Source organism: Camelus bactrianus, chromosome 23, assembly GCF_048773025.1.
Source record: "Camelus bactrianus isolate YW-2024 breed Bactrian camel chromosome 23, ASM4877302v1, whole genome shotgun sequence".
In the NCBI taxonomy this organism is placed as follows: Eukaryota; Metazoa; Chordata; class Mammalia; order Artiodactyla; family Camelidae; genus Camelus; species Camelus bactrianus.
The window spans coordinates 29331674-29403762 of NC_133561.1; the positions used below are offsets into that span (position 1 = coordinate 29331674).

The window sequence follows — 72089 nt, forward strand, 5'->3', positions numbered from 1 at the left end:
TTTTTCCAAAACTACATTTTATTTTATTATTATTTTTCACCAGATTGGGAGATCCAATTTTCAGAAAATGAACAATAAAGACATGGGACATCTCATTCTACTGAGAGTATATTCTTGCTGTTTTAAGAAACCTTAAAATTCATATATACTTTTTTTCTCTCTCATTTAAACATTTCTAGAGAAAGATGGTTTCCCTACATACTTGACAAATTCTTTAACAGAAGATCATTTAGATTTTCACACATATTTCGACCTCACATATAAATATATTACATTGGAAAAACTAAACCTGAAGAGGAAACAACTATGAGTTGGTTTATTTTGGCAAGCAGAATAATCTTTGGCTGAAAATAGTTACTTGAGAGATTTTAAAAATAAGGACTTAGTCACCCCCTTCTTCTAAGCAAGTGCTATATTCTTGACAATTATATGAAAATGGGTACAGTAAAACTTCAACTCTAATTTAATTCAGAATTCCTGTTAATTTTTGTTCAAACTTGTCTTCCTAAAGTGCCTCACCAGAGATTACAAAGGGAAGGGACACTTCCAGGACCTTATAAACAGATCCTTAGGGAGTAAAACTATTTCTCTGGTCCATTCTTGATTCACTCATATCTTTCTCAAGGCAACGTTTCTTTGGCCCAATTTGTGCTACTAACTCTAAAACTGTACATCAAAACCTGTACAAATGTTATTTGGGGTAGAGAGCAGCCCCTCCTCTTTGACCGCTGGCTCCTTTGAAAGCGGCCCTGCCTGGTTTGAGGACTGAGAAGGGGCTGGGAGCTGCCCCACCTGAGATAAAGAGCTACCTGAGCTGTTCCTCTTTCCTTCCCTTTGTATGACCGACAGCAAGTCCACAAAGTTAAGTTTGCTTTTCTGAAATACGTGGCTGAATCTTTACTCTGCCCTTTACAGATGAGAGGTGCCCATGGAGACAAAGATCCTGATGCAACTTGAGGTTACCTGATGAATTTACTCCCCACAAAACTGCCTACCGTCAGATGATGGGTTTGACATCTCCTTACTCAAGGAGAGAGAAAACCACCTAGAGCCAGAATTCAGCGTGGATTCTAATTCTCTTAAAGAGGGGAATTCTTTTTAAGAAGACTACAAGGCCACAGTGTTCACGTCTCACTGAGCTGGCCTTCCTGTTATGTGTGTGAGAGCCTCACTTTTCACAGAAGCAGGCAACTGAGGCTGAATTCTTCTTGATTTCTCAGACTGGCTTATTGTTATCAAAAGAGATGAAGAACAAGGCCGGACATAAACTTTATAGCTTCTCTAAATCATCAAGGAGTGACAAATAACTTTTAAGAATACTATTTTACCCTATTAAGTTTGAGAGTATTTTCCAGTAATTCTCTTAAAGAAGTCAAACTAGTTCAAATTCCCAGCATTCACTGTTCTTGTTTTTAATGTCCAAGGCCCAAAATAGTGTACACAGATTTGTAAAAGCTTCTTATGATAAACAATATATAAAACACATTTTGTGGTTGTTGAATGAATTTTAAGACTTGGCTTTAATCTTTAAACAGAAAAGATTTCAAAGTCCCTTCCTCTACAAATAAAATTTAATCATTTTGAGTTATATTTCTCTGAGTTTAGAGATTTTATTAAAAAAAAAAAACAACAAATACATTTCCAACCTTAATATTACCAGAGATTCAGGGAGAATGAGTTGACCTGCCCTCTACAAGCAAGTGTTACTTAATGGAAAACAGACAAGATATTCAATCCCAAATTCCTGTTTCAGAAAAACATAAAGAATGGCAACTACATTCACGCTGCAGTAAAATGTTAGCATTATGACTTTACAGTTGCATTCATGAGAGTGACGGAAACTAGACAATAACTTTTATAGACCCCTTTTATCTTTCTGGTTTCATCGGGACATAGTTGACATACAGGCATTCCCCGGAGACATTGCAGGTTTGATTCCAGACCATCCCATTAAAGTAGGCATTGCAACAAAGTGAGTCACAGGAACTGTTTGGTTTTCCAGTGCATATATAAGTTATGTTTACACTAGCCTGAAGTCTGTTAAGTGTGCAATAGCGTTATGTCTAAAAAATGTATATACCTTAATTTAAAAATATCTTATTGCCAAAAGATGCTAGCCATCATCTGAGCCTTCAGCAAGTTGTAGCAGTGACGGGAAAGATAACTGAACACACATCAACATAACAAAAAGAATTATCATTTCAAAAGTTTGAAATATTGCAAGAATTACCAAAATGTGACACAGAGACATGAAATGAGCAAATGCTGTTGGAAAAATGGCACCGATAGACTTGCTCAATGCAGGGTTGCCCAAACCTTCAAATACTAAAAACTGCAATGTCTGCAAAGCACAGTAAAGGGAAGAACAACAAAACGAGGTACACCTGCATAACAGTGTGAAAGTACAAAGTGTCCAGCAGGATTTGATAATATATATATTGTGAAATGATTACCACAATAAATTTTTTAACATCTATAATCTCACATAGTTACCCCCCACTTTTTCTTCTTATGATCAGAATATTTAAAACCTAAACTATTAGCAACTTGCCAGTGCAGTCATCCTTTGATATGAGAGGAAGACTGGTTCCAGATCCTCCCCCCCTTCCCCTGAAATAAAAATCTAAATGCTCAATTCCCTTGTATAATGCAGCACAGTACAGCTGGCCCTTCGGATCCAGGGATGCAGAACTGCCAAATACAGAGTGTCAGCGGCATACAATACAGCATTCTAATTATAGTCACTGTGTACACTATATCCTAGTACTTGTTTATCTGATAACTAGAAGTTTGTACCTTTTGGCTACTGTCCCCTAATTATTCCACTACTCCTCAGCTCCCACCTGTGGCAACCAGACATCTGATTTCTTTTTCTGAGTGTGGATATTTGGATTCCATATATAAGTGAGGTCACACAGTATTTGTCTCTGTATGATTCACTTAGCAAAATGCCTTCAAGGTCCATAAGCATTGTTGCAAATGGCAGGATTTCCTTCATTTTCATGGCTGTATCGTATTCCACTGCATGTATAACACCATATTTTCTTTATCCACTCATCCATCAATGGACACTTAGGTTGTTTCCATGTCTCAGTTATTATAAATAATGCTGCAATACACAGGGAGGTGCAGTGATCTCTTTCACACAGTGATTTCGTTTCCTTCAAATATACACCCAGGGTGGAATTAGTGGCTCATATGTTGGTTCTATTTTTAATTTTTTGAGGAACCTCCATACTGTTTTTCATAGCAGCTGTTCAAATTTACTGTAGTCTTAATATTTTAACAGAATTAAAATATAAATCAAAACACAGGTTTGTGGAAAACAATGAGTGCTTTGGTACTGCTGGAGTAGGTGGTTTTTTCTGGTGGGTCCAGCACTAACCTCTGTTTCTCTACCAGTAAAAAGACAGCATCAGAGGTGAACATAATTAAGTACAGAAATAAATTCCAGAAGCCCATTTAGAAATGGACAAGTAAAAAATGTATTTATAGTAGTATGAGTCACGAAATTAGGAAATAAATGATTAAATAAATAAATGATTCCTTAAAAGTAATTTCAAATGTTCAACCAGTCTAACTCTAGAAACCCTCCCTGTATTATATTTTTGATCTCCCATAAAACAAGAAACAGAGCAGTTGCACATACTGAGTAAATATTCTCTTATTATAGTTTAGATGGGGGAGGGGGTGGAAACACTAGAGAGAAACACACACTTTCTTAATATTGCTATTTAAAACCTGGCTCTGAGGTGAAACCTTTAAAAAGTAATGATTCCAGCTGTGTTCAAGTTCAGTTTTGCCTTATTTACCCCTCACTGTCAAGGAAATGATGTGTTCTGGTAAGAGAATCTCCTAAGTGACTAAAACTCACAACACACTTTTTGTAATAAAAGAGATTTTTCTAAAATCTATTATTCAAGTCCAGCATTGTCCAAAGAAATATAATCCAAGTCACACAGGTAATTTTGAATTTTCTAGAAGTCACATTAAAAAAAGGAAAAGAAGCAAGATTAGTTTTAATATAGCTCGCTTAACCCAGTATTCACGTACTATACATTCCTTTGCACTAAGTCTCTGAATCTGGTGTGTCCTTCGCACTCAAGCTCATCTTATGTAGGGTAAGCCTCGTTTGCCGTCACAGCAGCCACCGAGGGCTACGGAGTCTGGAGCTGGAAAACGCAGTCCCAGTCCCTCCTCAGGAAACAGGGTGGAGTAGACAGACCACAACCAAACGTGGACCAGTCGGTTACTCAGAGCGTGCCCTCTCCAGCAAGCACTTTGGGATGCTGACCCCACGTCAGAGCTAACGGTGTTAATTTTGGAGATTCTACTATTTCTCCTGGTGGGCGAGGCTTCACTGAACCACCACTGTCACAGCACTGTGCTTGTAACAGAGTCGTTTTCCTAAGGACTACTGTGGTGGGCGACTCCTCCTGAATCTTCCAAAACCACTGTATTTGTCTATTTTTTGAAGTCAGTACATTTTTCTTTGTTGTAGTAAAACTCTTTTCTTTAAGTAAAATTTTAAATAGAATTCCAATATTCGACAAAGATAAATAAGTATTAATATAAACTGAATGAAACATCTGATATAACAGAAAAGCTATTCGAAGATGATTAAAATGTGAGTGTGAATTACTAATTACAGTTATACTATTACCTTCAGCATTCATTAAGTTATCTTCAGATGTTTACAGACACTTTGAAGTTCAGGTCTGTCTGAAAACTACCTTCCTAGTTGGCTTTAGCCTCCAAGGAACCCTAGGAGAACCACGCAGACACACAGGGCTAACCATTCTAGACTGCCGTTCTAGTTGGCATGTTTTGTCTTCCCCTTTGCTCCTGTGATCAAAGACACCACTTTGCTTTTAACAAGAAATTGCCCCTCCCCTTCCTGTTGGCCTTTGTAGAATCTGCTCCCAAACTCATGACTGTAACCTAGGGTAGAGCCTTAGATTATAAGTCATGGAAACATATCTCCTCTCTTACCAGCTACACAGACACACGTTCTGGCACAAAAAAACTTCCAGTTCATCTCATTCAAAGACAGAAGGTGGACAGGTTTAGTGACTTAAGGCAATGCATTTCATGATTTTCAAAATCTGAGCATATTTTTAGTTGGTTTCTCTTTCATATGCTAAAAATATTCTGGTCAAGGGAAACACGTAAGTACCTTTACGGAGTTATTTACAAGGTGAAATTGAATATCTTCACAAAATTAAAATACGAAGAGAACATTTTTCCTCCCTGCACTTAAAATGAACACATTCTGTGATTACTTACCATTGGGCTAAAAATTCCCCGAGTTTTGGACTCGCAGCTGCCTGAAGGCAGAGGAAGGCAGACAGTCTGATGAAAGGATGAGGGGACACTGCTCTACTGGGGTCAAAGCCAAAGCCTGTCAGTGCACATTATTTTATATTAAATAGGGAAGGTCTGAGAAAACATCAATAATCTGGGAAAGGGAGCAGGAATCCTAGTGTCCTCTGGGGTGTTTACTGCTCACACATCTGAGCTCAGGTCATCCATATCTAAATAGTCATTGAATATTTTTCAAGAAGCAACTTTAATTTTGAAACCTTAGATCATCCAGCAGATAGAGTCTAAATTTCTATGCAGTCTGTCTACCTCTGAATCCACTTAGCCTGAAGTGAATAAGGTAAAACTCTCTTTCACAGAACAAGATTGTATGAGGAGCAACAGTCCTGGTCCCCCACACTGTAGAATATGAGGCGATCAATACACAGAGCTTGTGCCAATTTCATTATAATACTGTCTCAGAAATCCATTTTATGATGTACATTCTCAGATGAATCTTTTGCACTGAAGACAGTTTCTTCCTGTGGCACAATTGTTTTCACCCTAGGGAAGATGTCTGTAAAACTTATTTATTATATAACCTCCTGTTTTTCTGTTGACGGATCTAAACTTTGTAAATGTGCTCTCTCAACTACTCAGAAATCTTTGTTACTTACTAGTTTCTGTTTAAAATTTTTTGAAGCTTTGATGAATGCTGAAGAACTTGAGAATGAAGTAGAAACAAGTTCAAGTTAAGCTGATCCTTTTAAGTTTTTGCCCCATGTCATTATACATCCCATCACTTGACTAAACTTACTATTTATATTAAAGCCAAAGACTTAAGTAAGATTCATTTAAACAGACTGTTTAAAAATTACAAAATTTCTGGATCAGTCATTATTAATATAAACATTAAAATAGTTTAAAATTACAAAGAATAATAAATATCCTGAATGGAAAAAGAGAAAAAGAATCTAGTTACAGTTACTAACATACATAAATTATGCAATAATTCTAATGACCTTAGCAAACTCTTACTTATCCAGTGATGATTTAACGTGAGTAGAGAAAGTCATTCATTTATGAACACAGTATTTATAACAAATAGTTGAAAACATTAAAGTAAACAAAAGGCATTTGTTTTTTGGAACCACACAGTTAGGACATGCAAAACAGGACTCAAGCAGTAGCAAAAGAGAGGGCAAGGGCTAGACTCCAAGTCTGCAAGGTGTGGCAGAAGAATTGCTAAGAAAGGAGACTGGAGGGAAAAGGAAGGAGGGTGTAATGATCCCATCAGACCAGCTGGGGTCCTAGTCTGTTCTCAGCTGAGAACTAACACACAGAAAACTGTAGCAGAATGCTCTAACCTTGTAGCCATTTTTCATCATAATTTAGATGATGTTTAATGATCTTAAACGTTAAATGACTTTGACTATTTTTGTGACTTGGTGTGAAGGTTGTAGAAGGCCAAATCATCATAAATGGAAATCTACATCAAATCTGTTTTGTATTAAGTTTTAAAAGCAATTTTGGTTTATCTGTGCCTGGCATCCTGCTTCCAGAGTTATCCCTAGAAATAGAGAAGTAACTGAATGCATTTTACAGTCTTGCAAAGAAGTTTCTAAAGTAACAAAAGAAATTGGGGCGGGTGAAAATATGGACATTAAACAGTACAAAGAATATAATGAAAGAAAATTATCTTGAAAGAAGAGCAAACTAAAGCCAAGAATTACCCCACATCCTTTTAAAAAGCATACACATAGATGGGGAGTCTTTAAAAAATCCAATTACCTTAAGCAGGTGAGACATTTCCCAGTAAGCTTGCTGGTGCCTCTCACATATAAAGGACACGGCACATCAGTAACAGTCTACACCCTGGTGACTCGTAGCGCAGTCAGGCCAGCAGCATCACCAAGATGCTCATGGGACATGAGGTCTCAGACCTCTAATGCTACTGAAAAGGCAATCTGGGGGTACGATGCTCAGATAACTGTTCAGCTTTAAAAGGCCCACTAACAGGTAGCTAGAGAGAGTTTGGTTAATAATTAGGGAACCTTTAAATATTTTAGTGCAGGGATGGTTTAAACAAAGAAGGAGAGTGAGGAGCAGAAAGCTATCTGTTTTACTTCTTTAGAGGTTATTTCTATATAAGCCTTTTGGTGCTTTAAAGATATTTCACGCATATAGTATTTTCTACTTAGACTGCTGTGTATATACATTGTTTAAAAAATATACTGCTGATAGAGAACTCAAATATGCATATCATGTGTTCCATAAATATAAGATGTAAGATTCAAATGAAGGAATTGTGGGTATTTAAAAAAGATAACCAAGTAACACTTAAAAAGTTTGTATTCTGTATGAGTGAAGAAAGTATTTTTATTACATAATCCAAACTCAATCATTAATATAAAAGTATATATTAAAAGCAGAAACAAACCATGAATTCCAGAAGTCTTAAAATTATTAGCTTGATTTTAAAGCTATTTCCAAAGCATTATAAGGAAAAATCACTGAAAAATCAGAAATTTAAAAGTACGTAATCTTAGTCTACGCTCCATGATTTGTTCTTTAATTAAGTTGTAGGTTATTTCATTAAAATTTAAGCTTGATTAAAAAACCCTATTTTTCTTAGAAGATATGTATTTGTACTTTAAAAAAACTAAGCTCCCTTGCTTTTTCCATTTATATAGATAAAAAGACAGAAAAAATTAATGAAGTGCCTTGTAAATCTTACCCCTCTCAGCAACTTTTAGTTTAACCCCATCAGTTTTACCGCCACCTAGTAAATTAAGAGAACATACGAGGAAAATCAGTGTTGCTTTTCATTCCCCAGTTTAACTTGTATAAGTAACTTCTCTAAATGAAAAGAAATCAAATTGGGTATTTGAATGAGACACCTAGGTACCTTCATACAACTACCCAAGTTATGCAGACAAATGGGAACATTTCACCATAAAAATTCAAGTGGAAACAGTTGTCAAAGTCTCCACAGTGAACAAATTTAAATTTAATCTTGGCCACTAGTTCAGTGTAGAAAGTAGGGTACATCGAGGGCAGGGAAGGCCTCATCATGGTTTGATCTGCTTCAGAACTTGAACCTCAAATATCACAGAAGTCTTTCTTGCATCTCAATATCTGAAGCGACCTGCAACAGGTTACTCTTGTGGGGTTGATATTAAAAGCAGCTAAAAATATTTTTAGTAAATAAATGAAATCCAAACAACATACTCATGTAGGCCGATTTAAAAAATAGTATGTAACACAGAGTACAAATAAACTGCACAAAAATATGTTAAGAGTGAGAAGGACCAATAAATTAAAGAAACATGCTTTAATTTTCTTCCTGTCTCCGCATGGAAAATTTGTACAAGCAGGCAGCAGATACCGTGATGGCGGCAACTACAAGAAACCAGGAAACAAATGACATGTAACTGTGAAAAATCATCACCAAGATTTGAAATCTAGCAGAAGAGACAAATGTTGGTTAGATTTTCATGGTCAGAAAATGTTATTTTATCTAAGCACATAACATGTTTATATTCTACCTGGTCTCTTCCCGATCTGAATCCAATTCCCGGGAATCATTTAAAAAGTTCACAGTAAGTCAGACGAATTCCTGATTAATTTAGAAAACTACCCAAACTCTATTTGAGATGCAAACTTGTATGACTAATCATCTCGAAAAAACATATGTTATTTAGGGCTTGTTAGTAAGTGTATGTAAAAGAATGCACAGTCACCAACACACGGTAGTGTATTATATCAAAGGTTTTCCTAAACTGGTTTACTTTATTTCACACTATAAGAATTAAGGAAGCTGAAAAAGTGACTAACAAGAAACACACTTCTTCAGAGTAATGTCTCGACTTAAGCGGTAGCGAAGTTTGAGATACTCACCTACAGTAAGAACAATCACAGCAATGAGTCCTACATCTGAGAAAAAAACGACCACAGTTTGAAGAAAATTGAGCACATAGGTGTCTCCAAATAGCTATTGCATTTTAATTTGACCAGATCAGCTATAAGTACAGCAAAGAAAAAAGATTGTATCAATTTGGGTTTAGCTAGTCATTCTGATCACAGAACTCAGCTAAACAGATCCCAGGGTTAGGATCCAGCTTGTGAAACTCTTAACAGAAGCCTTACTTTTTATCATTGTGTGCTCTAGCTACCACACCAAGTTATTTAGCACCAGTTACTAGGACAGTTAGATTCACTAGATTAGAAGAAAATTGTTTTAAAACATATTATCCCATTATAGTTGGTTTAGTTCGCTATTCAATTTATTTCTTATGATTTTGTTAGGAATTTAACTTATCCCCCAAAAATATGATTGTAGAAGAAGTCATAAGAAAGCTCTGTTAATCTATTACACACATGCTATTTGCAGTCTTTACAAACAATGCTTTATCTTATCATCACCCCTCCTTATTTCCCCTCCCCTAAATTAAGAAGTACTCCTAATTACAAGGAAATTTTCTCTAACAATGTAAATGAAATACTGGGGCACATGCATGAAAATTATGCATAGAGACATACACTTGGATTTCTGACTATCCAGAGAGCAGTAAACAATATCACCAAATCTTAATTCTTAGAATATTTGTCAGTACTACCTCTACTTCTGTTATTAGTTTTAATATCTATGACTCAGAATATAAAATGTCATGCTCAGCTCTGCTTCTTTATTTCATAAATATTATCAAGTGAAAACATCTTAAGATGGCACTGAATTTACTTGGCACAGTGGCAGTTTGACCACAGTGTTCAGAAGGAAAACGTAGCAAGCCTGAAGTGCATTTTATAAAATATATTAACTTTACTAAAGCGGTTTGATGTAAAGAAAAGTAAGAGCTACTTTCCTTCATTTTCTTATCAAGAAATCTTTATACTTTATTTAACTGTCACATATTTACTTCATCAAGTTCTTTAACATATATTGTGTGAACCTGCATGTGTTTGTTACAGAGAAACTAACCCAACTAGCAGTACTTTCAGGTGTATGTACACAAGGCACAAATAGAAAGAAAACTTATCTGCAAGTTGCCATCACAAAATAACACTATTACATAGGAAGCAAGTGAAAGTTTATGTATTTTAACCTACATATGATCATAGCATTTGAAAAAGTTACCTTACCCGACTAGGGAGCCTAAGTTGGGCACCTATTAAAAGCTGTATTTGTCATGGGATCTGCACTATTAAAATAACTACAAATGTCAATTGTCACCAGGTTGTGACATGTTGTTTCTTCTCTAAACAGGTAATTGAAATAGTTCTATGTAGAACTCTAGGATTTCATAATTCAGGGTTATTTATAACCAACATAATACCTAAATCCTCCGGGTGTTCAGGATGTAAATCATCAGGTAGACTGGGATGTCCTGAAAAAAGAAAAAACAGAAATAAGAAAAAAAAAAAAAGGTAGAAGAAAATAATAAAGCTTTACAGACCTATAAATTTATTTGCCTTTGTACAAAACCCCTGATAATTTCATTCTCTGTAACATGAATTGTATTAGTGCTTCTCTTTAAAAGTAGTATCATAAAATACTATAAATTTATACTCAGTGTCAAAACATTTTTCTTCTTGCCCATTGACATTTCCTGGCACAATATTCTGTGATACAGCAAGCAAGTTTATCATTAGTGTATTGTCAAAATTAGCCTATGGATTCAATGGGGTTCTACTTAAAATTAGAAGACATAGGAGGGCAAGCAGTTTAACAGTTGATCTACAATAGAATGAAATTTCAGCATAATAAAGGCCATTAATAAAAACCCATAGCTAACATCATACTCAACAGTGAAAGACTGAAAAATTTTTGTTTAGGTCAGGAATGATGTAGGATGCTCACTTTTATCACTTCTACAACATAAAAGTATTTTTATTTATTTTTCTCGCCTAGTCAGAGCAATTCATCAAGAAAAAGAACCAAGAAGCATCCAAACTGGGAAAGAAGAAGAAAATGATCTCTGTTCCAGATTACATAATCTTTTAAGTGGAAAACTCTAAAGATCACACACACAAACATGTTAGACTTAATAAATGAATTCAACAAAGTTGGAGGCAACAAAATCAACAAACAAAAATCAATTGCATTTCTTTACACAGTCCATAAATAAAGTTCCCCAAACCCCTCCATTTCAATAGCATCAGAAAGAATAAAATACTTAGGAATAAACATAACCAAGGAGGTGAAAGCCTTGTACACTGAAAACTATAAAACATTGCTTAAAGAAATTGAAAAAGACAAAAAACAATGAAAGGACACCCTGTGTTCATAGACTGGAAGACAATATTGTTAAGATGTTAATTCCAGACAAAGCAATCTACAGATTAAATGTAAATCCTATGACCATCTTGAAAGTGCATTTTGCAGAAATAGACAAATTCAACCTATTCCTATGGAATCTCAAATGACTTAGAAGTAGCCAAGAAAATCTTGATAAATAAATACAAAGTTGGCTGACATGTCCCAATTCCAAAACTTATTAAAAAGCTACAGTAATCAAAACACAGTTGTATTAGCATAGAGACAGACACACAGACCAATGGAATAGAACAGAGAACCCAGAAGCAACAATGATATATTGTGCAGCACAGGGAAATATGCTATTATTTTATAATAACTGTTTTTTCTATGTTTGTTTATTTATTTATTTATTTATTGGCGCCGAGAAGGGTTTATTGAAGGGCCAAGCAAGGAGAACTGGTGGCTTGTGCTCAAAATCCCCAAACTCCCAGACGGTTTTGGGGAAGAAGTTTTCACAGGCAAAACCTGGGGTGAAGGCTGCAGGCTGTGTGTCTTTCTTCTGATTGGTTGGTGGTGAGGTAACAGGGCAGTGTTCCAAGAATCTTGCACTAAGGCTCTGTTTTGTAATAACTTTAAATGGAATATAACTTTAAAAATATTGAATCACTATGCTGTACACCTGAAACTAATATAATCTTTTAAATTAACTATACTTTAATTAAAAAAGGAACAGAAATCCCAGAAATAAACTCTCACTTACATGGTCAAATGATTGTCACAAGGGTGCTAAGAACATTTAATGGGGAAAGAGCAATCTTTTCAACAAATTGTTCTTGGAAAACTGGGTATCCACATGCAAAAGAATGAAGTTTGACACCTGCCTTATGATATATACAAAAAATTAATTAAAAAAGGATAAAAGAACTAAACCTCAGAGCTAGGGAAGTGGCCAAGACAGTGGAGTAGGAATACTCTGAGCTCGCCTCCTTCCTTGGATGCGTGAACATTACAACTATTTACAGAACAACTATGGAGGAGAGTAACCTGAAGATTAGCAGAAATGATCTTCTACAACTAAAGATATAAAGAAGGAACCACAATGAGATAGGAAAGAGGGCCAGAGACATGGTACAATCAAGATCCATACCCCATGGCAGGCAACTGACAAACTAGGAGGAAAATTACAGTTGCAGAATCTCTCCCCAAAGAGAGAGGGGTCTGAGCCTCATATCGTGATCCCCAGCCTAGGGGTCCTGCACCAGAAAGATGAGCCCCCAGAATGTTTGTCTTTGAAGGCCACTGGGGCTTGCTTTTTGGGGATCCAGGGGGCTATAGGAAATAAAGACTAATCTTAAAGAGAAAACACAAAATATTACATGCTTTTGAGACCCAGGCAGAAGGAGTAATTTGAAAGAAGCCTAGTCAGACCTCCTTACTAATCTTGGAGAGCCTCTTGGAGAGGCAGGAGGCAACTGGGACTCACCCTGGGGACACAGATGCTGGCAGCAGCCATTGTTAGGAGCTCATATCACAAGGACTCTGGTGCTGGCAAGTGCCATTTTGGAATCCTCCCTCTAGCTTATTAGCAACCTGATCTGTCCTCTTCCTCCAACAAGTGGGCACCAGTTCTGGTACACCCCAGGCCAAGCAGTTAGTGGAGTGTGGTAACAGCCCCGCTCTCAAGCAGCCTGGCTGCCTTAGGACTCCTTATCTTCCCACTGCTCTGCGACCCATCCCTGACCACCAGAGGCCCAGGACCTGGCCCCAAACACCGCAGTCAGACACCAGGACCCAGCTCTGCTCACCAGTGGGCCAGCACTAGCCCTGGGAACCCCATGGGCCAGCCTCACCCACCAGCAGGTCAACACCAACTCCAGGACCTTCAGAACCCAGTAGCCAGAGACCCTAGGTCTTGGCTCTGCCCACCAGTGGGACAGCACAAGCCCCAGAACTCCATGGGACCAAGCCCCACCCACCAGCAATCTGATACCAGCTCTAGGAACTTTTGGGCTCCTCAGCTAGCTTCCGCAGGATCAGACCCACCCACCAGTGGGCCAACACCAGCTCTAGGACACCCTGAACACTACAGGCAGCCAAGTCAGGAAATGGCTTCACTTACCAGCAGGCTGACACCAGCCCCAAGACTCCAGAGCATACCTCCATGCACTAGTAGGCCAACACTTGCTCTAGGATCCCCAGCTCCACAGCCTGCTGCCCTATTATCTGGCTCAACCAACCAGTGGGCCAGTACTAACCCTAGTAGTAGTAAAATCATCTTTATCCACAATAAGTAGTTAAGGGATTCACAAAATAAAAACATGTAAAATATGATGTTGAAAACATTAAATGTGACAGGATGGAGTAAAACTGCAGGGTTGTTAGAATGTATTCACATTTAAGAAACAGGCAACTTCAAATAAGCCAGAAAGAGAAAGAGAAATACCATATAATATCACTCATGTGGAATATTAAAAAAAAAGTAAAAAGAAATAAAGGACACTATGAACTCATCTATAAAACAGAAACAGACTCGCAGACATAGTGAACAATCTTATGGTGTCTGGGGAAAGGAGGTGGGAAGGGATAAATTTGGAATTTTGAGATTTGCAAATGTTAGCCACTATAAATAAAAATAGATTAAAATTAAGTGTCTTCTGTATAGCATGGGGAACTAGATTCAATATCTTGTAATAGCTTTTAATGGAAAATATGAAAATGAATATATGTATATGCATGACTAGGACATTGTGCTGTACACCAGAAACTGGCACATTGTAACTCTGACTGTGCATTAATAAAAAAACTTAAAAATTAAAAAAATTTTAAAAAGAAACTAGAAAAAAGGAAAAGGTAATCCTCTTAATGGAAGGAAACATCAGCAAATTATATATGTGATAATGGATTAATATTCAAAATACATTATGAACTTCTAAAAATTAAAAAAAAACCCAATTCAAAAATGAGCAAAAGACTTGAATGGATAGTTTCCAACGAAGGTATACAAAAGATCAATATGCACATAAAAAGATGAACAATCACTAATCATTACAGAAATGCAAATAAAAACCACAATGAGATACTAGTTCATATATTTTGAGATGGCTATTATCAAAAAACAGGAAATAACAAGTCCTGGCAAATAGGTGAAGAAATTGTAACATTTGTGCATCACTGGAGGGAATGTAAAATGGTTCAACTGCTGTGGAAGACATTATTGTTGTTCCTCAAAAAAGTAAATCTAGAACTAATATTCTAGTCTTAGGTATATACCCACCCAAATGGAAAATAGGGACTCAGATACTTGAATGCCAATGTTCAGAGCAGCATTATTCAGAATAGTGAAATGGTGGAAACAAACAGTCTATCAACAAATGAATGGATAAAGGAAATGTGGTATGTACAATGGAATAATATTAAGTCATAAAAAGGAATAAACTTCTGATACTTGCTACAAAGTGGATGAACCTTGAAAACATTATGCTAAGTGAAATAAGCCAGACATGATTCCAATTCTATGAGGTATCTATAATAGTCAAATTCATAGACAAAGAAAATAGTGGTTAACAGGGCTAGGGGAAGGGGGAATAGAGAGTTATTGTTTAATAAGTATGATGTTTCATTTTGAGATATGAACACCTTTTAGAGATAGATAGTAGTAATGGTTGCACAAAAATGTGAATGTAATTAAAGCTAACCGAAATGTACATTGAAAATAGTCAAAATCGTCAAAAAATAAAATAATAGTTGATCTAGAAAAATTAAGAGACTAGCCTGAGCATTTCTGAAAGGGAAGTGTTTTGCCAGATATGAAAACATATCATAGTACTGCAGTAAAAAATTGATTTGGTGCTGGCACAGGAAAGTAGAGTTCAAGGGGACAGAAAGAAGACTAGAATACCTGTGAGTTTAATGTGTGATAAAAACTGACACTTCAACACAGTGGGAGAGAAGACAACTTATTCAACAAATGGTGCTACTTCAACTATTGGATAAAGATAGGAGGAGTGTGGGGGAACACAATCTCATTCCATAGACAATAATGAATTTGAGATAAATCAAGGATTTAATGCAATTATGCAATCACATGGTTGGAATGTTTATATAATTTCAGCATGGGGAAGCTTTTATAAGAAGGACACAGTACTCATAACCATTAGGGTAAAGATCAACATATCCCGTTACCTATTAATGTAAAACTTCTGTACATATAAATGACCACTGATAGGAGAAAAGTTAGATGAAATATGGTATATGTTAAAATCATCATTAAAAAAGATGAGAACAAATCTAAATACAACCCAATTCAAGACATTAAGTGGAAAAACTAAGTTACAGAAGAATATGAACAGCATGATGCTATTTTTGGTTAATAAAAAGACAAAATGCCAAAATATGTATAGCTACAATATATAAGAATGCTGATGTATAGAAATAGATAAAAAGACATCCTGAACTATTAAGAGATTAACTTTGGTAATGGACCAGAGAAAGAGACAGAAAACTAATCTTATTCTGTGTGATTTTCTAACGTTTGAAACTTTACAAATTCATCTTAGTATACTACTTATATAATTAAAAGTTATAAAAAGTAATCTATATCCAATCGTACAAAATCTTAAAAGAAAACTGACTAGTAAAAATAAGGCAAAAAAAAAAAAAAAAAACAAACCTAGAAGAAAAATTTACTCCATGTTTAAAGGGCTGAATTTAAAATGAGTTCTGATAAATCAACAAGAAAATATTTAGAAATCATATAAGAAAAATGAACAAAGGACAAAAATAAATGTATACTCCCCCAAATTCAGCTCCATTGATAATTAAAGAAATGCAAATTAGTACATGAGATCATTTTTCACCCGTCACCTTATTAAGTTCTAAACAATATAAGCAGGATAAAGAGGTACTAAACCTGTAGAACTTGATACTGGAGTGGTAGGTGGACGAGAAGATTGAGAACCTGGAAAAATAATTTTGATTCAACTCACCAGCCTCATCAACACAAAATTATAAAACTAATTTTGATTTTTTTTATTTTTAAAAAAGATTATTTCTCAAAATGAAAAACATACATACTTTCCAAACTTTGCTACTCTACTTCTGGGAAGTTAATCTAAATATATATTTAACACAGGTACAAAAGAATGTATGCATAAGAGTGTTCACTATGACTTTGTGTTACATAATGGAAATCCTAGAAGTTAATAACAAATCATAAAAATCCTGTTTAGAATAAATATGAATCTTTTAAAAATACCATCCACATAGTATTATATTACATAATTTTCCACTCAGCATTTTTGCTCATATTTTTTCATATTCACACAATCAGATCTACCTTATCACATTATATGTCGGAGATGATCCATTTCACAATCTTTCTCTAACTGATGATAAAAATGACAGTCTCGTGAGGAATTTTGATTTTTGATATTTAAAAATAATCCCTGTAGTTTATCTTCTTTATAAACTTGTCCTCACAATCAATTTTCTTTTCTTTCAAACACTAAAATGTATCAGTGTTTTAGAAACCCTTTATGAAATGCTTATAGCCAACTCTTTCAAAAAGCATATTAACATAGTATACACAGTGAATATTGCCACTAAGACCATGTAAGTAAAGATGGACGGGTCAATGAGTATAAATTTCATATGTAATCTTTATATATCATCCACCAAAACAACTCTTCCCCCAAAACTACATAGCACTCACTAAGGTACTCTAGGCAGCTACTGGGTACCAGCCTTACAGGAATTACAGAAAGGAGTTCTAATTACCATATTAACATGAATAATCCCCCTCAATCCTTTAAGATATTAGGACAATAGGAAATAGGCAAATAAATTAGAAGCCAGTAACGGAGCTTTGAGTTCCACACCTTCATTAAACAGGAAACTAGAGCCCACAGAAGTGATGTTACTTGAGTGAGCAGAGCCTCCCTAGCACCCTGAGCACCCTCTGCCCAGGCTCATGCTCTACCCATTCTTCCTCTTGTCTCTTGCTTCTGCTGCAATCAAAGAGAAGCCAGAGGTGGCAGCCCTGAAATCAGGAAGATAATTCCTTCCACCATATCAAAATAGCCTCTCAAGACTTAAGCAGAACAGCTGATCAGTAGTCGCGGCCAGCAATCACCCACTTCATTTCAATAAATAAGGACTTTCCCTGCCTTTCAGTTGCTGTGAGATTTCCTTTCTGTTGCCAAATGAAAATGCCCAGGAGAGAGAAAAATAATAATATGAGGTGGCAGGAATGGGGTGAGTACAAATACCATTCTGTTCTGGAGACAGCAGAAATTTCCCAGTTGAAATGGTACTATATAAAAAGAACAAAACTTGTTGTTGTCTGGGAAATGAAACATAGTCCTGGACCCGGATGATACCCTGAAAAGGTATCAACAGATCACTTTTAAAATGAATAAAAATAGCAATGTTGATGACACAGAAAATATACATGTTAAAAAAAGAGAAGCCATGGACCTTCCTCTATACTAACACTAATTCAAGTGAAACCGTAAATCAGATGAGCTACCTTAAGAGCTTTCCTGACGCTGGGCGCTGTTCTAAGTGCTTTAAATGAATCCCATTGTAACTTTACTATCACACAGTGAGGAAGGCATTAATTCATTATACATGTAAGTAAACACGTTTGAAGTGTACATAACTTGCCCAAGTTTGCACGCTTGTTTATATCTGTGGACTATGGCGAATAATTTTAGAATCACTAAATATAACAACTAAAATGGCTATAAATATGTTCTTCCTCCTTTTATTATAAAAATGATGGATGAGTGTAAATCATCAGACATTTAAAGGTTTTGAAAAATCACAAAGAATTCAAAGGACATTGAAAAATATAAGCAGGACTTTGTGAAACCTGAGACACTGGAATATGGATGTTTTGTAGTGGCAGGAATCGATGCTGGAAAACAAAAAAAACGTAAATTTGTTAAAATATTTGGAATTTATTGCTTTCTTTTCATTTATATGAATTATGCCTTTTGTGCTTATTTAGGTAAACATGCACATACTTTAATTTATTCTGAAAAATGATTGCTATCCCCTTTACATGTAAAAATGCTCAACAAGATACATTTATATGCCTGTGTGATGTAAATAGCCTATAAAAAGATAGAAACATCATGCCAGATTTCTTTGTTAATTTGAAGTCATGCATCTATCGTGGAAATGAATACAAGAAAGATAATTACTAAAGTTGTTTCTTTTCAATTAGTCTGTATCATTGATATCTAATGTCAAAAAAATAAAAATCTTAAAAAAAAAAAGAAGGAAAAAGATACTCTTTGTACCTTTAACACATGTTGGCAACTCAGGCTCCCAAGTACTGTCTGCGCCACAGACAATTCTGCTTTTGCCACGAAGGCTAAAACCCTCGTCACATTCAAATACAACTTCTGCTTTGTAGTAATATTTTGCTCTAAATCCTGATACCATGGTTCCATGATCGACAATTGGATAGATACATTTGACCACTGAAGAGTGAAAAAATTCCAAAATTATTGGAAAGTTACTTTCACATAGCACAAAGCAGTAATTTCCAGTGGGAAGAAAGAGGCAAGAAATGAAAGGCAAGATGTTAACTGAAAAAACAAAAAGACTTTATATTTGTGCATTTGATTTCCAAGCAAACAGATTTAGAGAAATCCAAGAACGTTTTTCCACCTAGAACAGACTGCCATTACAGTTTATTGGCTTTCCTAATTTTTTCCCCATTACTATAAAGTTTTGAGAAAGGTCTGAGTACCAAATACAAATTCAGGTTAAATTCAAAAGCAACTTTTGATACCATTTAGCTCTGGGACTGGTTTTTTAAAAGATCATGGTGACACTAGTTAGAGTTCCCTGCTCTTTTAGAAAGATAGTGAAGACTTTCCTGAGAAGGTAATACTTTAAATACTCAAACTTAATTAAAAGTTGAAAAATCCAGCCATGCAAAATGCTTAGTCTTCATGCTAATGTACTCTGGTATTCCCCACTCTACTCTACTTCTTCAGAAGTAAAACACAGGTCATGCCCTCTAGATTGACTTCAAGATTACGTTTTGCAGAATCTGGAAAAAAAAAAGAAACCAAAACCAAAAAGCGCTGGGCTGGGCAGGGAGTTCAGAGGACATCTTATGAGGGTAAATCTGAGCAATAACTGAGGGCCAGATAGCAGAAAGCCTTTTAAACCAGAAGTGTTCCTCCTCCTCTCCTGTGGATCTGAATTTCCATCAGGTATCATTTCTCTTCCACCAGAACTTCCTTATCAATTCTTGTGTTCAGGTCAGCTAATCACAAGTTCTCTTAACTTTTGTTTATCTGAAACTGTTTTTATTTATTTCACCTTCAGCTGAAAGACTCCTCTTTGATAGGGAATTCTAGGTGCTTTATTCATTCCTGTTGTTGCATGGATTAAAAGCTCATTCATTTTTACTGCAGAGTGTTATATATTATATTGTATGGATATACCAAGGTTGTTCCTCCATTCACCAGTTGAAGGACATGTGGCTTGTTTCTATTGTAGGATGACGATGACTAAGGATGCTATGAAAATTCTCATGCAGGTTTCTATATGTAAATGTTTTCATTTCACTGAAATTTCTGAGTAGTGCCTTAAGTGTATGCTTCACTCTATAAGAAATCGCCAATTGTGTTCCAAAATGGTCATATTACTTTGCATTCTTATAGCAATGTATTAGAGTTCCAAATACTTAAACTTCATCAAAATGTGGTATTAGTTTTTCTTTTTAATTTCAGCCATTCGAATAGGCGTTTAGTGGTATCTCATTGTGGTGTTAAATTACATTTATGTTATTACTTACTAATGATATTGAAAATTTTTCATATACTTTTTTGGCACCCACATATCTTCTTTGGTGAAATAAGTCTATTTGAATATGTTGTGAGAAGGTTTAAGTTGTCAAATTTATAGGCATAAAGTGGTTTGTTTTATTCTCGTTTATTCTTAAACGTCTTCAGGATATTTAGTAATGTCCTCTTTTTCACTCTTAATATTGGTAACTTCTATCTTCTTTTTTCTGTCAGATTGTCTATAGATTTATCTTTTTTATCACCTTCTCCAAGAACCAGGTGTTTATTTCTTTAATTATCTCTATTTTGTTTCTTTTTCAATTTTATTGATTTCTCTCTGTATTATTCCCTTGTGTTTTCCTGTTTGGGGTCTAATTTGCTTTTCTTTTTTAGTATCTTAAGGGGGAAGCTTAGATTATTGATTTGAGATTTTTCTCTTTTTCTAATACAGGCATTTCATACTACAGGTACTCTGCTAAACGATGCTGCTTTTGCTGTCCCACAATTTTGATATATTAATATGTTGTGTTTTCATTTTTATTTAATTCAAAACACTTCCTAATTTCCGTGAGACTGCTTCTTTGAATCATGGGTTACTTAGAAGTGTCTTGCATACTTTTCAAATATTTGGATGTCTAACATATACCTTCTTTTGAGTTCTACATTCATTCTATTATGATCAGAAAATGTACTGGTAATAGTTTCAATTTTTTAGAAATGTGTTAAAATTACTACCTAAAATATGGTGTTAGAGAATGTTCCATGTACACTTGAAAGGAATAAATATTTTATTATTATTTTGTGGATCCTTCTTTAAGAGTCAAAGCCCCTTCAGTGTCTCCCTGCTTTTGATCACTGTGTAACGATTAAACATTGTTGTTTAAGTAAGTTTCGTCTAGAGTTTAACAATCTTATTAGTCTTTTACAATTTACCATTTCCTGTGCCCAGAACTTTCAGAGGTCTTGTAATACATGATAAAACTTTCTAATTTTTAAAGCCAATATGTGCTGAGTTTTCTGATGCTTTCAAACAAACAAACAAAAATCCTAACTCATACGTATCGCAGTAGTTCATGATGTGTAAACTGGAAAGTGAAGGACGTGGGGTGACAGGTGGGGAGCTCTACAACTAGAACTATTTTTTATTTGATTTGACCTATATTAGATTAACTTGGAAGTCAATTTAGCAGGAGGAGCAAGTACATATGGCTATTTCATTTACTTGTTGGTAAAACTATTTACAAAGTGTTTCCGCAGTATTTACACATGAAGAAGGAAATAAATGGAAATTATTACCTTTACACTGAGGAGCGTCACTACTCCATGTGTCACTCCCAACACAAACAAGCCTGCTCTCTCCAACAAGTGAATATTCATCTGGTCCACTCGAAGGATCACAAATATAAGTTACTGCTTCATTATATTCAAAAACATCCTTGTGGCTATTGGTGTATCTTCCATTTTCTATTTTTGTAGGTGGTGAACACTTAATCTCTTAAAAAGGGGAGAAAAGGGCATGAGGTAAAGGTAAAAGATCGATGGTATTAGTAAAGTCCCATGAATTGCCTTTAAAAAATTTATTTACATATGATCTATAAGCTAGTTGTGAATCCAACATCCATTTAGAAGAAAGTCTCTATGTGAAAATATATTATCCTAAGTTTAAATCATTAATATAGAAATTAACTTTTAGAATAAAACTTGTTTTCTTAAATACTTATATAAAACATGAAATACATACATTTACCTGCAAGGGTATGCTAAGTTTTGCTATCATCATAAAAGGTGCTGACAATATAATGCTAAAATATATTTGTGATTAAAAATACAACTCAGTGCTAGTTGAGAAATACTTTATGATTTATAAATATCCACTCACTAAATTGGTAGTTCACTTTAATACCAAGTATTACTGTCATTTTTCACTGTCATTCTTATAAGCATATGGTGAAATTTTCTAGAGGCTACAAATTGTGTGATTTTGCAACAGAGTGAGTCCAGATATTAAAGAAAGTTGGAAAACTGTAAAACAATGTCACTATTCTCACTTTTGGCTTTGGAAAATTTTGATTTTTTTTATAAAAATATATTGCATATATTAGCATGTATTAAGTTTACTCTTCTTAAAAATGAACTAATAAATAATTATTTAAAAATCTTTTCAGTTTTAATTTCAGTGTAATACATATTAAGAGACATAACCCACATAAAGTAAAGTTCTTTGGTGTCTATGTTAATTTAAAAGCCAAAAAAAATCTGAGAACTGCTGCTCTATAGTCTAAAAAGAGAACATGCTTACTTTCACATATTGGAGGATTATCATTCCAGGCCACAGTATTTTCAGAAATTTCACAATGTAGAATTTTTTCTCCAATTATGTAAAAACTATATGAGAAAAGAAAAGTTACTATGTTCTTTAGCAAATACAAGATACACTTAATAAGGAAAACATTTGTATATGGCTATTTTTCTGCACTATAGTAATTTGAGGGAGAAGTTTCTTTAAAAATATAAATGGAAGTGCTAAATTTGCAACTTAATCAAATAAAGAGATTCTGCATGTGAATACACATTGGCCTACAGCAAGATGTCCAAATTGCTCTGTAATGCCTGTCAGTCTGGCCCTCTTTGCTGTCTCAGGCAAACGCATCACACATTCACTTCTATGCTTTTGCTCACACCATTCTGCTCAGTGGGGACTGAGTAGAGAGATCAAGCTCTAGAGCTTGCCTGCCTGCATTCAAGTTCCAGCTCTGAGACTCACTTCTTATTTGAGCTTGGATGAGTCCCTCAATGTTTCTTTTGCTCAGTTTCCTCATCTACGAAAAGGAGAATAATAGTACATACCTCATGTGACTGTTTTGAGGACTGGGTGAGTTAGCATCTGGCACATAGTGAGTACTAGGTAAATTTAAGCTCTTATTAATACTCTTTAGATCAGGATACAGGCATATCTGATCTTATGGTTCTTCACTTTATTAAATTTCTAACAAACGGAAGTTTTGTGGCAATCCTGCACTGAACAAGTCAATGGGCACCATTTTTCCAACAGTGTTTGCTCACTTTGTGTTGCTGTGTCACATTTTGGTAAATCTCACATATTTCAAGACCTAAACAGAGCTGAAGAATATGATAATTGAAATAAAAAATACACTAGAAGGGTTCAACAGCAGATTAGATAATACTGAATAATGGATTAGCAACTGGGAGACAGAATAGTGAAAATCACTCAAGCTGATTAGGAAAAAAAAGAATTTGAAAATGTGAGGATGGTTTAAGAGACCTCTGGGACAATAAAAAAAGTATACTAAATAATTCACATGATAGACACCCCAGAAAAAGAAGAAAGAGAGAAAGGAGCAGGGAACTTATTTTTAAAAAGAGTAGCTGGAAACTTCCCTAACCTGGAAAACATGGCATGAGACTAGACATCAACTAGAAACAGAAACACATGGAGGCTAAACAATGTGCTACTAAACAACCAATGGATCACTAATGTAATCAAAGAAGAAATTAAAAAAAAAAAAAAACCTGGAGACAAATGAAACAAAAACACAATGATCCAAAATCTATGGGACACACCAAAGGCATTTCTATGAGGATAGTTTATAGCAATACAGTCTTACCTCAGGAAGTAAGAAAAATCTCAATTAAACAACATAATCTTACACCTAATGAAACTAGAAAAAGAACAAACAAAACCCTAAGTTAGTAGAAGGAAAGAAATCATAAAGATCAAGGCAGAAATAAATGAGACTAAAACAAATAGAAATGATCAATGAAACAAAGAGCTGGTACTTTGAAAAGATAAGCAAAAGTGATAAACCTTTAGCCAGACTCATCAAAAAAAAAAAAAAAAAAGGACCCAAATCAAGAAAATCTGAAGTCAAAAATGAGAACTTACAACCAACATCCCAGAAATACAAAGGATCATAAAAGATTACTATGAAAACTATATGGCAATAAAATGAATAACCTAGAAGAAATGCACAAATTCCTAGAAATGTACAATCTCCTAAGATTGAACAAGGAAGAAATAGAAAATACAAATTGACCAAATATCAGTAATTAAATTAAATTACTAATAAAAATACTCTCAATAAACAAAAGTCCAGAACCAGATGGCTTCACACAGGGGAGTTCAAGCAAATATTTAGAGAAGAGTTGACATCTATCCTTTTCAAACTATATTTCACAGCACAGGGAATATTGCCAATATTTTATGATAACTATAAATGGAGTATCATCTATTAAAATTCTGATTCACTATGTTGTACATCTGAAACTAATATAATATTGTAAATCAACTATAACTCATTTAAAAAAAAAGAGTTAACACCTATCTGTATCAAACTATTCCAAAACATTGAAGTGGAAGGAATGCTTCCAAAGCATTTTACAAGACTAGCATTACCCTGATATTAAAACCATACAAAGATGCCACAACAAAAGAAAATTACAGACCAACATCCTTGTGAACACAGATGCAAAAATCCTTAACAAAATACTAGCAAACAAATTAAAAATATTTGAAAAGTATCATACACCACAATCAAGTGAGATTTATCCTAGGGATGCATGAATGGTTCAATATTGCAAATCAATGTGATAGACCACATTAACAAGTTGAAGAGTAAAAATCACAGATTATCACACAGATTGCAGAGAAAGTTTTTCAACAAACTCGACTTTTATTTATGATGAAAATTCTCAACAATGTGAATATAGAGGGAATATACCTTAACATAATAAAGGCCATATATGACAAGCTTACAGCTAATATCATAACCACCAGTAAGAAGATGAAAACTTTTCCTCTAAGATAGGAACAAGACAGGGATTCACACTCTAGCCACTTTTATTCAACATAGTATTAGAAGTCATTGCCACAGTCATCAAACAAGAAAAAAACATAAAAGGAATCCATATTGGAAAGGAGGAACTAAAACTGCCATACAGAAAATCCTAAAGATGCTGTCAAAACTCCCAGAACTAAAAAATAAATTCAGTAAAGTTGCAGGATACAAAATTAATATACAGAAATTGGTTGTGTTTCTATATACTAACAACAAACTATCAGCAAGATAAATTAATAAAACAATTCCATTTATAACTGCATCAAAAGAATAATGCACACAGGAATAAACCTAACCAAGGAAGTAAAAGACCTGTACTTAGAAAACTACACACTGTGATGAGAGAAATTGAAGATGACAGAAAAAAACGGAATGGTATACCACACTGCTGAATTAGAAGAACAAATATTGTTAAAATGGCCATATTCCCCAAGACTATCTACAGATTCACTGCAATTCCTATTAAAATACTAACGGCATTTTTCACAGCATTGGAACGAATTCTAAAATTTGTATGATAACATGATAAACTCCATGTAACCAAAATAATCTTGAGAAAGAACAAAGCTGGAGGTATAACACTCCTTTATTTCAAAGCACACTTTGAAGCTACAGTAATCAAAACAATGTGTTATAAAAACCAAACACATAGATCAATGAAACAGAATAGAGAGACTGGAAATATACCCATGCTTATATGGTCAATCTAGGGCAAAAGAGGCAAGAATATACAATGGGGCAAAGACAGTCTCTTGAATAAATAGTGCTGGGAAAAATGGATAGATACATGCAAAAGAATCAAACTGGACTACTTTCTTAAACCATAAGCAAAAATAAAATAAAAATGGATTGAAGACTTAAATATAAGACCTGAAACCGTACAACTTTTAGCAGAAAACATAGGTAATATGTTCTTTGATACCAGTCTTAGAAATATTTTTTCAGATATGTCTCCCCTGTAAGGGAAGCAAAAGCAAACATAAACAAATGGGACTACCTCAGACTAAACATTTTTCACACAGCAAAGGAAATTATCAACAAATGAAATGGGAGAAGATATTTCTAAATGATATATCTAATAGAATGCTATACTCAAAATATACAACTTATACAACTCAACATAAAAAAAATGGGCAGGGCACTTGAATAGACATTTTTCCAGAGAAGACCCACAGATGGCCACCAGGCATATGAAAAGATGATCAACATCTAGTCATCAGGGAAATGCAAAACAAAACCACAATGATCAATCATCTCACACTTATCAGAATGACTGTGATCAAAAAGACAACAAATAACAAGTGTTGGTCAGGATGTGGAGAAAAAGAAAAATCACGTAAGTTGATACAGCCATTTTGGAAAACACTATGGAGGCTCCTCAAAAAGATAAAAATAGAACCTCCATATGATCCATCAATTCCACTTCTGAGTATTTTTCTGAAGATAAGAAAACCATTCATTCGAAAACCATTAATTCGAAAAAAGTATATGCACCCATACGTTCATTTCAACATTCTTTAAAACAGCCAAAATATATATGGTAGCAAACTATGTGCCCTTCAACAGAATGACTGGATTAAGAAGATGTGATACACACACACACACACTGGAATCTAGCAGTCATAAAACAGGGAAATCTTGCCATTTGCAACAACATGGATGGGCTCAAAAGAATATTATGCTAAGTGAGATAAGTCTGACAGAAAAATACAAATACTGTATTATTTCACCTACATGCTCAATTTAAACACAAAACAAATGAAGAAATACAAAGAAATGGAAACAGACTCCTGTTACAGAGAACAAAAGGGTGGTTGGCAGAGGAAAGGGGTGGAGGGAGGAGTGAAGAGGGTGAGGGGAATTAAGAGGCACAAACTCCTAGTTACAAAAGAAATAAGTCACAAAGATGAAATGTACAGTATGGGAGAAATAGTCAATAAATTGTAGTAACTTTGTATGATGACAGATGGTAACTAGACTTATTGTGATCATTTTGAAATGTATAAAAATATCAAAATCCTATGTGGTGCACCTGGAACTAACATAATTTGTAGGTAAATTATTCTTCAATTGAAAGTAAGAAGACATAAAATAAACAACATAACTACTATATATAAAATAAATAAGCAAGAAAGTCCTACAGTATAGCTCAGGGAACTATATTCAATACCTTGTAATGGCCTATAAGGAAAAAGAATATAAAGAGAAATATATATGTGTATATATATACACGTATATATGTATAAATGAAACACTATGCTATACACCAGAAATTAACACAGCATTGTAAATCGACTATACTTCAATAAAATGGAAGAAAATAAACAACCTAACTTTACAACTTAAGGAACCAGAGAAAGATAAACTAAACTCAAAACTAGCAGAGGGAATTAAAGTCTTCCAAACCTATTCTGAGACCAGTATTACCATGATACCAAAACCAGATAAAGATATTACAAGAAAGCAAGCTACAAAATAACATCACTTATAAACACTGATACAAAAATCCTCAACATAATGCTGGCAAGCAGTTCATCAATGTATAAAAAGGATTAAAAACTATGACCAACTGAGAATTATTTCTGAAATGCCAAGATGGCTTAACATATGAAAGTCAATCATTGTAATTAATATGCCACATCAACAGCATGAAGGGAAACAAAAACCCAACATGATCATCTCAATTGATGCAGAAAGAGCATTTGACAAAATTCAACATATTTCATAATAAAAATATCCAACAAACTAGGAGAAGATGGAAACTGTCTCAAAATAATAAATGCAATACATGAAACGCATAGCAAATACCACACTTAATGGGGAAAAGCTAAAAACTTTTTCTCCAAGATGAGAAAAGGCAAGGATGGCCACTTTTACCACTTCTATTCAATATGGTGCTGGAAGTTCTGGCTAGAGCAATTAAACAAGAAAAAGAAATAAAAAGCATCCAACTTGGAAGGGAAGAAGTAAAATTATCACTGTTTGCAGATGATATAATTTTATATTTATAAAACTCGGAAGATTCCTCACATACACAAAAATATTAGAACTATTAAATGAATTCAACAAAGTATGATTAAAGCAAATATTTAAAAACCTGTTTCATTTCCACACTGTATTACATTTACCCTCTAAATTAATATTTAAAATAAATGCCCAGGATCCCCAATACATATTATTAAAGAAATTTTGTAGAACAAAAGCTATTATTAAATATTCAGTACTTCTTTTTGAGATGCTTCATTCGTTTGTAGCAGTCTCAAAAATAAGGTTTTCCAACTAAGAGATTATCATCAACATTATGGTCTGGGCTAAGCAGGTCAATTTAGATCTGGTAAAACTTTACAGATTATCTCAATATAAGAATATCTTTGGTTGGCAACTCTACCTCCCATTTCCATAAGCCCCACTTCAACTCTGAGAATTGGCCATTTATACAGGGTACACTTTATTGCCAAGAATAAAGTTACCATGATTACTACATTTTAATGCTTAAAATAGGCTTATTATTACATATGGTAAGTATTATACAGTTTTGCTTTCCTTCAATTTAAATTTCTTTCTAATTACCCACCTTTTCAGTCTTCATAAATTAGCAAGAGTTGTTTGGCTACAAGTGTGACATCACATAGAAAGCAAAATGAAATCAACTTTACAGGAAATGCTTAAGAAGAATAGCAATACAAAAATGGAATTAGTCACATTCAACCTTATTTCCTCTAAGAAGCATCTTACTTACCCCTCATTACAAACAAAATGAGCTTGTGTACCAAATGCAAAGCTTTCATTTACGTAGATAACTTGGCCATTAACAGGATCTCCTAGATTAGGACATAATTTTCCTAAAAGAAAATATTCAAATTTGTTGTTTTATACCAATTTCAAAATAGATTTGAGTCAAATTCAGAATTCTACATCGCTTGCTTGAATTCATGGGAATCTTATTATTTACTTAAATATGATTTTCCTTCTTTACTATATGGCCAAACATGATTCACACTTACCCAGGCAACCAATTGCGAAGAAGATTCCTTGGGGATTTTTTAGCCTAAACAATTGCATTGCCATCTAAAACCTACATTCACACGAGAAAAGCATTACTGCAGTAGTAGAATACACATGCTAAGATGTGTGAAATTCTCCAGAGCAATAAAAAAAATTTTTGTTTACTTACGTGTACAAGCCTCCATTAGTGGTGCCCATGTATTATCATCCTGACAAACTGTGGAGGTGGGAAGAGGAGGAAAAATGGGCTTGTAACCTGGGCGACACTCATATTTTACAGTTTCTCCAGAACTGTAGCTGGGTTTAGCTGCACCTCGGAGCTTCATAGTTTGAAATCTTGGTGGACTATCACAGGCATCTAGGTATAAGCGAGTAAGAACATGAAAATGAAGCACTTCATCTCATTCACCAGTCAGGGACTGCGGCCCTGGCATCAGTTAGGTAGTGTGGAATACATAGAAAGGCTCTTGGCAAGATTTTAAATTCTTTTGGGTCCCATGCTTTTACCCAAGTGGTGGCAGCAGTGGAGTATGTGCCTTGCTTACTTTAAAGAACAACCTATTAGCTTTTGGTTTGTTGGGGAACAAGGCGAACTTTCATTCAACAGTAAATTGAAGAGAGGCATCAGTGTTTTTGTTTTTCAAATATACATAGCTACAGGTATGCATCCTTTCCACTTCTTTCTAAATTCATCTCAAAACTGCATTATTTTCTTATAGTATATAGCACTCTGTTCGAATTACTAGTCCATAATTTTAAACAAAAGCATATGATCACTTATCACTTCAGGCTCAGTTTCCTCTCGGAATACAACGTCTTAGAGGTCAGGGATCATATGTTTTCTTTTTCTACTACGTTCTGTAGTCAGTTGATACTCAAGAAATGCTATGGTAAGAGGTAAATGTCAAATGAGCATTGTGGATTTCATAGATCAAAATCAATATGGGCCAAAGTATTTTAAAAATATAACTTCCTTTCATTTGTTTCACATTAGTAAATTGAACATTTTATAAATAAATGGACACTCTTTAAATATAAAATTTTACTACTTTGAATAGCCTTACATAAAAAAATTGCTTTCTTGAACATTGCTGTAGACATAATTTAATCTTCCTTTACTGATTAATGGATCATGTATTCCCTTAGAAGCTCCCTGAAGTAGCTGTTTGGGCTGTTCATCCAATATATCTTAACAGTAAGGCTGCTATGTTGCTATGCTTTTAGAATTTTAAACTTCTGGTCTTTTTTGGGGGGGTTCACCCCTAGAATAATTTCATTCCTACTTCAGCAAGTCCTCTTCCCTTTAATTATCTGTCCACTTGAAAACCTTATAAAACTGCTAGAGAATTAGGTTAAATAATGTGATGGAGACACATCAAGTCCTTAAAGGGCTAAAAGAATGCAGAGGGACTCTCCCGTAAGGCTAAGGACCTAAGGAGAAAGGACGTAGACCTGTTTTGATGCCTGAGGAACACTTTCTTTCTTACTCCCTGGATCTCTGTCTTTAGACTTAGAGATCAATCAAGAGAGAACTCTAAACAAGTGACATGTTACCCTCCTTTCCTATTGTATTCTAAGTTTTGAACTTCTCTCTCCAAACACTGTACAACATTTCATTGCATCAGGTCCTGAAATTGTTTCAACAGTTAGCAAGTGTTTTCAACGTTTCCACTGTGCTGAGCTTGATACATGAATAGTCCTCAATCAACTGTCCCCAAAGAAAACAAAGGCAAAAAGCAAACAAAAAGGTATAGTTATTAAAAACATTGTTTAAAGAGATTAGCATAGAGTTGAATTTTATTAATAACATTACATTTACTGAATGCCCTGAATCAGACATCCTCATTTTACAATTGGAAAAAACATGGGCTAGAAATACTACATAATTCCGTTCTAGATAGAAATATATAACATCGTTCTAGAATTTCCTGCAAGCATCAAGAAAGAAATCAAATTAACAGCATGCTCATAATTAAATTATACAAGTGTCCTTTGTTTTATACATTCAGTTTCAGTAACTATCTTGAAAGCATATAATAAAGAAAGAATTTCTAATATGACTCTCATATATAGTGCTTTGTATGGAGAAAGAAATGTCAGTTGGATGGTTTAACCCATTCAAATAACTGGAAATATTTCTTCCCAGTAACAAGCATCATGAAAGACATGCTTTCAACGATGTGCAATTTAGAATGTTTGCTTTGGCAACCAGTTGATTACATGCTTTATACACTGTAATAATTGCGTCTCATATCACACGTTTTTTATCATCAAATTTCTTCTCTTTCTCAGAACATTGAATTGTCTTCCTGTGGAGACTTTCAAACTAAACATTCCTAATTCCAGAAAAATAGTCTCCTCACTGAGTTTTTATTTTTAAGACACTTTACACATTATTATTAAGCTGCAATGCTCTACTTTAACAATAGATGCCATTACATAATATGATTGGCTGCATTCAGAAAATTCCCCAATGTTACAGGTGAGATTGAGGAAGGTGAAATAGTGCTCTGCTATGAATCAAAAGGACTGTTTGTTTTCTATACATCTGCAAAAATTGTGCAAGCACACTCTACTTGCATGCAAATACTAAAATTAACTCTGACACAAGCACACACCCACACCCCTGCCCAGCTGGTACCTTCAGAGAATCATGGTCTCTGACCCAAAATGGAACCTCAGCAAAACCTGACCATCCTGCTGCTTCTCCACAGTCTGCATAACCCATGTTAAAACTTTCTTTGCTTTCCCAAAACGCGAATTGAACCTATCAATTTTATTTCTCAATTCCCACTCATTCATAGGCCACTTAAATTACTTTCAAAGTCATTAAGTAGCTTCCTTTTTGGTAAATTCATTCTAACACTTGCTGCCTCAGTAATTTTAGTTACCCTGACTCTAACACCTGGAGCTATTGATCACTCTCTCCTGCCTGAAAAGCTCTCTCTCTCCTTGGTTTCCAGGTAGCAAACCACCACCTCGTTTTCATCCTGTCTTCTGTCTACTCTCCCTTCTCTGCTCGATTGGATACTGTGATGTTCCTCATGGGTTGTTTGAGGAACTCTCTTGATTGCATTCTGCACCCTCCTCCTCCAGGTGAGAATGTATACTCTCATGACATCATCACCACCGAAAAGAGCTGCTTCTCAAATCCCCTTCTCCACCCTCGATCTCATGTCTGGTTGTGGAGTCTATGTATTCGATTGCTCTGCGCTGGGGAGCCTGATGTGAAGCACTGACGCCTCACTCCTTGGGGAGAGCTTCTGCAACTGTAATTATGACAATTGTAATGACAACGTCCGTTTATGGATCGCCTATCCGGAGGTAGATATCTTGACTAAACAACATCTCTGCCCCACCTATCCATCTCGTTGTGGTCCCTTTTTTACACCTCTAGTTGTAGAAGATCGTTTCTATTAGTCTTCAGGTTTTTCTCATCAGTAGTCACTTTGTAAATAGTTGTAATTTTGATGTACCCCTGGGAGGAGGTGAGCTCAGAGTCTTACGATTATGCCATCCTGGCCATTCCGTCTTCCAGATACCGTTCATTGGCTCTCTGATGCCCTCATTATAATGTCTAAGGTTTCTTGACATGGTTAATGAGAGTTTTAAAATCTATCATTATCAGGATCCTGCTCACTCTTGCACACAATATTCAGTTTCGTGTAGTGCCCGTTAAATTACTTAACTTACTGCAGCACGCTCGACCCCCATGCACCATGTCACTTCAGCTTTGACCACAGACCCTGCTGTTCCTGCCACCCACTCATCCTTCAGTTTCATCTCAGATGCCACTTCCTCCTTGAGACTCTTGACATCTCTCACTCAAAAAAATTGGTTGTGTCCCCATGATGTCCCAATTTACTTCTTTTATGCCCTTTTCAAATTGTAATTATTTATTGTTTATACTCCCTACAAGTCTGTAACCTTCTTAGGACCATGTCTCATTCATCACTGCATTTCTAGTGTCTCGTGCCAGAGCTGAAGGAGCACTGTTACCAGTTCTACACACTCTTGGAGCAAAATTCAAATTCATTACTGTTCAGCCAAACTATTCCAGAAATATCTTCAAATCATCATTTTTTTTCACTGCTAGTTTGTGCCTTTCTTCAAATGTTTTTCCTTGGTTTAGTTACAGACATTTCCCTTTATCAGAGTTTTCATTTCTTTCATGTTAAAATATTTATATGTTTTATTACTTTATTATGAACCCATTCTCCATTACTGCTGTAATTAGAAATGGTATTTTAACATTATCAAAGGTGAACTCCAAATATTGTGGGCTATATTTTTTTCCTTAGACATGGCAATGAAAGATTCCAGAACTTGTTTCTTAAAACAATAGTGATGGTATTAATCATCTTAGAAAGAGAAAAGTCAGTTGCTACCTGTGCCAACAATTATTTTAAGTATTTTATTTCTGTTCGGAGAGCTCCTTTCAACATTTCTTATAAGAAAGGTCTGGTGTGGAACTCCCTCAACTTTTGTTTGTCTAGGAAAGTATTTTGCCTTCATATCTAAATGATATCTTTGCTGGGTAGAGTACTCTTGGGTGACAGTTTTATCTTTCAGTTTTCTTGAGAATGTCATTCTGTTCCTTACTGGTTTTCTGCTGAAAAATCTGCTGATAGTCTAATGAGGGTTTCTTTGTAGGTTACCATCCTTTTTTTCCCCCCTGGCTGCTTTAAATATTCTTCGTCATTGACTTTGGACAATTTCAATGTGTGTCTTGGAGAAGGTCTTTTTCCATTGAGGTACTGAGGTTGTTAGATGCCTTCTTAGCTTCATGAAATTCTATATCCAGTTCCTTCCCAAGTTGAGGAAGTTCCTAGTTATTACTTCTTTAAGTAAACTCTCTGCCCTCTTCTCCCTCTCTTCTGGGATATCCATTACCTTAAGGTTGCCATACCTTAAAAAGTTGGATAGCTTTTGGAGAATCTTCTCATTTAAAAAAATATTTTATTTCTCTTTCGTCTCTTACTTGTATAGTTTTTAGATTTCTATCTTTGAACTCACTAATTTTCTATTCCTTATGGTTTCCTGTATTTCCAGTGCTTTCTAACGCATTCTTCATCTCATTTGTTGAATTCTTCACCTCCAGGAATTCCGTTTGGGCCTTTTTTTATTTTTAGCATTTTAATCCTTGTGGTATAGTATTAATTCTGTTTGTTAATTTTATTCCTGAGTTCATCGAACTGCTTTTCAAAGTTTTCTTATGGTTCACTGAATTTCTTCATGACAGCTAATGAATTCTCTATCAGTTAGATCACAATATTCCTGACTTTAAGTTTAGTTTCTAGGAGTTGTCATTTTATTCTTGGTACAGTGTTACTGTGGTTCTTCATAGTTCTTGATGATGCTTCATGGTTCCTCTGTCAGTGCCTCCGATGTAGTGAACACCTATTTGATTCTAATGATTCAACGGGTTAGAAATCAGAGGCCTTTCTTTTGTTCTCCAGTTGGTGGCATTATAGCACAAGCTTTTGGTTTCTATTACCTGAGCTGCCTCTGGTAATATTTGCAAGTGGGCACTTTTCATCCTCTACTGCCTCTGTCCAAGGTGTTAACCTTATCACTCCTTATGCCTCCGTGACCGTTGGTGCCTGGCAGCCGCTAGTGCCACTGGCATCACCACATAGGTCACAGGTATGGTGGGTTCTTCTGCCGCATCTGGCATCCTAAGTCACACCTCCATCACTGCAGGGGGACCGGAAGGGTGGGGCTGTAGCTGGAGTCCCACCCAGAGCCTGCTCCCACCTGAGCGCTAAATGCAAAACATGAGCGTCCCAGCCCCACACAAAGCAAGCACAAGCTTTCATGCCCCACAACCAGCACCACTGGGCTGGCCAATTCTACAAAGAACACACCAGATGCCATCCCGCAGGGTCTCCTCCAGACAATTTCAGCAGGGCACAAACACTCCACTCACAAGGCATCACCCCTCCCAGAGAACACAGGGCAAACCCTCCGCACAACACAGCACCAGACTAACAATATCCCAAGCACCTGGGTACTCAAAAGCAAGCAGTCTACCAGCACCAGATCTGTGTTCCTGTCCAGAATTGGCTCAGTCCTGGAAACCCCCTACAAGCTTTTGCTTGGGACTCCACTTGGCCCCAGTAAACCCTGGCGGTGCCTACCACCCCGCACTGCTCAGTGCCCATCACCAAGAAAATCTTCTCCTTGGACATTGGGTGGTCCCCATTCCCGTGGGTCCCCGCACAACACAACCCAGGGACACTCTGGCCAAGCTTTCTACCCCAACTCCTTAAGACCCCAGGTGGACCCAGCCCCGAGAGTCCGACCCAAGCCACCAAGCAAAGCTCCCCCTTCCCTCGGCTCTGGTAAGCTTGCCCCCTGACCCGCTCCACTTCGCCTCTGGTGCGCACAGGCTCTCCAGGCACCTACCGGAGAATATTGGTAGCAGGAGCACTAGGGCCGTCAAAAGAATCCCAAAGAAGCACCAAGTCAAAAGGGGACTCTCAGGGCGGCCAGAAGGTGCCACGAGCGATGTGTAAGACGCTGCCATTTTCGAGAAGATCAGCGGGGGACAAGATCAGCGGGGGACCAGCCCAGCGGAGATCTTTTAAAGATCAGTTAACAGACGCAATAATCCCCGGATTCAGTGTCTAGCGCCGATGCAGGTGGGCGTGGCCTGGGCCACTGCCGGGTGGAAGTGAGGGTCTGGCGGGGCCAATGGGCGGGCTGTAAGGCGGGGCCTCGGCGCCGGGGAGGCTCTCAGGCCTGCGGAGGGGGCGCCGGCCCAGGCTGGGGTTTAACCCTCCCTGGGCCAGGTCAGCTTTGAGCCTCATTCTTGAGGCATGACTGACTCTGGTTCCTCCCTCTGCAGACTTACCTTGCGGTTAATGGCGGGTTCACCGCCGCTTTGTAAACAGACTGTTAACCCCCTCCGAGGTAGGAAGGGTGGAAAGAAATCTAGGGTTGGCACGGTCATCATTGTCCCTTTTCCGAAACACCGGTTTAAAGAAGAAAGTGCATCGACCTGAGAATAGAAACCTGGGGCCTAGACAGCGGGTCACCATGGGGCAGACACTCCTCAAGACTCCACACTGGTCCTGGGCACCTGGTCAGTATTTGGCATTAGTCAGGCGTAATTCGGGAAAATAGTTGAGATTTCCGTGGTTGAGTATCTGCTCCAGAAGTCTCTCATGGCCTGATAGATTTCAAGATCACGAGAGGTTTGGCCATTGCTCTCCCAGACGCTAATGTGTCTCCCCTGTACTCCTAGGAGAGCACCCTGGGAAAGCGAACTATTAAACAACACCAGGTCATTATCATATTGGGTCTCAACTCTATGGGGCCCTTGCTTTTGAGCAACTAAATACTTTATTGAAGATGAAATATACATGCATGAGAAAAGTAAGGACGGGTGTATTACAAATTCTTGGGAATAATGAATGTCATTAGAGTTGTGATGGTAAGGAATTGGTTAGATGAAATGGATAAAGGAGAGAACTTTTCTGTTGAAACAATCTCTCAAACAACGCTGGAGAAATAACAGTAAGCAAGATTTATTTGTGGAAGTGTAAGTAAATCTGTATGACTAGTAAGTGAAAAGTAACAGGGCTGGTATTAAAGAGCAAACAAAAAGAGTTGACATTTTCTTCCTATTAGTTGCCAAAGAATAAAAAAGTCAAACAGTGTGAGTAAACATATTGGAAGACCAACAAACTCATACTTTTAGTTTTTAATGTAACTTTTTTGTAGGTTAAAAGTTTTGAAATGGCATGACTTTTGAACTGCCAGTACCACTTAGAGTTTATCATAAAGAAATAATCAAAGCTGTGAGCAAAGATGTACAGTTTTGGAAGAAATTTAAGTCTTATGTGTCTAGTAATAGAAGTAGTAAGAGCTTATGGTAGGTAAATTATGGAATTTATGAAATTCAGTGCAGCAAGCAGTGTAAAAAAATCAATGTAAGAAACTATGATATATCTAAGTGGAAAAAGCAGACTCCAAATCACTATATACATTTTACCATTTCTTTTATTAAAACAAAAGTAATAAATGATACAGATAAAACAGATCAGCTGGAAATATGCCCCAATTAACCAATACTTGACAGGATTATGGACATTTCTTTCTTAATAGTTTTCTGTATTGATCCTATGTTATATTTGGAATCAGGCAGAAAAAAAGTTATTTGCATTCAACCTATATTTCAACTACTACTTTATTCATAGAATGGTGGGGAAAGACCCCTGTATCACACAGAATAAGGTATGAGAGGATGGTGGGGAAATGGAAATTCTCCCTATAGACCTCAAATGCATCACCTGGAATTACAAAATTTTATATATATTGAAATAATTTTATATCTGAGATGTGCCAAAGATATTCTGGGTTCAACAAACCATAGAATTTCCTCTTCATCCCAGATCAAGAAAAAATTTTGAATTCTTAGTAAAGCATATAAAACACAATGTACAAGTGTGATGTGTAAAATAAAAACACCTCAGTGTCTTGGATTATTAAATCCCAACACTCCATTATAACACAGTTAAAAGAGATGTAATTAAGGAGATAGTAAAGGCAAAGGAAAGTATAATGAGGGGGAATTGTCATTTCTGTTCATTCTTAGGGTTGTGAAGAGTGATAGAAATGTTCTGCGGCTCAATGTTGGCGATTATCTATGAAAAGAAAGAATCTATTTATTGTTCTCTGCAGCCATTTGTACACAATATTATGTGTAAGTTATACCTCAATAAAGCTGGAAAAAACTTTCGCATCTATTTTTAGACTTGAAGTAAGTTTATTTTTCCCATGGCAATATTTAAAGATAGGGAAAGAAATATGGTTAGTTTTTGATTTCCTAGTGACAGGTGCTCCATTAGATTCAAAGGTTGGGTTTTATGAAACTTTCTTTCAATCAGTGAAATTTCTATACCTGGGGTTCATCAAACCATCCTAAATAGAATTGAAGACTATCACTAAATTTCTTTAACTTATGTTCATTTAACCCAACTGAGTCTCCATCTGACAGGTTCTGAGCTTTGTTCCTTGTTTTTCTGGTCAAGATCCAAGCCAGGGATGGAGTCTTCTTGCTGTGTGGGATAGTTCTACACCTTTACTAGGTGCATAATAAATACCCATTAAATACTAAATGAAATAAATGGGTGTAGCTTTCAAGTGCATTTAACATGTCTCTGCCAATCTTCCCCCAGCGTGGACTTACAAATGCTGGGGAAGTTCTGAGAGATTTTGATTTTAATAATTTGATAATCTAAACAAAGTAGGGTTTGTCTTTGAAAGAAACAAACTACAACTGTCTGCACAGAAAACTCTTCTAAATCAGGCATGGCAAGCTGACCTGTGAAGTGAAGCTACTGTCTACCTGCTAAGCTTGAGGTCATTTTAGTGACTGAGCTCCAAGACTGTGAACTTCCTAATGTCCTGAGAGGACTAGTACTCAAGAGTTCAGGCTTTGAGTGAAGTAGGGGCTTAAACACCAGTGGTTCCTCCAACTCCTCTAAAGATTTTGTCAACTGCTAAGAGAAAATGAGGAGAGAAAGGAGAATATGCTTGTTTGTAGACCAGGTTTGAAGCTATGTGGTCACTCTCTTGTAGCTTTAGGAATGGTGGCAGGGTAGAGGTAGGTGTCTGGGGGTGTCATTGAACAGAAGCCAACTTTGTTTAATAAAACAGTGTTAGATGATATTTTGGTGCCTAAATTGGTATATTTACATTTTGCTTTTCAGAGGCAGGGGTAGCAGCCCAAAGGGACCTGTGAATGCTCTCTGAAGAGGCTTTCCCTGTCATGGTGGCTTACAAGTTAGGTATTTGTGAAACTCTGAAAGAGAATGGCCAAACAGAGGATAGTTAAGCCATTGTTTTAATGTTGGCCCTGGGAGCTCTGCCACCTTTACTTACAACTGCCATACAGTTGATCTTCTTACTTAGCTATTACTTCAAGGGCATTAATGTGGTATGCCACACACAACACAGGGGTTCTAAACTCAGCCAAGTACAGAAAGGAGGGCACCTCTCAGATGGGAAAGGTATTCATTTTGTTTCCTCTTGTCTTCTGGAGGTTTTAAAAATTAAATATATTACAAAGCACATTCCACAAGTAGGTTTATAAAGATAAAATCTTTCATTGCTTTCTCATTGTAATGGTGGAGACAGAAAAGTACATTTAAACATCATAGACTTTAACTTAACATCTCACACTTAAATGTACAAAAAGGCAAACAAAACAAAATTAAAATGTTAGCACTGGGAACAGCTTTGGAGATCAATTGTTCCAGCCCCTACTTCTCAGATAAAAAAATGTAAGGCCAGAGGTAAACAGAGTAGTCTCAATAGTACAAGTTAAGTTAGGCAATATGGAATTTTATGCATCATTAGTATATACAGCATTTCCTAAAGATAACTGAAGTTTAAAAATACCATGGATTTATTGAAATTACATTTTTCCATTGAGAAAGTGAAAACTGATACAGCATATATATTATACCAATCTGTCTAACCAGAATATATTCTGATCTATGAAAGAATAATAGCTATCTAAGGAAAAAAGGCATGAAGAAACATGAAGAAATATTAGCAAATAATGAATTAGTATTAGCAGTGGTTCTCGTCAGTAATATAATTCATGTGACATATGTTTTTATATCTTCCTCCTGTGTTTTTGAAATTCTCCTTAATAAGCCCATGCTACATGATATCATTTTTAAAATAAGAAAAATGACACACTTGGAAAAAGAAATCCTGGGTGACATCTTCTTTCTTTAAGCAATTGAGACAATTTATATATCTTAAGTGTAGTTTCCCCCGACTAGATAATGTGTGCTTTTAGCACAAGAGAAGAGGATGTAGGAATGACAGAAATCCAAATCAAGAGAAGGGAGCTTCACTAGATACTGGGGGAGCTTCAGCATCTTCATGTGCACATATTTGCATCTCTGTGAAGTCACTTCAAAGATTTTACGAGTCTCAGATCTTATTCTGTTGAAATGTATTGGCTCTTTTCCAGTCAAAATTTTAATTGAGGTGTTCTCCAGCTTTATAGTAACTTTGTCAAGGAAGGACACTGAACTAACAGGATATTTTTGTTTAGATGACAGCATGGTTGACAACTGAACTCCCCAGAATTTATATGCTGATAATCGTGATGCTAGCATTTCACATAAATTGAAACCAAAACTGTAATAAGAGATAAAGAAAGGGATTACATCATGATAAGGTCAATCAAATAAGAGATACAACATTTGTAAAAATTTATGCACCCAAAAAGGAGGACCTAAATATATTAACCAAATATTAACAAACCTAAAGGAAGAAGTAGACAACAATACAGTAATAGTATGGGACTTCAATGCTGCACTTATATAAATGGATAGATCATTTAGACAGAAAATCAACAAGGAGACATTCGCTTTAAACAGCACATTAGATTAGGTAGATATTTACAAAATAGTTGATCTATAAGGAGCAGAATACACATTCTTCTCAAATGCACATGGAACAATTTCCAATCTAGACCCTTTTTTAGGCCATAAAACAATTCTCAGTAAATTTAAGAGGATTTGGATCATAGCAAACACCTTTTCTGACCACAATGATAGTAAACAAGAAATTAATTACGTGAAGAAAACTCGAAAAATCACAGATATGTGGTGATTAAACTACTGATCAGTTGATTGGTAAGAGAAAAAATAAAAAACACACTGAGATAAATGAAAATGGAAACATAACATATCAAAAATTATGGGATACAAAAAAACTATTCTAAGATAATATTCTTATTGATAAATGCCTATATCAATAACAAGAAAATTCTCAAACAACCCAACCAGATACCTGAAGGAAGAAGAAAAAGGAGAACAAAGAAAATCCAAAGCTGGTAAAAAGAAGGAAATAAAGAACAGAGCAGAAATAAATGAAGAAGAGAATTAAAAGACAATAGAAAAGATCAATGAAACCAAGAATGATTATTTGAAAAAATAAACAAAGTATGCAAACCTTTAGTTAGACTCATCAAGGAAAAAAAAAGAGGACTCAAATAATTTCAGAAATGAGAGAGGTATTACAATGATGCCACAGAAATACAAATGATCATAAAAGACTACCATAAATAATTATACACTAAAAAATTAGACAACCTAGAAGAAGTGGATAAATTCCTAGAAATTTAAAACTTGTCAGGACTGAATCAAGGTAAAAGAGAAAATCTGAAAAGAATGATTACTGGTAAGGATACTGAATAATTTAAAAATCTCAACAAACAAAAGTCCAAGACAAGTTGGTTTCACAGGTGAATTCTACCAAACAGCTAAAGAAGAATTAACAACTATTCTTATCAAACTTTTCCAAAAAATAGAAGAGGAAGAAACACTTTCAAACTCATTCTAAGAAGCCAGCATTATCTTGATGGTAAAACCAGACGAAGAGGGCACAAAAATTACAGGGCAGTATCTCTGATGAATATTAAAGGTAAAAACCCTCAACAAAATATTAGCAAACTAATTCAACAGTACAATAAGTGGATCATACATCTTGAGAAAGTGGGATTTATTCCAGGGATGCAAGGATGATTCAACATCTGAAAATCAACCAACATGATACACCAAATTAATAACATAAAGGATAAAAATTATATGATTATCTTAATAGATGCATACGTTTTTTGATAAATTTCAACATCCATTTATGATAAAAAATCTCAACAACGTGGGTATGGAGAGAAGTTATCTCAGTGTAATAAAAGTCACATATGACAAGTCCACAGCTAACATTATACTCAATGATGAAAAACTTAAAGCATTTCTTCTAAGATCATGAACAAGACAAGGATGTTGCCAGTTTTACTTCAGCATTAATATTGGAAGTTCTAACCACAGGAATCAGAAAAAAAAAAAAAAAAGACAGAGAAGAAATCCAAATTGGAAAGGAAGAATCAAAAGTGTTACTGCTTGCAGATGACATGATATGTTTTATATATAGAACATCCTAAAGAAGCCATCACAAGCTGTTATTACTCAACAATGAATTCAGTAAATTTGCAGGATTCAAAATTAATATACAAAAATCTGATGTGATTCTATCCACTAACAATGAACAATAAGAAAGAGAAATTAAGAAAACAATCTCATTTACAATTGAATCAAAATCAACAAAATGCCTAGGAATAAATCTAATTAAGGAGGTAAAAGACCTGTTCTTGGAAAACTGTATGACATTGATGAAAAAACTGAAGATGACACAAACAAATGGAAAGATATAATATGCTCATGGACTGGAAGAACTACTATTGTTAAAATGACCATACTCCCCAGGGCACTGTGAGCTGGACTTTGGAAGATGACCAGGATCAGATAGGACCAGAGGCACTTTGGGCAACAGTGAGCTAGGAGTTCAGCAGAGAGCACAGGGCAGATAGTCTGGCTTGACTGAGGGCACGTTTTCTGAAGTGTAGCAGAAAGAGAAGGCTTGGGAAGAAACAGGGACAATGGTACAAAGCCTTCAATTATCGTGAAAGAAATGTGGACTTCATGCTGTAGGTAATGTGGTGGACAGAACACCTTTGAGCAGGGGAGGCACAGGACAGGCTGGGAGGAGAGGAGCCTGGACACAGTTAGGGCTCTGAGATGTGAGGGGAGGTGATTGTAGGAGGGGAGTCCTTCCAGAAGAGGGACCTCAATTAGGAGTATGCTCTGATTTGAGATAAAACACATGGAAGTAAATGCATCCTCATGAATAAAATTTCTCCAAATCTACATTTTATTTTTAAAACAGATTTGAAAATTCAAATCTCAAAAAATGAACTATAAAGACAAGAGACTTTTCATTCCACTGAGAGTACATTCCTGCACTTTTAAGAAATGTTTAAATCCAAATATACATTTTCTCTCTCACTTGAACCTATTTTTCTAGAGAAGAAATGGTTTCCCCATTATTTAGGTAATTTAACAAATTATTTAACGAATAGAACTTAATTTATATTTATACACATATTTCAATCTCACATATAAATATATTGAATTGAAAACACTAACTTTGAAGCAGAAATAATTATAAGTCAATTTATTTCAATAAGCGTAATATTTTTGGTTCAAAAATTCTTCAATTAGCATAAAAAAAAGTACAGTCATCCCTTGTGTCTAAGCAAGTGCTTCATTTTTGAAAACTATATAAAAATGGGTACAGTAAAACTTCAACTCTAATTTAATTCAGAATTTGTGTTAACTTTTGCTCAAACTTATCTTTCTAAGGTGACTCACTGGAGATTACAAAAGGAAGGAACACTTACAGGGCTCTATAAAGAAGTCCTTAGGGAGTAAAACTATTTACTCTGGTTCACTCTTGATCCACTCATATCCTTCTCAAGGCAACATTTCTTTGGCCCAATTTGTGCTACTAATTGGAAAATTGTACATCAAAACCTGTACAAATGTTGTTTGGGGCAGAGGGCAGCCCCTCCTCTTTGACCGCTGGCTCCTTTGAAAGCGGCCCTGCCTGGTGTGAGGACTGAGAAGGGGCTGGGAGCTGCCCCACCTGAGATAAAGAGCTACCTGAGTTGTTTCTCTTTCCTTCCCTTTGTATGACTGACAGCAAATCCACAAAGTTTGCTTTTCTGAAATACGTGGCTGAGTCTTTATGCTGCCTTTTTACAGATGAGGTGAGGTGCCCACAAAGACAAAGATTCTGATGCAACTTGATATTATCTGATAGGTTTCTTCCCCCCACAAAACTGCCTACCTTCATTGCTGGTAGATGTAGCTGGTGTCCAGATTCTTTTCACATCCCACGAAGAATTGAGATGAGACACAGAGCTTAAGAAAGTAGAGTGCGGGTTTATTAAGGGATGGATGGTACACTCTCAAGGGGAGAACCGGCAGGCTCAGGCACGTGACTGCCCTGAGTTTTTTTGGCAAGTTGGTTACATAGAGTGTAAAAATGAATGGGCAGAATATTCATTGAGGAGGGAAGGTTTTTGGTTGTATTCCCTGATTTTCATTCCAACTCCACCTTCCGGAAGAGAAGCTGTTCTTATTTAGTCTGGATTGAAAGTGTCATGACATCAGTGCATGATGGGTATTTCTAATCTGCAAGGATAATTTTATTGAAATGAGGGCATAATGAACTAAAGTTTACATTTGAACACTGGAGATTCCTACCTTTTCCCACCTTTCCTTACTAGCTTCCAGGCTGCTCATCACCCCAAAATGTGTGACCACTTATCAGCCCAGAGGTTCCTGCTTTTCTTTGTCTGCCCAGGGACCCCTAGTGCTTACGTGATATATGTTTTCCTGTGTTTGGCCTGTGTCCCATTTTCTCTGCTCATATTTAGCTATCTGTCTGCTCTAATACCTTCAGATGACATGTTTAAAGTAAGACATCCTGTCATTCAAGTAGGGAGAAAAAAACACCTAGAGCCAGAATTTAGAGTGATTCTAATTGTCTTAAAGAGGGGAATTCTTTTTAGGAAAACTACAAGACCACAGTGTTCACACCTTACTGAGCTGACACTCCTGTTATGGCTGTGAAAGCCTCTAACTTTTTTCAGAAGCAGGCAACTGAGGCTGAATTCTTTTTGATTTCTCAGGTTGGCTTATTTTTATTAAAAGAGGTGAAGAACAAGTGCTAGACATAAACTTCATAGCTTTTCTAAATCACCAAGGAGTTACAAATAATTTTTAAAAATAAAACTTTCCCCTATTACTTTAAGAATATTTTTCTGGTAATATTCTTAGTTAAGACAAATTTGTTCAAATTCCCCATATTCAGTGCTCTTACTTTTAATGATTATGGGCTGAAATAGTGTTCACATATTTGTAAAGGCTTTTAGTAATAAATAATATATAAAACACATTTTGTGGTTGTTGAATGAATCTTAAGAGTTGGCTTTAATCTTTAAACAGAGGGGTTTCAAAGTCCCTTTCTTTACAAATAAAATTTAATCATTTTGAGGAATATTCCTCTGAGTTTGGAAATTTTATCAAAAAAATATATTTCCAACCTTAATACTTCGAGAGATCCAGGGAGCTGACTTGCCCTATAAATGTAAGTGTTATTTAAGGGAAAACAGGCAAGATGTTCAATCCCAAATTCCTACATGTTTCAGAGAAGATTAAAGGACTGTGGCTACATTCAAACAATAGTAAAATGTTAGCATTATTATAATAGAAAATAACTAATCCGACTCCAATATTAGATCTGTTCCTTTGGCTTTAACCCTGTGGTGTACTTCCTAGGCTCAGTCTTGCTAGTTCTGCAGCTTTTGTAAAGGAATGTTGCCTGTACCCTGAAATATACAGGATAGCCTATTCTCAGCACTAAACCTTTAAGGATATTAACACTTTTTCTTTCATATAAAGACAACAAGATGCAGAATAGAAAATAACATTTGTTTTATTGGAGGTTTTACAGGGACAGCATAACCTGACCCATGTGGACAGTTGCAAGAAGAAAGGATTCTAAGAACAAAGATTTCTTACACCAAGATTTTTCTAACAACCAAGCATACGCTCTCCCCCTTTTAGTATAAAAGGAGGCTGAATTCTGACTTTGGAAAGATGGTTCTCCAGGACGTTAGTTTGCCATCTTCTCCATTTGCTGGCTTTCCAAATAAAGTTGCTATTCCTTGCCCCAACACCTCGTTTCCTAATTTATTGGCTTGTGGTGTGACAAGCAGAATGAGATTGGACTCGGTAACATGAAGACTTTACACTAGCATTTATGAGAGTGAAATAATCTAGAGAATTATCTTTGTAGATCTCTCTTTTCCTTCTGTTTTCATTGAGATATAATTGACATCCAGGCATACCTCAGAGACACTGTGGGTTTGATTCTAGATCACTGCATTAAAACAGACATTGCAGTAAAGCAAATCATATGAATTGTTTGGTTTCCCAGTTTTATGTGACCACTGTCCTGTAGTCTATTAAATGTGCAAAAGCATTATGTCTAAAAAAACAAGGTACATTTCTTGATGAAAAAATAATTTATTTCTAAAACTTCTAACCATTATCTGAGCCTTCAGTGAGTCCTGGCAGTGACATGAAAGATAACTGAAAACAGATCATTGTAACAAATAGAATAATAATAAAAAATTGAATACTGAAAGAATGACCAAAATGTCATACAGAGACATAAAAGGAGCAAATGTTGTTGGCACCAATAAACTTGCTGATGTAAGACTGACACAAACCTATAATTTCCAAACAAACAAACAAACAAAAACAAACAAACAACAAAAAAATGAGGTATGCCTGAATAACACTGTGTAAGTTCAAAGTGCCCAACTTGAGTTGGTAATGTATATATTGTGAAATGATTACTGCACTAAATTTCTTAACATCTATCATCTCACATAGTTACCCCCCAAATTTATTTTCTTCTTTGTGATCAGAACTTTTAAGACCTACTTTCTTAGCAACTTGCCAATACAGTTATCCCCTGACATCTGAGGTGGATTGGTTCCAGATCCCTACCCACTTCCCCTACAAATAAATCTAAATGCTCAAGTTCCTTGTATAAGGCATAGCACAGCCAGCCCTCCTTATCCAAGGATGCAGAACTGTCGGGTACAGAGTGTCAGAGGTATGCAATACAGCATTCTAATTACAGTCACCATGCTGTGCATTACATACTAGTCTTAACTTATCTGATAACTAGAAGTTTGTGCCTTTTGAACCTCTTTACTCAATTCCTCCACCTTCTCAGAACTCCCCTACCTCTGGTAACCAGAAATCTGATTTTTTTTTCTATGAATGTGGATTGTTGGATTCCACATATAAGTGAGACTGCAGTATTTGTCTCTTCATGTATGCCTCATTCACTTAGAGAAAAGCCATGAAGGTGCATAAGTGTTGTCACAAATGGAAGGAATTCCCTCTTTTTCATGGCTGAATAGTATTCCACTCTATGTATGCATGTGTGTGTGTGTTTATATATAAATATATTTCACTTTTTTTAATCTATTCATCTGTCGATGGAGGTAGTCTCAGTTATTGTAAGTAATGCTGCCATACACAGGGAGGTGCAGTGATCTCTTCCACATGGAAGATTTTGTTTCCTCTCAATATATACCTATACTGGAATTGCTGGATCATATGGCGATTCTATTTTTAATTTTTGAGGAATCTGCATACTATTTTCCATAGTTGTATGAATTTACTGTAGATATTAATATATTAACAGACTCAAAAGATAAATTAATATGTGGCTTTGTAGAAAACAATTAGTGCTTCCGTACTGATGGGCTGGTCGGTTTTTTCTGGTGAGCTGTGGGTCTAGCAGTAACTTCTCTTTTCCTATAAGACAAGACAAAAAAGATAGCATCAGCAGTAAACATAAGTACAGAAATTAAATTCCAGAAGCTTATTTAGAAAATGGACAATTAAAAGCATATTTATAGTAGTAAGAGTCACATAACTAGGAAATGATTCTTTTCAAGTAATTTCAAATGTTCAACTAGTCTCACTCCAGAAACCCTTTTTCTATCCCTGTGTTATATTTTTGATGCCCCCCAAAATGAAAAACAGAGCAGTTGCATATACTTAGTAAATATTTTAGTTTGGGGTCAGTGGGAAAGATTAAAGAGAAACATGCATTTTCCCCTAATAATGGAGTTTTAAATCTGGCTCTGAGATAAAACCTTTAAAAAGACAATAATTCCAGGAGTGTTCAAGTTTAATAATGCCTCATTTACCCCTCACTGTCAAGGAAATGATGTGTTGCAATAAGAGAGACTCCTAAGTAGGTAAAATCCACATCACACTTTTATTGTAAAAGCAGACATCTTTCTAAAACCTATTATTCAAATCAGTGCTATGCAAAGAAATATAATGTGCATCACATGGGTAATTTTGAATTTTCTGGAAGTCACATTAAAATATGAAAAGAAGCAGGCTTAGTTTTAATATATTTCATTTAACCTAGTACCCTTATACTATACATTTCTTTGCACTAAGTCTTTGAACCTGGTGTGTACTTTGCACTCAAGCTCATCTTACGTAGGATAAGCCATGTTTGAAGTCACAGCAGCCACTCAGGGCTACGGAGTCTGGAGCTGGAAAATGCAGTCCCCGTCCCTCCTCAGGAAACAGGGTAGACAGACCACAACCAAATGTGGACCAGTCGGTTACTCAGAGTGTTCCCGCCCCAGCAAACACTTCGGGATGCCGACCCCACGTAAGAGCTAACTGTGTTAATTTTGGAGATTCTACTATTTCTCCTGGTGGGCGAGGCATCACTGAACCACCACTGACACAGCACTGTGCTTGTAATAGAGCTGTTTTCCTAAGGACCACTGTGGTGGGCGACTCCTCCTGAATCCTCCAAAACCAATATATTTGTCTACTTTTTGAAATCAGTTCATTTTTTTCTAGTGGTACTGGACTCTTTTAAAAAATAGAATTATAAATAGAAATTTAATATATGAGAAAAATAAATAAGCATTAATATAATTTTAAAGAAACATTCATTAGATATAACAAAAAAGCTATTCAAAGATGATTAAAATGTGAGTGTGAATGACTAATTACAGTTATGTTATTACCTTCAGCATTCATTAAGTTATCTTCAAATGTTTACAGACACTTTGAAGTTCATGTCTATCTGAAAACTACTGTCCTAGTTGGCTTTAGTCTCAAAGAAATCCTAAGAGAACCATGCAGACACACTGGGCTGGATAGGCCCAGACTGTCATTGTAGTTGGTATAAAATTGTGTCTTCCCCTTTACTCCTGTAATCAAAGACATCACTTTGCTTTTAACAAGAAATTGCTCATAGGGAGTGAAAGGAGTCAAAAGTTAGAAACTTTCGTTAAATAAGTCATGAGGATATAACGCACAGCAGAGTGAGTATAATTATTAATACTGTATTTCATGTTTGATAGTTGCTGAGTTTCTACCTTAAAAGTTCTTATTTTTATGGCTGAATAGTATTCCATTGTATAAATATATCACATCTTCTTTATCCAGTCATCTGTCAATGGACATTTAGGTTGTTTCCATGTCTTGGCTATTGTAAATACCGCTGCTGTGCACACTAGGGTGAATGTATCTTTTCAAATTAGAGCTGCCTTTGGATATATATACCCAGAAGTGGGATTGCAGGATCATATGGTAAGTCTATTTTTAGTTTTTTGAGGAATTTCCATACTGTTTTCCATAATGGCTGCACCAAACTACATTCCCACCAGCTGTGTGGGAGGGCCCCCTTCTCTCCACACTATGAACACTTACATTGTCTCCATACTTAGGCTATTATAAATAATGCCACAATGAACATGGGAGTGCAGATATCTTTTCAAGTTAGTGTTTTCATTTCCTTTGGATAAATACCCAGAAGTGGAATTGCTGGATTGTATGGTTGTTCTAGTTTGGATATTTTGAGGAACCTCAATACTGCAGGGTGATATTATATTGAGGTTTTGAATCACACTTCCCTGATGATTAGTAATGTTGAGCATCTTTTCATGTACCTGATGGATGAAGACCTGTATGTCTTCTTAAGAAAATGTCCATTTAAATCCTCTGCCCATTGTTAATTAAATTGTTTGATATTCTACTATTGAGATGTATGAGTGGTCACATATTTTGGATATTCATCTTTTATCAAATACATAGTTTGCTATTATTTTCTTCCATTCAGTAGATTGCCCTTTTATTTTGTTGATGGTTTCCTTTGCTGTGTGGAAGCTTTTTCAGTTTGACATAGTGCTACTTGTTTCTTTTTGATTTTCTTGCCTTTGCTTTTGGTGCCAAATCCAAATAATAATAATAATAATAATAATAATAATAATAATAATAATAATAATAATAATAATAATAATAGCCAAGATGGATATCAATGAGTTTCTGCTTATGTTTTCTTCTAGGAGTTTTATGATTTCAGGTCTTACTCTCAAGTCTTCAACAGATTTTTGAGTTAATTTTGTGTATAGTTTAAGATGGTGGTCCATTTTCATTCTTTTGCATGTAGCTGTCTAGTTTTCCTAACACCATTTATTGAAGAGACTGTTCTTTCTTCACCATATATTCTTGCCTCCTTTGTCATAAATTAACTGACTTTATACATGTAGGTTTATTTCTGGGCTCCGTATTCTGTTCCATTGATCTATGTGTGTGTTTTTATGTCAATATCATACGGTTTTGATTACTTGAGCATTATAATATAGTTTGACACCAGCGAGCATGATGTTTACAGTTTAAGGGTGCTTTGGCTATTTAGGGTCTTTTGTGGTTCTATACAGATATTTTTAAGATTGCTTGTTTTGTTTCTGTAAAAAATGCCAATGGAATTTTGATGGGGGTTGCGTTGAATCCATAGATTACTTTGTGTAGTATGGGCATTTTAACAATGTGAATTCTTCCAATCCATGAGCATGAAATATCTTTCTATTTATTTGTATCTTTCTCAATTTCCTTAATTAATGACATTTTTGGGGGACTTTTGCGTCTATGTTCATTATGTTTATTGGCCTTGATTTATTTTAAGTCTTTCATTAAATTGTAATTTTTTTCATTAAAATTTAAGTTTAATGTTTAAAATCCCAATTTACCTTAGTAGATATGAATTTTTATTCTTTTTTTTCTATTCTAAGCCCCCTGACTTTTTTCATTTTTACAGATAAAGAGAAGGACAAAATTAAAGAGATGTCTTGTAAATATTACCTTTCAGTAACTTTAGCCCCATCAGTTTTACTGCCATTTAGTAAATTAAGAGAACATAAAAGGGAAATCAAATAATGCTGCTTTTAATTTCACAGCTTAACTTATATAGATAACAACTGTAAATGAAATGAAATCAAATTGTGGCTACATAGCTTCTTACTACTCCCTAAGCTGTATAGACAAATGGAGATTTTCATCATAAAATGCAAGTGAATGCAAATGTCAAAGTTTCTACTGTGAACCATTTAATCTTGGCTACTAGCCCAATCTAGGAAGTAGGGCACACCTAGGGTAGGGAAGGCCTCATAATATTCCATGGGTTACTGCAGAGCTTAAACATCTAATGCCACTGAAATGTTTCTTGCAGTTGTAATAGTTGAAGAAACTCTGCATAAATTTCTCCTGTTGCAATGATATGAAAAGTAGCTAAAAATATTTTCAGTAATGAAATGCAATTCAGACAGCACCCTCACGCAAGCACATTTTAAAAAAACACTGCATGCAACGTGGACTACAAACAACTGCACAAATGCATGTCAAGAGTGAAAAGGTTAGACTAAGAGGAAATGAGCTGTAATTTACCCTTTGTTCTCTTTCTCTTTCTTTTCTTTCTCTTTCTTCTCCTTCTCTTCCTTCTCTTTCTTCTCCTTCTCTTCCTTCTCTTTCTTCTCCTCCTCTTTCTTCTTCTCTTCTTTCTCTTTCTTCTCCTTCTCTTCCTTCTCTTTCTTCTCTTTCTCCTCCTCTTCTTTCTTCTTCTGTTTCTTAATGAAAAGACATCTGCACAGGCAGATGCAAACTAATAAAATGGCAACAACTAAAAGAAAAAAAGAAGCAAATGATATGTAACTCTGAAACTAATTATTAAGATTCCAAACCTAAGAGAAGAAATAAATGTTGGTTACATTTTTTGTAGTTAGAAAATGCAACTTTATTTAAGCCCATATACATTTATATTCCATTTAAACTCTTAAGGATCTAAATCAACTCCCTGGAGTCACTTAAACAGTTCACAGTAGGTCAGAGTCCTTGTTTAATTTAGAAGATAGTACAAAGCATATTCAAGAAGCAGACTCATATGACTGCTCATATTGAAAAAAACATTTATTATTGAGGGCTTGTTACTAAGTGAAGTTACAGAATATAAAAGAAGGTACAGTGGTACATTGTACCAGCACAAAGTGGTATATCATAAAAGATCAGGTTTTTCTAGACTGTTTTTACTTAATATCAAGCTATAAAAAAAACTACAGTAACTGAAAAATCACTGAAAAAAATAATGGACTTCTTCATACTACATTGCGATTTAAGAGGTATTGAAGTTTGGATACGTACTTGCAATTAGAATAAGCAGAGAAATGGTTCTTGAATCTGAGGAAAAAATGAACAATTTTGAAGATATTGAGCATGTATGGGTCCTAGATAGCTACTGTATTTTAATTTTGTTCAGAATCTAAAAACGACAGCAAAAAAGTTTATTAATGTACTTTTGGCATGACTGCTAGTGCATCCAAGTCATTTTGATCACAGAACCCCTTTAAAGAGATTTCAGGGTTAGGATCCACCTTGTGATACTCTTAACAGGAGCCTAACTTTTCACTGTTTTGTGATATAGCTATCATGTCATGGTAGTTAGTACAGGTTACTACGACAGAATTCACTAGATTAGAGAAAATTACATATATGCATCTATAGAAATTACTACTTGCATTTGTCATGGTATCTGCATTACTAAAATAACAGTAAATGTCAGTTATTACTAATTATTTATGACACATTGCTTCTTTCCTACCTACAAATGATTGGAACATGATATTTCTATGTAGAACTCTAAGGTCTAATGATGTAGGGTTATTAATAATTAAAATGATACCTAGTTTGTCAAAGTCCCCAAGTAATGATAATTCTTTTGGAGTGGAATATTCTAGAAAAAAAATGGAAATAGGTAAAGAAAAAGACTAAATAAATCTTAAAGATCTATACATTCATTGGTGTTTATTTTTTGCCTTTCTATAATCCATAATTATAGTTCATAATTTTAATTTAGTTTTCCTTATAAATGATATTAAAATTTCTCTTTAAAATCTGCAACATAAAATATAAATTTATATTTAATGCTATCAAACTCTTCTTCTTGTCCTCTGATATTCCTTGTGTCAAATTCTGTGGTACAATAAGCAAAATTACCATTAGTGTATATTTAAAATTAGCCTTGAATTCAATGTGATTCTACTTAAAATTAAATGATAGAGGAAGGCTTAAAATGATTTAGTGGTTACTCTGGAATAGAAAGTCTCTTCAAAAAACAGGACATTGGTAAAAAACTTATAGCTAATGTTATACTTAATGTTGAAATGTTAAAAATTTTTTTCCCTTAAGATCAAAAATAAGACAGGATGCCTAATTTTGCCTCTATACTTCAATTCAACATAATATTGGAAGTTTTGGTCAGAAAGATTTAGTAAAAAAGAAATAAAAATACCCAAATGAGAAAGGAGTAATAAAATAATGTCTATTTATAGATAACATGATCTTTTACATAGAAAGATTCATAAAGATCACACACACACAACTGTTATAACAAATATATACCTTCAGCAAAGTTGAAGAACAAAAAATCAACACACAAAAATCAGTTATCTTTCTGCACACTAATAATAAACAATCCAGAATGAAAATTAAGCAAAAAATTTCATTTGAAATAGCATCAAAAAGAATAAAATTCTCAGAAATAAATTTAACCAAAAAGGGAAAGTCTTGTCCTCTAAAAATTATAAAACACTGCTGAAAGAAAGGGAAGAAGACATAAATGAATTAAAAGACATCTTGTGTTCATGGACTGGAAGACTTAATATTGTTAAGTTGTTAATATAACACAAAGTAATTTACAGATTGGAGGGACGTGCCAAGATGGCAGAATCGAGAGACTCACAGCTCTCCTTCTCCCACATATGCACCAAGAATTACATCTACAAACCCTCTGTATAGCACAGAACACCTCCTGAAATCTGGCAGAGTGTCTCTTACTTTGAAATACAGGATGATTTAGGCAAAACCCAATAAGAGAAAAAAAAAAATTGGTGTGGGACCAGTCCTGTGTGGAGGGAGTGGCAAAAGAAGAAAGGCACCCTCACACTGGGATTCCCTCAATTTAAATAAAAACAAACAAACAAATAAAAAACAGCTCTTCAAGAGCAGAGTAGATAACTGATACTGCTAAATCAATAAATCCAGAGAAACATAAGTAAAAGGAAGAAGCAGAAGAATTACTCCCAATTAAAAAAAAAAAAAAAAAAGGAAAGTCCCCTGAAAGAACAATGAGATAGATCTCAACAATATGCTTGATCATGGGGTGATAAAAGCACTTAAGGAAACTAGAGAAACTACAGATAGAGACAGAGAATACTGTAACAGGAAGTAGAAACTATAAAGAGGAGTCAATTAAAAGCAGAAAACTCAATGGCTGAGATAAGAGCCAAGCTAAAGGCAGTCAAAAGCAGATCAGGTAACACAGAGGAATGAATAAGTGACTTAGAAAACAGGATAACAGAAGTCACTCAAACAGAACAACAGACATAAAAGCAAGTAAAAACCAATGAAAGCAATATAACGGACTTATAGGATAATATACAGCATTCCAACCTGCACATAATAGGGATCCCAGAAGAAGAAGAAAGAGAAAGGGGATTTGAAAATGTATTTAAAGAAATCATGACTGAAAACTTTCCAAGCCTAAAGAAGGAAACAGATGGGTATAGAAGCAGCATATCTCAACATAATGAAAGCTATTTATGACACTCCTACAGCCAGCATAATACTCAATCGTGAAAAGCTGAAAGCTTTCCTGCTAAAATCTGGAGTAAGACAAGGATGCCCAATATTCAGTACAGTACTGGAAGTCCTAACCTTTGCAATTGGACATAAAAAAAGAAATAAAAGGGACCCAAATTGGAAGAGACAAGGTAAAATTGTCACTATATGAGGATGACATGATACTTTATATAGAAAACCCTAAAGGCTCCACACAAAAACTACTAGAGCTGATAAAAGAATTTGGCAAGGTAGCAGGAAACAAGATTAACATACAGAAATAAGTTGCAATTCTTTACACTAATAAGTAGATATCAGAAAAGGAAAGTAAAGAAACAATTGCTTTTAAAATTGCATCCAAAAAATAAAATACTTAGGAATAAATCTGACCAGGGCTGTTAAATACTTATATGTGGAGAATTACAAAACATTGACTAAGGAAATTAAAGATGACTTAAAGAAATGGAAAGATATCCCATGTTCTTGGATTGGAAGAATTAATATTGCTAAAATGGCTATACTACCATAGCAATCTACAGATTTAAGGTGATCCCTATCAAACTACCCAGGACATTTTTCACAGAACTAGAACAAACAATCCTAAAATACATATGGAATAACAAAAGACCCAGAATTGCCAAAGCAATACTGAGGAAAAAGAACGAAGTGGAGGAATAACCCTCTCGGCCTTCAGACAATACTACAGAGCTACAGTAATCAAAACAGTGTGGTATTGGTACAAAAACAGACAGATGGATCAATGGAATAAAATAGAGAACCCAGAAATAAATCCACAAACTTTTGGTCAATTCATCTTTGACAAAGGAGGCAAGAACATACAATGGAGTAAAGAGAGTCTCTTCAGCAAATGGTGTTGTGTAACTGGACAGCTGCATGTAAATCCACGAATTTAGACTATTCCCTCACACCATACACAAAAATAAACTCAAAATTACTTAAAGAATTAAACATAAGACAAGACAGTATAAATCTTCTGGAAGAAAACATATGCAAAACATCATCTGACATAAGTTGTAGCAATGTTCTCATAGGGAAGTCTACCCAAACAATAGAAATAAAAGCATAAATAAACAAATGGGACCTAATTCAACTTATAAGCTTTTACATAGCAAAAGAAATCATAAGCAAAACAAAAAGACAACTTATGGAATTGGAGAAAATATTTGCAAAAGATGAGACTGACAAGGGCTTAATCTCCAGAATATATAAACAGCTCATACAATTTAATGAGAAAAAACAAACAGCCCAATCCAAAAGTGGGCAGAAGACCTAAACAAGCAATTCTCCAATGAAGATATACAAATGGCCAATAGGCACATGAAAAAATGCTCTATTTCGCTAATTATCAGAGAAATGCAAATCAAGACTACAAGGAGGTATCACCTCACACCAGTCAGGATGGCCATCATTCAAAAGCCCACAAATGATAAATACCAAAGAGGGTATGGAGAAAATGGAGCACTCCTACACTGTTGGTGGGAATGTAGTTTGGTGCAGCTGTTATGGAAGACAGTATGGGGAGTCCTCAAAAGACTAAAAATAGACTTACCATATGATCCTGCAATACCACTCCTGGGATACATGCACCCCAATGTTCACAGCAGCACTATTTACAATAGTTAAGACATGGAAACAACCTAAATGTCCATTGAGAGATGACTGGATAAAGAAGCATATTTATACAATGAAATACTACTCAGCCCTAGAAAATAGTAAAATACTGGTATTTGTAGCAACATAGATGGACCTAGAGATTATCATTCTAAATGAAGTAAGCCAGAGAGAGAAAGAGAAATACTATATGATATCACTTACATGTGGAGTCTTAAAATAAATGAAAAAGGACAAATGAACTTATTTTCAAAACAGGAACAGTCTCACAGACATAGAAAACAAACTTATGGTTACCAGGGAGACAATGGGTGGGAAGGGATAATTTGGGAGTTTGAGATTTGCAGATACTAATATGCATAAAATAGATAAACAACAAGTTCATACTGTATAGCACAGGGAACTATATTCAATATCTTATAGTAATTTATGGTGAAAAAGAATATGAAAATGAATACATGTATGTTCATGTATGAGTGAAGCATTATGCTATACATCAGAAATGACACAACATTTGAAACTGACTATACTTCAATCAAATACATATATATACAATTTAAAAAGTTATTTACAGATTAATTACACTCCCCATCACCATCTTGAAAATGCATTTTGCAGACACAGAAACATGTAATCTATAATTCACATGGAATCTTAAGGGACTAACAGTCAAGACAATCTTGAAAAAGAAAAGTTGAGAGAACTCACACTTTCCGATTTTAAAATTTACCAAAAAGCTACAATAATTAAACAAAATGTTACTGGCATAAAGACAGACATATAGAGCAATGGTATAGAATATAGAGCCCATATATAAACCCTCACTTATATGGACAAAACAATTGCTTACAAGGATGCAAAGAACATTCCTTGGGTAAATGGTGGTCTTTTCAACCAACAATTTCGGAAAACTGGATATTCACATCAAAAAGAGTGAAGTTTTACACTTATAAGGTATTAATATCCAAAATATGCAATAAACTCCTAAAACTCAATAACAATGACAAAAAATATTTTACAAATAGTCAAGGGGCTTGAATAAACATTTCTCCAAAGAAGATATGCAAATAGTCAAGAAGCACTTGAAAGCTGTTCAACATCACTAATTATTAGGGAAATGTAAATAAAAGCCACAATGATATACTATTTCACATTTATTAACTAACAGATTATAATAACTATTATCAAAACTCAGAAATTAACATGTATTGGCAAAGAGGTCAAGAAATTGGAAACTTTGTGCATCACTGTTGGGAATGAAAATGATGGCACTTAAAAACATTTTTTTAAAATGGAAGACAGTATGGCTGTTCCTTCCCCAAATTGGGCAAGTACTAATCTATAACTCAACAATTCCATTCCTAGGTATATACCCCCAAAAGTTGAAAATAAAGATTCAAACAGATACTTAGATGCCAATATTCTGAGAAGCAGAATTTAGAATATTAGCCAAAAGGTAAAAGCAACAGAGTATCTATCAACAGATGAATGAATAAACAAAATGTTGCATATACAAACACCGGAATATTTTTAGCCATAAAAAGAAATAAAGTTCTGATACATGATACCTTGTGGATGAACTTTGCAGACATTATGCTAAGTGAAATAAGCTAGACACAAAAGACACATATAAAAGTCCACTTATACACAGTACCTAGGTAAGTCAAATTCATAGAGACAGAAAGGAGAACAGAGGTTACTGAAGCTGGGAAGCGGTTTGGGAATGGAGAATTACTGCTTAATGAGTATAAAGTTTTAGTTTGAGATAATGAACAAGTTTTAAAGATAAATAGTAATGATGGTTGTACAACAATGTGAATGTACTTAATGCTACTGAGTTGGCTGAAATGATAAGAAAAATTAAATAAAAGTTGATCTAGAAAAATTATCATGAGCATAGCCTGTACACTTCTGAACAGGAAGTGTTCTGCCAGACATTAAAACATATTATGTTACTAGAACAAAAAAAAAATGATTTGGTTTTGACACAGACAGGCACAGAATTCAAGAGAGCCTATAGAAGGCTAGAATGCCTATGGATTTAACATGTGATAAAAGCTAGCCTTTCAAAACAGTTTGGAGGGAAGACAACTTATTCAACAAATGATACTACTTTTCCATTGGATGGGGGTAGGTGGAGTGAAGAGGGACACAAGCTCATTCCACATACCTTAATGATTTCAAATGTACCAAAGATTTAAATGCAAACAATGTAATTAGGATGCATGGTTGAAATGTTTATATGATTTCAGCATGGGGAAGTCCTAAAGCTTTTATAAGAAAGACACAACATTCACAGCCATTAGGGAAAAGATTGATACAACCAACTACCTATGAATGTAAAACTTTAGCACATATAAATGACCAGATTGAAGGATAGTTAGATAAAATGTGATGATATATATTAAAGTCATCACGAATAAGGATAAGAATAAATCAAAATACAATTCCAAACCAGACGTTAAATATAAAAAGTGTAAGTTTCAGAAAAATATGAAGAGAGTGATACCATTTCTGTATAAGAAAAAAAGAGGAAAAAACCCCACCAAACTAAATGTATAACTACACATAAAAGGATTTTGATCTACAGAAATATATAGAGACACTCTAAACTATAAACAGTGATTAACTCAGGTAATAGGCTAGAGAGAGATCAGGGGATCTAATTTCACTCTGTGTACTTTTGCAATGTTTGAAAATTTACAAAAATATATTTGTGTACCACTCATATAACAAAAATTTATAAAAAGCAACCTACATCTAATAGTATAGTATAAAAATCTTAAAAGAAAACTGATAGTGAAAATAAGGCAAAAAAAAAAAAACTTAGGAAAATAGATCACTTCACATGAAAAAGGTTTAATTTATAATAAATTCAAATCAACAAGAAAAATATTTTGGAAACCTACTAGAAAAAGGAACAAAGAATATGAATAAATAAATGTAGACAAGAAAAAGTTCAACCTCATTGATAATTAAAGAAATGCAAATTAAATAAGACATGATTTTGTACCCATCACCTGATAAAGTTCTTAACAATATAAGTACAGAGTTACTGAACCTGGATAGTTTGAAACTGGCTCCTTGGTTGTATCAGTAGAATCATAACCTGAAAAAATAAATTTGACTCAATGCACCAGCCTTATCAATATAAAATTATGCATTTAATTTTTATATTTTAGAGAAAGATTAATTATTTCTCAAAATAAGTAATACAGATACACTCAGAAATTTGCAATTCTGCTCTTGGGAATTTAGTCTAAACATATATTTGCATGAGTAGGCAAGGAAGTATGCATAAAATGTTCAATACAACTTTTTACTTTATAATGGAAATCCTAGTAGTTAAGTAGCTATAAATCATAAAACTTAGTATTCTTTTAAAAAAGACCTTCCTCAAAGAAAGGAGGGTGGGTTAGATTGTCAAATAAACAACCTAACCTACCAGCTAAAAGAATTAGAAAAAGAAGAGCAAAAAACCCAAAAGTCAGCAGAAGGAAGGAAATAATGAAGATCAGGGAGGAAATAAATAAAATAGAGATTAAAAAAAACAACAGAAAAAAATCAATCAAACCAAAAGCTGTTTTTTGGAAAGAGTAAAAGATGCAAGCACTATTTTATTCCACAATTTGTATCTTTTTTTTTTCACTTAGTATTTTGGACATTTTTTCTTAGCAGTTTTAAAACTGACTTAACACCATTTTATGTTTCTACTGATGCTTTTAGTAGCCTTTCTCTAACTGATGATAAAAGCTGATTAACAATCCAATAGGAGAACTGATATTCATTTTTTTAAAAAAAGATCCCTACAGTTTCTTCTCTCTATGAGCTTTTTCTCACAAACAATTCCCCTCTTCTTCAAACGCTCAACTGTATCATTATTTTATAAGTCTTTAAAAAATGTTTATGGTCAAACCTTTAAAAACAGCATATCAACAAACATAGTCTGCCACAGTGCATATTCTTACTAGGACCATGTGACTAAACAGGGATGGGCCAATAAGTACAAATTTATATGTGGTCTTGACATATCATCGAACAAAAATCACCTCTTTCCCCCTAAAATTCCCAGCATTCACCAAGCTACTCTAGGAGGCTACAGGCTACCAGCTTTACAGAAATTATAAAAAGGTGTTCTAATTATCATGCTAACATAATTGTAAGTGTGTTCTTCCTCTTTTTGTTACTAAAAATGGTGACTGTAAATCCCAGGAACTTAAAGGATGCTTTTGTAAATTATCAGCAAGACATTACTTAATGTGAATGGCTTAATATTGGAAGTCTATAGAGAGGAAACAGCACTGAAAAACAAAATAACATAGGATCGACCACTTGGGAGTACTGCTTTCCCCTCATTTAAGTAATATGAATTGTGCCTCTCATTCTTGACTTATTACAAGGTAAAATTCCCATGTTTCAATTTACTCTGAAAAATGATTCTTATCTCTTTTCAGACATAAAAATACCGAAGGAGAGAAATTAGTATACCTGTGTAATGTGCTAGCACATAATGTGCTGACTCTCTAAAAGCATGCAAAACCACAACAGCAGAATTTTATGTAAATTTTGTCAAATATCTGTCATGGAAATGAATATAAGTCCGAATTAAATACTCAGAGTGCTTCTTTTCACTTATTCTTTTCACTGAGAAAAAAAATAAAAACTAAAAGGGAAAGTTAAAAGACAGAAGGAAAAGACATTTGTACCTTTAATGCACTTTGGCATCTCAGGCTCCCAAGTACTGTTGCCACCACAGAAGACTGCATGGCTGCCATTAAGGGAAAAGCCCTGGAGGCATTCAAGTATCACCACGTCTCTGTAGGAAAATAATTCTCTACTTTCTGATATCACTTTTCCATGCTCGAGCACTGGAGGTTTACATGTGGCTTCTGAAAAGTGAAGAAATTCCAGAATTAATAGAAAGCTACATTCACACAGAAAAACTAGCGCAAGGTAGTAATTTCAAGTGGAGGGAAAGAGGCAAGAGATGAAAGGCAAGATGTTAAGTGAAGAAACAAAAAGACTTTATTTGTGCATTTGAATTCTAGGCAAAAAGATTTAGAGAAATCTAAGAACGTTTTTCCACCTAGAACAGAATGTATTATAGTTCATTGGCTTTCTTCATTTTTTTTCCCATTAGTGACAAGTTTTGAGGAAGATCTCACTACCAGATACAAATTCAAGGTAAGTTCAAAAGCAACTTTTGATACTCTAGCTCTAGGACTGCTTTTTTTTTTTTTTTTTTTTTTAAGATCATGGTGACACTAGTTAGAGTTCCCTGCTCTTTTAGAAAGGTAGCAAAGACTTTTTGGAGAAGGTAATACTTTAAATACTCAAACTTAAAAGTTGAAAAGTCCAGCCATGCAAAATGCTTAGGCCTCACGCTGGTGTACTGTGGTATTCCCCACTCTACTCTACTTGTTCAGAAGTAAAATACAGGTCATGCCCTCTAGACTGATTTCAAGATTACTTTTGCAGAATTGGGAAAAAAAGAACCAAAACTAAAAAACACTGGGCTGGGCAGTGAGTTCCAGAGAACATCTTATGAGGTGACATCTGAGCAGTGGATGATGGCCAGATAACATAAAGCTTTTTAAACCTGAAGAGTATTCTTCCTCCTTTTCCTTGGATCAAAATTTCAATCAGATATCATTTCTCTTCAACTATGTGAACTTCGTTTATCAATTCTCGTGTTCAAGTCACTAATAACAAATTCCCTTAGATTTTGTATATCTAAAACAAGTTTTGTTTATTTCACTTTCAGCTTTGAAAGATGTCTCCCTGAAAAGAATTCTAGTTTAAGTGCTTAATTTTTCTTATAACACATTAGCAGCAATTATTTTTTTACAGTTCCTTAAGAGAAGTGAAGTTGAGTAAGGTGGTGGTTAGGTGGGTATGACTTTAATATATCTTTTACCACTCTCACTGGCTCCCTTTTATTTCTTTCTCTCTTCCTTCCTTCGTTCTTTTTCTTCCTTCTTTCATCCCTCCTTCCTTCCTTCCATTCTTCATTTCTTTATCTCTTTTGCTTTGTTTTCAGTAGTTTTATAATAACGTGTTTAGTTAGCTGGGAGTTTCTTGGTAAATTGAAAGTTTTTATTTAACCCACTAGTGTCACTGCATTTCTTAGGTAGCAACATAGGACCCTGAGTGCCCTCTGCCCAGGCTAAGGCTCTACCAATTCTTCCTTTTCTCTCTTGCTTCTGCTGCTCGAAAGAGAACCAAGAGGTGGAAGCCCTGAAATCAGTAAGATAATTCCTTCTACCATGTCAAAATAGTTTCCAAAGACTTAAGCAGAGGAGATGATCAGTAGTCCTAGCCAGAAAGGACCTACATCATTTCGATAAATAAAGACTTTTCCTGCCTTTCAGTGGCTATGAGATTTCCTTTCTGTTGCCAAATAAGAATGCCCAGGAGGGAGAAAAATAATAACTCTATGAGGTGGGGAACAGTGCAGATAGGGGAAATATTGGCCTTATTTGGAAGATGACAGAAATGTCACAGTATGAAAGATGAAGCAAACTGGTTATAGTCTGGGAAATCAAGCACAGTTTTGGACCTGAAAGTGAATTTATTAAAGCTGCTTAATTAGCTGAAATGGTAAGAAAAAGAAAATAAAAGTTGACCTGGAAACATTAACATGAGCGTAGCCTGTACACTTAAGGACAGGAAGCATTCTGCCTGACATTAAAACACATTCTAGAAGTAGAGTTAAAAGAATGATTTACTGTTGGCACAGACTGGGACAAAGTTCAAGGGAGCCTACAGAAGACTAGAACACCTATGGATTTAATGGGTGACAAAAATTGGCCCCTCAAAACAGTTGGAGAGAAGACAATTTACTCAACAAATGGTACTACTTTGCCATTGGCTGGGGGTGGGTGGAGTGAAGAGGAACACAAGGTCATTCCACGTACCTGAACGATTTCAAATGTACCAAAGATTTAAATGCGAACAATGCAATCAGGATGCATGGTTGCAATGTTTCTATGATTTCAGCATGGGGAAGTCCTGAAGCTTTTATAAGAAAGACACAACACTCATAGCCATTAAGGAAAAGATTGATTCATCCAACTCCCTATGAATGTAAAACTTTAGCACATATAATGACCACTGATTGGAGAACAGTTATATAAAATATGGTGACATATAGTAAGGTCATCATGATAAGGGTAAGAAGAAATCAAAATATAATTCCAAACAAGACGTTAATTAGAAAAAGTGTAAGCTTCAGAAACATATGAACAGAATGATACAATTTCTGTGTAAGAAAAAAGGAGGAAAAATCCATAAAACTAAATGTATAACTATACCATAAGGATTTTGATCTACAAAAATATATATAGACACTCTAAACAATTAACAGTGATTAACTCACATAATAGGCTAGAGAAAGATCAGGGGATCTAATTTGACCCTGAATATTTTAAAATGTTTGAAAACTTACAAAATTATATTTGTGTACCCATCATGTAGCTAAATTTTATACAAAGCAAACTACATCTAATAGCATAGTATAAAAAACTTAAAGACAATAACTGACTAGTGAAAATAAGGCAAAAATACAAACGACAGAAAAAAGTTCACTTCATGGTAATTGGGGCTTCATTTTATAGTGTCAAATAACTGAAAAACTAATTTAGAAAGCCAATAGAAAAAGGAAGAAAAAATACAATACAGAAACATAGAGAAGAAAAAGTTGAATCTCACTGATAATTAAAGGAATGTAAAATAAAATAAAACATGATTTGGAACATCACCTATAAAGTTCTTAATAATACAAGAAGGATAAAGAGTTACTGAACCTGGATAGTTAGGACCTGCAGGATTGGCTGAAGAGGCAGTCTTGCTACCTGTAATAAAATTTGAGTCAATGCACCAGCATAATCAAAACAAAATTACGTATTCATCTTTTTGTTTAAGAAAGAAAAGATTATTACTCAAGTGAAAAACACAATTACATTCAGATCTTTGCAAGACTACTACAAAGAATTCAGTCTAAATATCTATTTGCACATAGGTAAGGATGTAGGCATAAAATGAACAACACAACTCTGTAGTTTATAATGGAAATCCTAGTAGTCAAGTATAAATCATAAAACTTAGCAGGCTTTAAAAGCTTCAAGTAGTATTATATTCCATAGTTTGTATATTTTTCTGGTTGGCATAGTATGTCTTGGACATTCGTTCGTATTAGCACATTTAAAACTGACTTAACAATATTCATGTTAGTACTGGTGTTTTGGTATGCTCTTACTAAAACTGATGATTAAAAAATGATTAACAATCCCATAAAGAGAGTTGATACTGATTTTTCTTTTAATCCCAGTAGATTCTTCTCCACATAAGCTTTGTCTCGCAAAAAATTAATTCAACTCGTCTTCAAAGATGAAAGAGTATCAATGTTTTCTCAGTCCTTAAGAAGTGTTTACAGTCCACTGTTCCAAACAAGCATATCAACAAATATAGTCACAGTGCATATTTTCACTAGGACCTTGTAACTAAACACGGATGGGTCAATGAGTATACTTCTTTATATATCGTCCAACAAAATCATCTCTTTCCCCCTGAATCTTCAGAGCCCTCACCTCACCACGGTACTCTAGAGAGATACAGGGAAACAGCTTTACAGCATTTCTAAACAGGAGATCTAATTACCATGTTAAGATGAATAATACCACTCAATCTTTGAAAATAGTAGGACAACATGAAAAAGACAAACACAATAAAAGGCAGTAATGGAGCTGTCAGTTCCACACCATCATTAAACAGGAAAGTAAACTCACAGCAGTGATGTTACTTGAGTGAGCAGAGCCTCACTAGCAAACCTGGGTACCCTATGCCAGGTTCGTGCTCTATCCATTCTTGCTCTTGTTTTATGCTTCTACTGCTGAAAAGAGAAGCCAGAGGTGCAATCCCTAAAATCAGGAAGATAATTCCTTTCATCACATTCAAATAGCCTCACAAGACTTAAACAGAGCAGCTGAACAGTAGCCCAGCCAAAAATCACCCAGTTCATTTCAATCGATAAAGACTTTTCCTGCCTTTCAGTGGCTATGAGATTTCCTTTGTGTTGCCAAATAAGAATGCCCAGGAGAGAGAAAAATTATAACACTATGCGGTGGAGAATGGTGTGGGTGGTAGGAATACTGGTCTTAATGGGGGGACAACAGAAATGTTCCAATTTGTAAAATGAAGCCAACTGGTTGCAGTCTGGGAAATGGAGCACAGTCTTGGACGTGAATGTGCATGGACACAATGCTACTAAATTAGCTGAAATGTTCCGAAAAAGAAAATAAAAGTTGACCTTAAAACATTAACATGAGCGTAGCCTGTACATTTCAAGACAAAAGCGTTCTATCAGACATTACGACCTATTCTAGAAGAAGAGTGAAAAGAATGATTTCCTGTTGGCACAACCTGAGACAGAGTTCAAGGGAGCTTAAAGAAGACTAGATCACCGGTAGATTTAACGGGTGACAACAACTGACCACTCAAAACTGTTGGAGAGAGGACAATTTGCTCAACAAATGATACTACTTTGCCATTGGCTGGGGGTGGGTGGAGTGAAGAGGAACACAAGGTCGTTCCACATACCTGAACGATTTCAAATGTACCAAAGATTTAAATGCAAACAATGCAATCAGGATGCATGCTTGCAATGTTTCTATGATTTCAGCGTGGGGTATTCTTGAGGATTTTAGAAGAGAGACACAACACTCATAGCCAGGAGGGAAAAGACTGATACATGCAACTATCTGTTAATGTCAAACCTTAGCACATAGAAGGACCGCAGGTTGGAGAACAGTTCGAATATGACGACGTATATTGAAGTGATCATGAGTAAGTATAAAAATAAATCAAATCATATTCCAAACAAAACACTAAATTCAAAAAGAGTAAGTTTTTAGAAACATACGAAAACAATGATAACATTTCTCTGTAAGAAAAACAGAGGAAAAATCACCCAAAATAAATGTGCAATTACACATTTAAGAATTTTGATCTACAAAAACATATAGAGACACTCTAAACTATTAACCGTGATTAACTCAGGTAATAGGCTAGAGAAAGATCAGGCGATCAAATTTGGCTCTGCGTAATTTTGCAATGATCGAACACTTACAAAATTCTATTAGTGTACCCCCGATATAACTAAATATTATGCAAAGCAACCTACAACTTATAGCACAGTATAAAAATATGAAAGATAAAACTGACTAGTGAAAATAAGGCAAAAATAGAAACGTCGGAGAAAAGTTCACTTCATGGTACTAGGGATTCATTTTATAGTGTCACATCACTGAAAAACTATTTTAGAAAGCCAGTAGAAAAAGGAAGAAAGAATATAAGAAATAAAGAAATACAGAGAAGAAAAAGTTGAATCTCACTGATAACCGAAGAAATGCAAATTAAAATAAGACGTGATTTGGTAGCCATCACCTACAAAGTTGTGAACAATATTAGAAGGATAAAAGGTTACTGTACCTGGATAGTTTAGACCTGCAGGACTGGCTGAAGCGGGAGGCTTGCTTCCTGCAGAAAGAAATTGGAATCAATGCACCAGCCTTATCAATACAAAATTATGCATTTCATTTTTTTGCTTGATTTAGAAAAAGATTGATGGTTTCTCAAGTAAAAAATCCACATACACCCAGAACATTGCAAGTTTACTCCCAGGAATTCAGTCTAAATATACATTTTTACACATAGGTGAGGATGTATGCATAAAATGTACAACACAACTCTGCAGTATATAATGGAAATCCTAGTAGTCAAGTATAAATCATAAAAGTTAGTGTGCTTTAAAAGCTCTTCAAGTAGTATTATACTCCATACTTTGTATCTTTTTCTGGTCGGCATAGTATGTCTTGGACATTCTTTCGTATTAGCACATTTAAACCTGACTTAACATCATTTATGTTGCTCCTGGTGCTTTTGGTGTAGTCTATCTGAAACTGATGATTAGAAAATGATTAACAATCCCATAAGGAGAGTTGATTTTGATTTTTGTTTTAATCCCAGTAATGTCTTCTCCACATAAGCTTTGTCTCACAAAAAAATTAATTCCCATTGAATTCAAAGACAGAAGAGTATCAATGTTTTTTCAGTCCTTAAGAAGTGTTTACGGCCCACAGTTTCAAAAGAGCATACCAGAAAACATAGTCACAGTGCATATTTTCACTAGGACCTTGTGAGTAAACAGGGATGGTCAATGAGTATAACTTCTTCATGTATCATCCAACAAAATCGTCTGTGTCCCCCTGAATATTCACAGCCCTCAACTCACCACGGTACTCTAGGGCGATCCGGGGTACCAGCTTTACAGCATTTCTAAACAGGAGCTCTAATTACCATGTTAATACGAATAATTCCCCTCAATCTTTGAAAATAGTAGGACAACAGGAAAAAGACAAACACAACAGAAGCCAGTAATGGAGCTGTGAGTTCCACACCTTCATTAAACAGGAAAGTAAACTCACAGCTTGATGTGACTTGAGTGAGCAGAGCCTCCCTAGCACCCTGAGTACCCTCTGCCCAGGCTCGTGCTCTACCCATTCTTGCTCTTGTCTCGTGCTTCTGCTGCTTTAAAGAGATGCCAGAGGTGCAGTCCCTAAAATCAGGAAGATAATTCCTTCCATCGCATTCAAAAAGACTCTCTAGGCTTAAGCAGAGCAGCTGATCAGTAGTCCCGGCCAGCAATCACCCAGTTCATTTCAATAGATAAAGACTTTTCCTGCCTTTCAGTGGCTATGAGATTTCCTTTGTGTTGCCAAATAAGAATGCCCAGGAGAGAGAAAAATAATAACTCTATGCGGTGGAGAATGGTGCGGGTGGTAGGAATACTGGTCTTAATGGGGGGACAACAGAAATGTCCCAGTTTGCAAAATGAAGCCAACTGGTCGAAGTCTGGGAAATGGAGCACAGTCTTGGACCTGAAAGTGAAAGGACTCAGTGCTTCTAATTGAGCTGAAATGTTCCGAAAAAGAAAATAAAAGTTGACCTGGAAACATTAACATGAGCGTAGCCTGTAGACTAGAGGACAGGAAGCGTTCTGCCAGACATTATGACCTATTCTATAAGTAGAGTGAAAAGAATGATTTGCTGTTGGCACAGACTGGGACAGAGTTCAAGGGAGCATACAGAACACTAGAACGCCTATGGATTTAACGGGTGACAACAGCTGGCCCCTGAAAACTGTTGGAGAGAGGACAATTTACTCAACAAATGATACTACTTTGCCATTGGCTGGGGGTGGTTGGACTGAAGAGGAACACAAGTTCGTTCCACATACCTGAACGATTTCAAGGGTACCAAAGATTTAAATGCACCAAGGATTTAAATGCAAACAATGCAGTCAGGATGCATGCTTGCAATGTTTCTATGATTTTAGCATGGGGAAGTCTGGAGGATTTTAGAAGAAAGACACAACACTCATAGCCAGGAGGGAAAAGACTGATACATGCAAATATCTGTTAATGTGAAACTTTAGCACATAGAAGGACCGCTGATTGGAGAACAGTTCGAATATGAGGATGTATATTGAATTCATCATGAGTAAGGATAAATATAAATCAAATCATATTCCAAACAATACTCTAAATTCAAAAGAATAAGTTTTTAGAAACATATGAACACAATGATACCATTTCTGTGTAAGAAAAACAGAGGAAATATCCCCCAAACTAAATGTGCAACTACACATATAAGAATTTTGATCTACAAAAACATATAGATACACTCTAAACTATTAACAGAGATTAACTCAGATAATATGCTAGAGGAAGATCAGGGGATCTAATTTGACTCTGCGTACTTTTGAAATGATCGAACACTTACAAAATTCTATTTGTGTACCCCTGATATAGCTAAATATTATGCAAAGCAACCTACATCTTATAGCATCGTATAAAAATCTTAAAGATAAAACTGACTTGTGAAAATAAGGCAAAAATAGAAACGTCGGAGAAAAGTTCAGTTCATGGTACTAGGTCTTCATTTTATACTGTCACATCACCGAAAGACTATTTTAGAAAGCCAGTAGAAAAAGGAAGAAAGAGTATAAGAAATAAAGAAATACAGAGAAGAAAAAGTTGAATCTCACTGATAAGCGAAGATATGCAAATTAAAATAAGAATGATTTGGTAGCCATCACCTATAAAGTTCTGAACAATATTAGAAGGATAAAAGGTTACTGAACCTGGATAGTTTGCACCTGCAGGATTGGCTGAAGCGGGAGGATTGCTACCTGCAAAAATAAATTTGAATCAATGCACCATCCGTATGAATACAAAATTATGCATTTCAATTTTTTGTTTGATTTAGAAAAAGACTGATTGTTTCTCAAATAAAAAAATCCACATACACCTAGAACACTGCAAGTTTACTCCCAGGAATTCAGTCTAAATAAATATTTGCACATGTAGGTGAGGATGTATGCATAAAATGTACAACACAGCTCTGTAGTTTACAATGGAAATCCTAGTAGTGAAGTATAAATCATAAAACTTAGTGTGCTTTAAAAGCTCTTCAAGTAGTAGTATACTCCATACTTTGTATCTTTTCCTGGTCGGCATAGTATGTCTTGGACATTCTTTCGTATTAGCACATTTAAACCTGACTTAACATCATTTATGTTGCTCCTGGTGCTTTTGGTGTAGTCTATCTGAAACTGATGATTAGAAAATGATTAACAATCCCGTAAGGAGAGTTGATTTTGATTTTTGTTTTAATCCCAGTAATGTCTTCTCCACATAAGCTTTGTCTCACAAAAGATTAATTCCCATCGAATTTAAAGACAGAAGAGTATCAATGTTTTCTCAGTCCTTAAGAAGTGTTTACGGCCCACAGTTTCAAAAGAGCATACCAGCAAATATAGTCACAGTGCATATTTTCACTAGGACCTTGTGAGTAAACTGGGATGGTCAATGTGTATAACTTCTTCATGTATCATCCAACAAAATCGTCTCCATCCCCCTGAATTCACAGCCCTCAACTCACCACGGTACTCTAGGGCGATACGGGGTACCAGCTTTACAGCATTTCTAAACAGGAGCTCTAATTACCATGTTAATACGAATAATTCCCCTCAATCTTTGAAAATAGTAGGACAACAGGAAAAAGACAAACACAACAGAAGCCAGTAATGGAGCTGTGAGTTCCACACCTTCATTAAACAGGAAAGTAAACTAACAGCAGTGATGTGACTTGAGTGAGCAGAGCCTCCCTAGCACCCTGAGTACCCTCTGCCCAGGCTCGTGCTCTATCCATTCTTGCTCTTTTCATGCGCCTCTGCTGTTGTAAAGAGAAGGCAGAGATGCAGTCCCTAAAATCAGGAAGATAATTGCTTCCATCACATTCAAATAGTCTCTCAAGTCTTAAGGAGAGCAGCTGATCAGATATCCCGGCCAGCAATCACCCAGTTCATTTCAATAGATAAAGACTTTTCCTGCCTTTCAGTGGCTATGAGATTTCCTTTGTGTTGTGAAATAAGAATGCCCAGGAGAGAGAAAAATAATAACTCTATGCGGTGGAGAATGGTGCGGGTGGTAGGAATACTGGTCTTAATGGGGGGACAACAGAAATGTCCCAGTTTGCAAAATGAAGCCAACTGGTCGAAGTCTGGGAAATGGAGCACAGTCTTGGACCTGAAAGTGAAAGGACTCAGTGCTTCTAATTGAGCTGAAATGGTCCGAAAAAGAAAATAAAAGTTGACCTGGAAACATTAACATGAGCGTAGCCTGTAGACTAGAGGACAGGAAGCGTTCTGCCAGACATTATGACCTATTCTATAAGTAGAGTGAAAAGAATGATTTGCTGTTGGCACAGACTGGGACAGAGTTCAAGGGAGCATACAGAACACTAGAACGCCTATGGATTTAACGGGTGACAACAGCTGGCCCCTGAAAACTGTTGGAGAGAGGACAATTTACTCAACAAATGATACTACTTTGCCATTGGCTGGGGGTGGGTGGAGTGAAGAGGAACACAAGGTCGTCCCACATACCTGAACGATTTCAAATGTACCAAAGATTTAAATGCAAACAATGCAATCAGGATGCATGCTTGCAATGTTTCTATGATTTCAGCATGGGGAAGTCTTGAGGATTTTAGAAGAAAGATACGACACTCATAGCCAGGAGGGAAAAGACCGATATATGCAACTGTCTCTTAATGTAAACTTTAGCACATAGAAGGACCGCTGATTTCAGAACAGTTCGAATGTGATGACGTATATTGAAGTCATCAAGAGTAAGGATAAGAATAAATCAAAGGACAATTCCAAACAAGACACTAAATTCAAAAAGAGTAAGTTTTTAGAAACATATGAACACAATGATACCATTTCTGTGTAAGAAAAACAGAGGAAATATCCCCCAAACTAAATGTGCAACTACACATATAAGAATTTTGATCAACAAAAACATATAGAGACACTCTAATGTATTAACCGTGATAAATTCAGGTAATAGGCTAGAGAAAGATCACGGGATCTAATTTGGCTCTTTGTAATTTTGCAATGATCGAACACTTAAAAAATTCTATTTGTGTTCCCCGGTATAGCTAAATATTATGCAAAGCAACCTACAACTTATAGCACAGTATAAAAATCTGAAAGATAAAACTGACTAGTGAACATAAGGCAAAAATAGAAACGTCGGAGAAAAGTTCAATTCATGGTACTAGGGCTTCATTTTATAGTGTCACATCACCGAAAAACTATTTTAGAAAGCCAGTAGAAAAAGGAAGAAAGAATATAAGAAATAAAGAAATACAG

At 35.3% G+C, this 72089-nt stretch overlaps 1 protein-coding gene across 4 annotated transcripts; it reads right to left on the bottom strand.

Annotated features, from left to right (window-relative positions):
* Positions 1 to 624: 624 nt before the first annotated feature.
* Positions 625 to 35896, bottom strand: LOC105078622 (membrane cofactor protein). Of its 4 annotated transcripts, none has more exons than XM_045504505.2 (11): positions 35637 to 35895; positions 29398 to 29586; positions 28963 to 29065; positions 22667 to 22752; positions 21664 to 21861; positions 18865 to 19047; positions 18432 to 18476; positions 16470 to 16517; positions 10638 to 10688; positions 9202 to 9237; positions 625 to 8083 (listed from the first exon to the last, which is right to left on the bottom strand). In XM_045504505.2, the coding sequence occupies exons 1-11, from the start codon at positions 35755 to 35757 to the stop codon at positions 8013 to 8015; spliced, it is 1131 nt and encodes a 376-aa protein (XP_045360461.2). In that variant the 5' UTR covers positions 35758 to 35895; the 3' UTR covers positions 625 to 8012. The 4 variants fall into 4 exon arrangements, with proteins under 4 accessions (XP_045360461.2, XP_010965500.2, XP_074208008.1 ...); XM_010967198.3 differs by having other exon boundaries at positions 625 to 8703; XM_074351907.1 differs by lacking the exon at positions 16470 to 16517 and having other exon boundaries at positions 35637 to 35896.
* Positions 35897 to 72089: the final 36193 nt, after the last annotated feature.

What these genes read in the sequence shown, in the direction of transcription:
- LOC105078622 (XM_045504505.2), bottom strand. Translation starts at nt 35,757, where the DNA reads ATGGCAGCGTCTTACACATCGCTCGTGGCACCTTCTGGCCGCCCTGAG. An exon ending in CCTGCTACCAATATTCTCCG is followed by an intron (nt 29,587 to 35,636) that starts GTAGGTGCCTGG and finishes GCTTATACCTAG; the next exon opens with ATGCCTGTGATAGTCCACCA. An exon ending in TGACGCTCCTCAGTGTAAAG is followed by an intron (nt 19,048 to 21,663) that starts GTAATAATTTCC and finishes TTCACTCTTCAG; the next exon opens with TGGTCAAATGTATCTATCCA.